Source organism: Gossypium raimondii, chromosome 3, assembly GCF_025698545.1.
Source record: "Gossypium raimondii isolate GPD5lz chromosome 3, ASM2569854v1, whole genome shotgun sequence".
Classification (NCBI taxonomy): domain Eukaryota; kingdom Viridiplantae; phylum Streptophyta; class Magnoliopsida; order Malvales; family Malvaceae; genus Gossypium; species Gossypium raimondii.
The window spans coordinates 8,421,035-8,493,123 of NC_068567.1; the positions used below are offsets into that span (position 1 = coordinate 8,421,035).

General features: G+C 32.2%; 3 protein-coding genes across 4 annotated transcripts; 1 reads left to right on the forward strand and 2 right to left on the reverse strand.

Moving 5' to 3' along the window:
- Positions 1-1,136: 1,136 nt before the first annotated feature.
- On the reverse strand, positions 1,137-5,600 carry LOC105796999 (sucrose transport protein SUC2). 2 transcript variants are annotated; one of them, XM_012626897.2, is made up of 5 exons: positions 5,354-5,600; positions 2,290-3,518; positions 1,821-1,884; positions 1,687-1,730; positions 1,137-1,580 (listed from the first exon to the last, which is right to left on the reverse strand). In XM_012626897.2, the coding sequence occupies exons 2-5, from the start codon at positions 3,490-3,492 to the stop codon at positions 1,407-1,409; spliced, it is 1,485 nt and encodes a 494-aa protein (XP_012482351.1). In that variant the 5' UTR covers positions 3,493-3,518; positions 5,354-5,600; the 3' UTR covers positions 1,137-1,406. The 2 variants fall into 2 exon arrangements, with proteins under 2 accessions (XP_012482351.1, XP_012482352.1); XM_012626898.2 differs by lacking the exon at positions 5,354-5,600 and adding an exon at positions 3,723-3,904.
- A 34,744-nt stretch (positions 5,601-40,344) lies between these two features.
- Positions 40,345-42,968, forward strand: LOC105797001 (mediator of RNA polymerase II transcription subunit 22b). The gene is made up of 3 exons (XM_012626900.2): positions 40,345-40,581; positions 42,231-42,296; positions 42,498-42,968. The coding sequence occupies exons 1-3, from the start codon at positions 40,435-40,437 to the stop codon at positions 42,729-42,731; spliced, it is 447 nt and encodes a 148-aa protein (XP_012482354.1). The 5' UTR covers positions 40,345-40,434; the 3' UTR covers positions 42,732-42,968.
- Positions 42,969-42,973: 5 nt separating this feature from the next.
- Positions 42,974-49,440, reverse strand: LOC105797000 (protein PSK SIMULATOR 1). Its single transcript, XM_012626899.2, has 14 exons — positions 49,284-49,440; positions 48,952-49,003; positions 48,359-48,719; positions 47,200-47,525; positions 46,977-47,069; positions 46,796-46,886; positions 46,414-46,507; positions 45,925-46,022; positions 45,630-45,699; positions 44,847-44,950; positions 44,312-44,428; positions 44,093-44,169; positions 43,886-43,930; positions 42,974-43,804 (listed from the first exon to the last, which is right to left on the reverse strand). Exons 3-14 carry the CDS (start codon positions 48,686-48,688, stop codon positions 43,291-43,293), a joined length of 1,959 nt encoding a protein of 652 aa, XP_012482353.1. The 5' UTR covers positions 48,689-48,719; positions 48,952-49,003; positions 49,284-49,440; the 3' UTR covers positions 42,974-43,290.
- Between the last annotated feature and the right edge of the window lie 22,649 nt (positions 49,441-72,089).

The window sequence follows — 72,089 nt, forward strand, 5'->3', positions numbered from 1 at the left end:
GGTGAGGAGGACACAAGCTAGTGTTGAGAGGGAGTGTTGAACTACAACACCAGTTGATTTGTTTTTGTTTAGTTATTATTGAGTCAAATAATTGTTGAGATATTTTGTTGATTTTGTCTTTGAATTGTTAACGTTAGAGTCAGTAGTAATTTTATTTTTTAGCCTTTCGTTGAGTCATTGTTAACTACAATATCTGCTGAAAATATTGCAGCATTGTTACTTGTGTTTTGATATAAAAACGTATTTGGTTCAACAATAAATAACAAGTTCTTCTATTTTTTCTGTATTTCTCTTCTTAAAAATATTGTTGTGAATTATGAATTGTGGCATTTATTTCCTGCTCTAATCTATAATACCCAATCTCTTCAAAATAAAAATAAAAATGTGTAGTCAATAACATTTGAATCCTTTGTACCAAACAACTTTTGAAAGAATTGAACGCTTTGATCATAGGTTTCCAATAATGCATCATAGGCATCATCAAGGTAATTACTCTTGAGGTCAACTATTTGGTAATGTCCAACATTTCTCAACAATCTTAGCACAATCTTCTTTTATATATTTTCCTTATGGCTTTTTTTTATTCACATGTTCATTTTATGGTTCATATTCAGAGTTTGTAGTCGTTCCTTTCAACCATATCAAATAAAAGTACCATGAAGTCCCTTGTACTAAGAGTCAGATTGCATTTTACTCCTCTATTCAAAAAAATAGTAAATTAGTCCTTGTATGCTAAATTAAAGAGCAAATTGGTCATTCTATTAAAAATTTCACCCATTTTTTTTTGTTAAAAATTAGTCTTTATACCTTATATTGAGGTACATGTGGCACGTTACATGTCATAGTCTGGTTATTTTGTCAACCACACTAGTTTTTAAAAGTACAAATGGATGAAATTTTTAATAAAAAGGGATAAATTTACTCTTTTATTTAATATACAGATGATAATTTGTCTTTTTTTTAGTAGAGGAGACAAAATGCAATTAAACTCTTAATACAGGGGCCTCCATAGTACTTTTACCACCACATCACCTTTAGGAATGCAATGGTCTTACTATTACACCCAACACTTATTTGATTAATTAGGTTAGTTTTGATTAAGTGAAACAACTAAGAAATTAAACATAACACAAAAGTTGCTTTCAAATTTTCATTTTCGAAGGTTCTGATATTTTGGAAATTATAAGCTTAGATTACAAATCTTAGAGAAATAACAAGGATTTCCCTGCAAACTTCCCTATATATGGAAACCTTAAAAATACATAAGGAGAGGCATGGGACTAAGCCATGACTGCATTGCATCAAAGAAAATATTTATATGAAACTACACCAAGCAAATCATAAAACTTGAAACACATTGTTGGCATGCAAAGAGGCTGATCAGAAGCTGTGGAATTGATTATTTATTAATGGCCACCACCCATTCCTGGCGAAAGGGACACTTGTTTAGGTGGGTTCGGCAATGCCAATATAGCCAACAACGCACTGACAGCAGCCGCTATGGACCCCAGCACAAAAGCAGGCAAGTTGCCACCCCCGAATGCATCATCCAACGGTCCACTAATTACTGATACGAACATCTGCCATTTTCGCATATCATGCCATTAAATTTCACTTTATCAACTACCAACATACTGTCTACCATATTTTAAGTTAGAATATGAAGAAAGATGATAAAGCAAGTACCTGTGGGATAACTATAGACAAGTTTAGCACTCCTAGAGAAAGACCTGCCATTGAGAATCATCTTCATATGATTATAATCATCTTCGTATGATTATAGATTATTCGAACACAAAATAAAAGTTACTGCAACTCACCTTGACCACCACCAGTACTAGAACAGTAGATGGATGCCAAAGCGAATGGAATACTGTATGTTACCTGCATAATAAAGCCAGAGTTGTCGTCATTGCTATTGTTCCAAAGACTTTTCAACTCTTAAACAATGATGGCTCAATTATTATAGTTTAGTTTCACTGTTTTGATGGCTCAAATTGCAGGAAATATTGCTGTCCTGTCAGGGTTAGAACTGAACGACTCTTAACACATATTATGTTACGTAACCAGTATAATATAATTTGCCGTTTAATTTGATTGGAAAAGAAAATCTGTTTACTAAAGTTTCCTGCAAATTTCTAAAAGGGTCAAATCATTTACAGAAGCAGTCAATTTTCCAAGGCACAAAAGTCAAATCCTTGTTTTTTAAAATTCAAATCACATGACAGACATGTTACTTTAATTATACATAGAAAACAAAAGAGAGAAAAGAAAGAGAACGGAACTAACCGCAAGTGGAATACCCAAGACACCGAATACAGCCAAGGCAGAGCCTGTAATGTTAAATGGAGGATGGGTGAGTGGGGACCCATGGTGTTGTCTCCAAGCCTCAGCCATCTTTGTGATCAACACCGTAGACGCTAAGCACGCACACAAGATGAAGTTGACGATAGCCCACAAGTTCTTGACCCCACCGATCAACCGCCCTGCAGGCTCTAACCCCAGTGAAGTCAACCCCAAGACGATGGAGTTAATCATCAACCCTAGTGCACCAGCTCGAACCCCATCACCGTAAAGCTTAACTTTATGTGCATCTCCCTTGGCTTCCCCACCGTAAATCTCTTTCCCCATCCAGTCAGTGTCGAACAACAAGAATGGGAACCAAGCTATCCAATTGAGGCAAGTCACTAGCAGCAGGATCCACATTGGTTTCTTCAAGCTCTTGAAAGCTGCTATCATTTCACCTATGAAAGGAGTCGATTCTTTGCTCCCATCATCTTGGATTTGCTTGGTGAAGGGATCTTCCTTCACGGTTGTGACCGCGGTTACTGTTACTAACAAGAGGATCATGATGTCTATTGTGAAGCATGATTTGAGATTTGCACAGTAAATGTCGCAGGCTGTGGTTTTGGTGAAAGGGAAGATCTTGTAAAGGTGGGAGTAAGAACCGGCGGCGTAACCCAACACGTTGCCGACCGCCATGAAAAACGAGAACCACCCGTTTGCGGTTCTCATCTTTTTGTGGTCATTAGCCGAGAGGTCCGCGAGGAGAGCTCGACACGGACCTTGCAACATGTTGTTAGCCACGTCGAGGATCCAAAATCCGACGACAAAGATGGCTACAGCTCTCGGTTTAGTCGATCTCTCCAAGGAATCTCCCGCATGGTGGCCAATGTCTTTGGCGAAACCGATGAGGAAGACAGCTATAGAGACAGAGAGAGCTCCAATGACAATAAAGGGTCGGCGTCGGCCGAACCGAGAGGTGCAACGGTCACTGTTGTATCCCACAATGGGTTGAACCAGAAGGCCAGAAATGGGACCGCAAAGCCAAATGAAAGCAGCCCAAGCGTGGGGTACACCAAGGGTCTGGACATAGGGTGTCAGGAGAGACAGCTGCAGAGCCCACCCAAACTGGATGCCGGCGGCAATGGATGCAACCGTGATGATTTTCCTAAGCGGACTTGGTGCCGGGTTGATATATCCGTTCTCCATGTTGATTGCCAATGCCTCACTCTTATCTGAAAAACAATGAATCCCTCAGCATTAAATAAAACATAAATCCTGTCTCTATCAGTTTGATTATGTCGGTGAGAGACATATAATTGGCTGTTTAATTAACTCAACTTGGACCATGTAACTATTGCACATGTATCCATTTTTTTTCCCCAAATGCAACGTACACTAAAACGTAAGAGCAAAAGTAGTTTAGTACTTCATCATACCTATGCAAAACACATGAGCATGTATACAGATGTGATACTCCCTTTGGAAACATAAAATGAATGGATGTAAATATGTAGGTGGAGAAGAGGATCACGGAAGACTTTCCAAGCGTGTGTGAAAAGTTAAAGGTGAAGAAGGTGTTGAAAGATTATATGGTTGAATTCCACGTCGTAATGATTCGATATTGAGTAATAGAATAATGATCCTCAATATCCATTTGGGTCGGAACCTCTTTTATTTATTCTTTGACACGTCATGTTTATGCTAAAGTTTCATCTCCATACTAATTATATATTCTCTGCATCATCATTCTTGTTTTCATTTTCTATTCCTTTTCCATACAACTTGAAATTTTTTGGAGCTTGACTTCTAGTGTAACCCCACATTTTAAAATACACAAAAAAACAGGTTTTGCAACAGTTCTAACTTTTTTAATTTACCTAGTGATTAGGTGATAACAAAATGACACCAAATAAATCATTTATGTGCATACCCGTGAGTCTAACCAAATTAATTTAAACTGTAATATCAAAATAAATATTTTGGATGAGGTGAAAGATAGAGACAAAGATTTCTTAGGTTCAAGTCAACTTGACCCACGTTGTTTATACGGGTACTATTTTATTTCCCTCGATAAAACACCCACTCTTTTGTTTTTTAAATTAAAATATACTATATCAAATAGTCAAAATTGCATCACCTTTATTCCCACCTAATCCCAAACACAAATTATTATTTTGGTGCCAATTTTTGGGTGCAATTTGGTGGTTCACCATTCACTATAATATTTTAATTTCTAAACTAACAGTGTTAGTTAATGTTTTAAATTTTGAAACTAAAGACATCTTCATAAAATTAGTATCATAATTGTTTTTTTAATAATTCATCATATCTGTTTTTTTTTACACAATACCTAAAACTACTCATAATCCCTCCCAACCCAAAAATACGAAGACAATGCGCTTCAACGCACTCAAGTCCATGTCCCCTTCATCGACAAAATGCCTATACCAATCAAATTAAGACTCAATCCGCAATATTATAATTGCTTTATACTTATGAAATTGAGTTTTTTTTTTTATAATATCAATAGTTGGGATACTAAAGGTGGGTATGGATGGGCGATTGGGTGCGGTGCGGTGCGTTTAGCTTACTTTTTGTCTCACGCTACAGTATCGCTACAGTATCTAATCTCACTACACCGCTATTTTTACACTAACCGCCCATCCAAACTCACCCTAAATCAAATATAATATTAAACCCAATTGTTATTTTCGGTTCCACTAAATTCTCAAAAATAATATAATATGCTCTCACTACCAAAGTTTTATTCTTCTTTTTCAATTTTATTGAACATAATATTTGTACAACTTTCTAAAACAAATTGCTTAAGTTCAATTAAATAATTAGTTTTATTAATTTAAAATATTAATTAACAAATAAAAAACCCAAAACCATAAATTTTAGGTTTTAAACATTACTATCAAACTCTTCCTTTTCAACTTAACTAAGAACTTTATTAATAAAGAAGAAAAAAAAGTATAGACATCAAACCGACTATATCATAAACAATAGTATCAAATCTTTCTTCACTTTTCTTTAAAGAAGAAAAAGAAAAAAAAAAACTTACCAGTTTTTTCTCAGTGAGAGAGCCTAACTCCAGTGGTTGTTATTTTGCTTGAAAAACCCGCCACTATTCTATCTTCCAAGCTGCAAAAAAAGCTTGTTTTTTTTTTTTTTTTAGGTTTTATGAGATACAGAGTAAAAAAAAATAAGAAGAAGAAGAAGACTAAGGGTTGCTACTAAGCTCTAGGCTTTCAGCTGGGTTTGAGAATGCATGAAAGAAGGAATCAACATATCTATTTATATAGGCTTGGTTCCAGTATTATATGTTGCGTTATTCTTTTTAATCATGTTAGCTGACTTGATATTTATATTTGTTTGGTTGCTAAGAAAATATGCTTATTAGCTTAGATATTACCAAAATATCATTTTGGGGTATAGCAATTTTTTTAAAAAGCAATAAAATTCTTCTGGTAAGAGATTCTCTTTTTTCTTTTTACTTTTCTTTGATGTAAAAAAGAAAGCCAAATGAAGAATATATACAATCTCATATTGCCAAAAGGAGATTCACAAGTCTTACAAGCAAAAAAAATATAATGATAAAAGGAAATTATCACAATTAAATGTATATATATATATATATAAAGCAAAAATTGGTATTTCGATAAAGATTTCATTTATTTCTACAGTTAAAAATTACGTCCTTATCTGGTTATTCCATCAGCCATGATAGTTTTTAACAAGACAAATAGATGAAATTTTTAACAAAAAAAAGGACTGATTTACTCTTTAATTTAACATATAGAGACTAATTTCATTTTTTAGAGTAGATGAGGCAAAATGTAATCTAACTCTTAAGACAGTGACCTCTATGATAACTCTTAATACATTGGGTTCTAACTAAATTTATAAGTATTTTTTTTTTAAATCAGAAGACGAGCAAACTTAGATTATGAACGAAGTGATCAATAAAATTCTACTAACATTATTTTCTCCACCTACAAAAGTTAAACTCGGAAATTTTAATCAGGGGCTCAACCAATGAGGTTTGAAAGAGAAAAGAGAAGGCAAAGATAAAGATGTAAGAATTGCTTGGTTGTAATGGCTTTGTTTTGCTGCTGTTTTTGTCCTATGCTATCATCTTCTCTTTTTTTATATTCTGTTTGTTTTCCTTGTTTTGAAATAAAATTGGCTGCTATATCTCTCAGAGAAAATTTGGGTCCATACTGTAACAATGAGAATAAGGAATAATTGTTGATAGCATTTAATTTGGGATTGTAATTACCTAAGAGTTTTGGATAAAAAAATGAAAGACAAATCAGGCATGTATGTCCCCAAGATCAGTCTCTCACCAATATTCATTGTTTGGGAATGTTTATGCCTTTCTTAGTGTGGTAGAGAAGGAATCTTGGTTTTTCTTTTTCAGTTGCACTTCCCTGTTTATTCATATTCGGTTGTGTGGCGGATAGAGGTTTTCATCCCATATCCAAATATGTGTTCAACATTATTTTTAAATAACAAAATAACATACTCCTTTTTAAGTCTGTAGTTATAGTTGATTCAAGATTTAACCTATATCTAATCAACCAATATAACAAGTTGTAGGCAAAGACCAAAAGACTAAAACCTTGCTTAACCATGACTTCGTCCACTGCGAAATCAGAAATTTGTTTTACAGGGATCAAATTTAAATTATATATATCTTTTTTTGATAATTAAAATGTAATTTCACAGTTTAATCATTATAATTTTCAAAAGATTAAATCAAGTTTACAACCTTTTTAATCTACATGAAATACTGCTTTCTGATTTCAAAACAAAAAAATTCATGTTCAAACCTACATTTTGGTCATGTTTGACGGTCTATTTTGTTTATTATTCGTATATTATAAACTGAGAGAGATTCACTTACACTAGTATAAAATTATAGTTTGATACACTCGTAACTTTTTGTTTGATAAATTTTTCATGTTTCATTTGTGTAGGTAATACACGTTAAGTTTTGAGTAAACATTAACTATTTGTTTTGTTTAAAAATATTACCCGTTAAATATATAATAATAAATATAGTACTCTAAATCAATATAATAGAGATATTTGATTGATTCGAAAATTTAAATGTATCGCAACTACAATTATATTGATAAATTCAACTATGGAATGTTCAAATATGAATTGTAAAAAAAAAGTATGGAACTGTGTACAACTAAAGTAGTTTTACATTTTTTTGCATAATCACTAGTGTCCTCACCCATTTTACGATCTAAACTAGCCCTGTTCAAGCCAGAGGTGGTATTCAGGAAAAGGCCTCCAACAATGCTAACTCTAAGATTAAAACTTAATTCAATTGCTTGGGGGAAGAAGTCCACTTCCATTTCTTCTAACCACTTGTTGATAAAATAGTTTTACATTAATACATGTGAATCCCTCCAACTATTTTTATTTCCTTAACAGCTTTTTTTTTTCATTATTTATCAATCAATGAATTTTTTGAAGAAAACCTCAACATCAATAGATGTCGAGTTTCTATTAGGGTTTAAGTCACTTTGAAATCCATTGGGCAAGTTGCTTAGCGATTGGCGTACGCCTTCACACTCATTGATGTCTCGATCAATGGCTACTTCACACTCGTTGATGTCTTGAGATAATAGGATATTAGTCATTTGGGTAAAAAAAAAAGGTAAATTATCTACCCTAAGCCATCCCATGTATTCTAGTACCACAAGATATCATTCTCCTGGATCAACTAACAGGCGAGGATATATCAATAACGCATGTTCCGATCTAGAATATGTTCTCTATGTTCAAAACCACAATTCCTATCCTAATGCTCTCTCCCATGAAGTGAATTAGTATTTCTTACTCCTCTGAGATGGTTTGAACATGCCAAACTGTCACAACATCTAGTCATTGTGTTGTCACTCGAAAATGTGAAAGCATATAACTAGTGTATATGCCCTCCCCAAGACGAATCTTATCAACCAGGTATGATGTACACATAAACTACAAATAATTATAATAAATAAAAATATAAGTTTACTATAATAATCACTTCATTAAATACAAATATACATGGAACTTAACTTTTCGCTTGCATAATTATTAATATCAATAAATATGAGTAAGCTCCAAATGAAAAGGGGTGTGAATTTGAAATCTGTTAATATGTTAAATTTAAGGCACATTATAAATATTTGTAATTTAATACATTTAAAATATGAGATATATAATAAATTAAAAAAATTAAATATAATTATCTTTTTACTTTTTTGCTAGTGCAAAAGTAGATATATATGGGAAGGGGCCAAAACTATAAACGACATTCACATCGTCGCTTATGCTTGCAAGAAGAGACAATAATTGTTTAATTCATCCATCGTAAATGTGATGTGCTAGAAAGTGCCCCATATACGAATGCTAATATCACAAACCCTAAAAGTATGTGTGAACAAAATTGAGGTCTTGAAGAAATAGAGGCAAATACAAGCAGTGGGCGAGATTGCCTAACTTATTTTGCATTAACATTCCTCTAATAATGTATGGTACGTAGGATTTGACATACTGATCAAACTTTGGTCGCATTGTTTTTTGGTGGCATATCTAATCATGTTTTCAGCCCTGACTCAACACCCATTGACTTCATCCTCATTCTCCGGATATGCATGAGCCGGCTTATATTTCATCACAAAACATGAAAGAAGAGCGACTCCTTATAGCCACTTCTTCAATTGAAAGGCTCATGATTAAGGCTATATCTCCAAGATAAGAGCCACTTCACCGTAAGGAAAATGAAAGGAACAGGTCTCCAGTCTCCACCATTCAACTAAAGATCCAAAGATATGGGAAGTGGGGTATTTCAGATGCATTTAAAAAACCAGTTACATCTAACCATGCTCTAAGTTGATGTATTCAGATTTCTTCGGATCCGAACAATTCATTTCACATGTTAATAAATAAAACCAAAAAAAATTCATTACTTATTTATTACAATGCTAAAATTTAAAAATAAAAATAAATATTAAAATTGATACGAAGCTAAAAAAATTACCTTTTCCCTTAATAGAGTCAGCTTAGGATATCAAAAATACGAATTTAGAGAAAAATATATAGATTTAGGGTTTACATTACGGATTTAGGGCTCAAGAACTTGACATCTTTAGGAGTAATTTTTTGGTTCTACTAAAAAATTGAAGGGGAGGGAGTATCAATCGGCTCGGTAAAAAATTGGGTAAAGGGATCTCAACATGCACACTGTCAACTTCCATTAAGATTTCAATGTAGCGTTAGTTAGAGTTAGGTTTCAAACAGTAAAAAATTAATTTGAGAATAAAATGACACTCATAATTATCGAGATTTTATTTATTGATAAAGATTTAGATGAATCTCAACGTCTTTAGAGGATTAAAGTGACACATGTATTCAAAGAGTGTAATCGAGTTGTTGATGGTTTGACAATAATGGCATTCACTAGACCTCTGAGTATGTATAGATATATGTAATCTCCAGATACATGACTATTGTTACGAAATGATTTGACCTCCTCTAGTCTAATTATGGTTTTATCCTTATTAATATACCAAAAAAAATCCTGCTATACTTAATTATACTTTACTGTAATTTCCAAGAATATCGGGGCATGAATTTCGCGGGGAAACCCATTAAAAACTCAACATGAGTTTATAAGTTAAAATATTTTTAATGAATTTGGATTAAACCAATTAAATTCAATAAAAATTTGTATCTAAACTTTAATTGAATAAATAAAATTAATATCATACTAAACATCCGACCTAACCTGATTTAGTCCATTCTTTCCCCTCTTTATTGTCATTTTGTGTGAGAGGCACATATAAGAGTAGGCCAAAAATAAAAGGAGTTTTAGAAGACACGGGAAACAAGGTTTGTGAACCAAGCATGGTAGCCATGGCCATTGGCAATTGGCAATTGGCAAATGGACTGTTGACCAACCATTTGCTATAAACTCCCAAGACAACAAGCTTTAACCCCCAAAATACTTCAAAACCTACCATGTTTTGACTCTCAATCGCCATTTCGCTTTCAAATTATTCCCTCACCCATTTTCCTTCAATAAAGCCTTTTTTTTTTTTTTCCCATCGTATTCCTCTCGAAAAAGTGCCCCATTTTTTAAGTTCCTGAATAAAAAGCAAATGATCAGATGCCATCTGCTTAGTTCCATCTCTATGAAAAAACTGAAATAAAAGAAAAAATAAAATTCTCGTCTGACATGATTATCTAAGTGACTTGAAGCATCTTTCTATCTCTTCTTCTTCTTCTTTTTTTCTCCAATTGTTTATTTAATGATATGATTGGAGCATCTGTTTATGGCTAGTTGCCGGTTCTAACATCACTTTCCTTTTAACAATATTGCTCCACTTTCGGGATTTTATTTGGCCTGTGCAGTAGTTGTTCAGATCAGATTGCTGGCCGGTTCTCTCAGCATGTTGGCATTTCAATTGTGACCACGGAATAACTAAAAGAGTTACAGAATTAAGAGCCCCTTTCCTTGCTTCTTAAGATATATATCCAATTTGGTACATAACCTTTCATCCATTTTATATGATTCCAAGTTTTTAACAACTGTTTTTATGCCTTTTAGAGTTCCCAAATTTGTTAGTTGACTTTAATGTTAGGACCAACTCTTTGTGATCTTAAACCTACTAACATGTTTAACTTATCTCTAGGTAATTTAGTTGTGGTTTTTGAGGATGAGATCATGTCCACTATTTTCTCTCTTTTATCTCTAATAATGTTAAAAAAAAAACCAGATATTTAAAATGTCATTAAATTACGAAATTCGTATCTATGAATAGTGATTAAATTTATACGGATAACGATGAAACATAAATTTTTTTAAGGAAATTAAGCTAGTGGTTTTCCTCCAAATTCAAAGGTAGCTTTAATAATTGACGGAGTTTAGATAAAAATATTAAATTTGAACTTGGTTTTAAATAAAACCAATGACTTGTTTTAGATAAAAACATCTTGTATATTTTTTCTCTAAATTTAAAGGTCCTTTGATAACTCATTCAACAGTTAGCTATATAAAATTTTGAGAAAGATCGATTTCTTCTAGATGACATTGATCTCTATTAAGAGGAATCGTTGTTTTTTAAAGAAAGAAAAAAAATTCTTTTAAATTCTGTGAGGGGAATGAATAACATCAATGGACCATAAATGAAAATAATTTGATCTAACTTTTATATGTTCTTTTGTTTCATGACAAAGATGGTATTCCCTTTTTGTTTTTCTTAATACAATGCTTAAATTACTTATAACTCTTCAAATTTTGAATCTATTAAATTGGAGAATATTATGTACTTAAGCACGTTCAAACCCACGACTTTGATCTTGATCTAACTTTTATAAAGGATGTTGGTTAAATGACAGAGATGATACTCCGTTCTTTTTTCCTTTGATATGATGCCTAAATTGCCCATAAACTTTTCAAACCTTAAATTAACTAAATTATAGGATATTATGTGTTTAAGCACTCTCGCACACCTGTCTTTGATCTAATTTTTACAAGGGATGTTCTCGGTTACATTGCAGGAAAGGTATTTGTTGCTAAAACAAATCATAACAATCGATTGCAACTCACTTTACCAACTAAGGGTAAAGATTTTTTTTTGGCATCTTTTTATTTTTGTGCAATTATTTAAGTGATCTTGTGCAGCAATATTGTGGTATAAGTGAAGAAGACATTTTATCAAGGAAACTCGAATGAAACCTAGTGTGGTTACCTTTACATATTTAAAGAGATAGGCGATCAAGTGGTTTAATAGATAATGTCTTTGTATTATTTTATTCTATATTAAGTGGATTAATTTGGAGGAAACCCTAAAGACCTATTCTCATCACACTGGCTTGATTCATGAAGATCAAAGTGCCTATATATTGAAGAATATACTTAAAGTTTTAAATGTGAAAATTACGAGAACTCAATCTATTCTAGATGACATCAAGCTCTATTAAGAGGAATCATTTTTTAAAGAAAAATAATCTTTCAAATTTTTTAAGGGGATTGAAATAACATCAATGGACCATAAATGAAACTTTTATATGTTCTTTGTTTCATGACAAAGATGGTATTCCTTTTTTTTTCCTATGATACAATGCTTAAATTACTTATGAATCTTCAATTTCCAAATAAATTAAATTGGAGAATATTATGTACTTAAGCACGTTCAAACCAACGACCTTGATCTAACTTTTATAAGGGATGTTCTTAGTTAAATGATGGAGATAACATTCCTTTTTTTTTTCATTGATACGGTGTCTAAACCGCAATAAACTTTCCAAACCTCAAATTAACTAAATTGGGTGATATTGTGTGTTTAAGCCCTCTAAAACATGTGGATTTGATCTAATTTTTAAAGGGATGTTATTGGTTTGTAACACCCTTTACCCGACCCAATCGCCAAGTTCAGGTATCGAATGCCACAACAATTCGAATAATTTAACACATATCTATTCTAACCTGAATACATCCTTGGATGACTTATGCCTTCAAATTACTCCCTGAAATCTATACACACATCATATTAGTTCTAGTTCTTGCAATCTAACATTTTGAATGATCTAACAATTATTTACAATTTACAATTCGACTCTGTTTACATTCAATCAATTCCAATCTTGATGAGTGGCCTTTATGGGTGGCCCTCTATATACATGTACAACTACCATGCATCACCTAATTCCAGTGGAGTCTGGCTTGGTCCTTCTTGATTTTTTAGTCTTTATCTAACCTGCAGTCAAATAGTAATTTTATAAGTTCGAAAGAACTTAGTGAGATCTGCATATAAAAATTATGTAAGACTGCATAAACTTTAAGAAAATTTAGGTTTCTGGCTCAAAATTAAACTCTTTGAATTTCGTAGGAGGATTTGCGAATTTAGTTGGCGAGGCCAATGCCTTATGCACTTTGAGTCGTTTATTGGCGAACATAACCCTGGCCATGTTCTCTCATGGGTCTCACCTCATTTATCTTTATTCCACGTCCTTGATACTCGTATTCATTACTCTTGACTGGCGACACTTAGTGCTTACCCAATAATTTACGAAACTGCAAGTTCTTACTAGAATATGATCTCTTCCTAATATCCTCTTTTCCTTAGAGAACTAGTGCCTACAAGGAAACCCCATAGTACCCTCTCTTTCATCCCATTCCTTAAAGAGGCTTAATTGTTCATGTGGTGTTTCGAAGTACAACCTCCTAATCAAGTATTTTATAAAGGTTCCTACCTTTGGTAGATCAACAAGATCTTTATCGTTTTTCATAGTCCTAAAAGATCTTTGCTTTTTCCACTATTCTCTGACGGACTTTATTTGTCATTAAGCCTTGAGCAGGCATTTCCTTCCACGAATACTCTTATTAGCCTACCCAATCTTTCGGCTTCCTCTTTGTCGACTTACAATTTAAGATTGTATCTTATTATAACCTATTTCGTATTTGCTTAAGCAATATGGGTTGTGCGACTTCCTTGGTGGACTTTTTTCGATATACATTATGTTTGCCTCCTTATCTAAGAAATCTCTTCCTCCTTTTACCCTAACTAGACTCACCCTAAAACCTCAATTTGACTTAGTTTCAAGCCCTAAACTCCCTACTTAGTTTGGACTATTGCTTTTGGTTTTTTTTTTGTTATTTGCATTTATTTTCTTTTGTGTGTTGTTTGTTATTCTGTGCAGGTCACCCACTCAAAGTTCTCGAAGATTACATTACAACTTCAAATGTTAAAATGAAGATGAACAACCTGACAATACCATCATGAACGATCATGCTATTAGAGAAATTCGGTAACCTTCTAATCTTTAGTATTGGGTTACACATTGAGGACAATGTGTAATTTAAGAGTGGAGATGCACATTATTTTATTTTGCTTTCTTTTTATGTGTGTTTTGCACTTTTTCAACTTTTACGCTATTTTTAAAAAATTCTAAAAATATTTTTCTTTTATTTATTTGATTTTTGTTCTTGTTGCATGGTACTTGAACATGAATTGATTGACATTAGTGAATTTTGGTATGATATTATGGATTAAGTTCTTTGAAATTATAAATTTAATCGATGCTTGATGAATTCTATGTTTTGTGAATAATTTTTTAGTTCAATTAGTTACATTGTATAATAATATAAAGGTAGTTGAAATTTTGTTTGTTTTATCCAAATGATCAATAAGAATGAAGATAGGTGTATACATGCATGTTTTAGAAATTGACATTATTCATTAAGATAAGTAGAAACATGTTCTGGTTTGGTATTCGTTAAAATGCTAATGGATGACCTAAGGCATTGTTTGTGTAGCCTAGAGCCTAAAGGACTAACCTTAGATGATACATTATCCCTAGTTCCCAAATTTGAGCCTTAATTGCCATTTCTTGATGATCCTTTATGTTTGAAACATTGAGCTTAAATTGAGTTCAAAACTCAACCCGTCACAGCCCCTAAACTTTGTATCGCACTACCGAATAGACGTCAGGCCATGGACATTGAGGGTTAGGTAGGAACATTGCGAAGGTTTCTTACAAAATTTACTTGAGTGACTAGTGAAGAGAGGTTGATTTAGCTTGTAATTGATTCTTCCTAAAAACTGTTCATAAAAAAGAAAAATATGAAAGAAGGAAAATATAGTGAGGACCAAAAGCATCGTGAGAGAAAAGAACAAATGAATGAAAAATATATTCAAAATAGGGGGAAAAAAGCATAACATTAATGTCTCAAAATCATAGTGCATAAAAATGAGCTAAAATCGACCCATCTCTTCCACATTATTGGAAAGATAAGGAAGGTGTGAGAATGAGAAATAAGAGGGTGAGATCAAACTATCACATTTGGGGGGAATTGGGAATATAGACGTGTGTTATATTGTTCATAGTGCTTGAACCATTTTGAGCTTACCTTTTGTTAAATCTGCACAAACCTAAGCCTTAGAACATTACAAGCCACTAAGCCCTATGTGACATTAGTGTTTCCCTGTATATATCGAAAATTTTAGAAACTTATTTTAAATGAATAAGTTGATTTCTTTTGTACATAGATACATCATATCTTTATGTCTTATTGTGATGGAATAATGTGTAAAATTTGATTTTCATAAGCTACCTCTTTATGTCTTCATGTCTTATTGTGATGGAATAATCTGTAGTTTTTTTAACTAAGACAATTTACTCTCAAAGCTATGATTTTGCAATGCATCAATTTTGAGTTGTACCATAAAATGACTTGGTACATAGTGCATGCCCCTTTCACCAATTGTCAAATAAATTCATTGTTCAAGGGTTTTTGTCTTTTTGCATGTTTTGTGTGTTTGCTTGAGGACCAGCAAAAACTTAAGGGTGGGGGAGTTTGATCTACCATAATTTGACGTGTCAAATTACACTCCTCATTACACTTAACAAGCTTGTTTCCGAAGAATTTATATGTTTTTATTATGTTTTTACTTAGTTTTTCTATTTAACTTTAATAAATGAAAATTATGTTTTTAACAATTTTAAGGCCCGAAATGGCCAAATGAGTCATTGAGGACCTAATGGTTGGTTAAGTGTTGTAGGGAGTCATCGAAGACCTAAACATGAGCGAAAACGTCACCTAGAAGAGGGGTTTCACGATATCGAAGCTTGAAAGTCGTGATACCCTAGACAGTGTTGAATTGAAGAGGATCGAGGCCCTTCATAGTGATATCGCAATATCCAAGCATGGGTATCGTGATATCCAACCCTCAAAGGAACCCCCATTTCAAGACTGCCATGGGTATCACGATACCCAAGCTTGGGTATCACGAAACTGCTACCTGACGTGGAGAAAAATGACTACCGGGGTAGTTTTTGTCCAACACCAATCAAAATACAATTTCCAAGAGCATTTTGGTCACTAAAACTTGGGTTGCAATCAACATTAAAAAGCCAAAAATTAGCTAAAGAAAGGGATTTTGTAGTTTAGGTTAGAAAACTCATTAGTTTCAGGGTTTCCTTCATCTTTCAGTTTAGGTTTAGGGTAGTTTTGTTTTTCATAGCTTAGGGTTTACTTTTCCTATACATTTTCTTGTTCTTCTTAGTATTAATGGTAGTTAGTTAGTTTAGTTATTACTGTAGCTAGGTTTATTTACATGTTTAATACTTTAAACTTGCTTCTAATCACATTTTAACCTTTAGTTTAATGTTATTTCAATTTTTTTTCTTTTCATTTGTTAAAGCTATCATCTTTAGTGTTCTTCTTTCTTTATCTTTCTGTTAGTTGCTTTTCATTTAAGTTTATTAAGTTAAAAATCAAAACTTTTGTCTTTTTGTTCAAGTTTATGTTAATGGTTTCCATAGTTGGTTCTTTCATGTTTGTTAGCTTTAATATGGTAATGGGCAGCTAAACCTAAGGTGGTTGGTTAATGGAAATGTTGTTTGGTTAGTTTTTAGGTTTGGGGACTAAATTGCAAAACTGGACTAAATCAAATAAACTTCAACACTTAGGATTGATGCTCCTATTGGAAAGTTAAGATAAGTGAGACCAAAGGGTAACCTTATTGGGCACTAATTCATTAGTCCCGAGTTAGTTGGGTAAGGTCGAGAGATAAACCAAACCATTTTATTAATCAACCAACCAATGTTTGTTATTGTATTTGGTAGTTTTATATTTTTCTTTATTTACAATTTAGTCCTTCTCTGTTGTAGAAATTAATTAGTTTAATTCAACTTCAATTTATGCTCTACCATAATATAAAAATTAGTGAGTAGCTAGTTAGACTCCTTTCTTGCATGCACTCTTGAATGGAAATCATTAAATCACTGACTCTCTTGGGCTCGATCATTGGAATACTCTAGTGTTCCATTATAACACAAGAAATATTACAACTGACTTGACACACTTGCAGTAAGCCACGATATTTTATTTAAGTTCCCAGAGTGTTTATTTTTGTTTCCACGATATTTTATTTTAGTTCTCGGGCCAAAAAATCTTGCCCGAGGCCAGGCTTATTTTCTAAACAAGCCTTATTTTTTAATCCAAACCCATTTTTAGGACCTATAATTTTTTCAAATTCTCACTTTTCGGGCGATCCTTTGAGCCTGGGCGAATGACCTTACCCATGATCAGGTCTAAATATAATATATATGTTATAATCGAATAATTCTCTCCCCTAAACATAGTAGAGGAGCCAAAACATGTATTAAGTCTTTTTTATATTTATAAACCTTTAAACCCCATACTATCTAAATTAAAAGATATTACTTACTTAAGTGCGTTCAAATCGACGACTTCCAAATTGCTGTAATAGCAACGATACTAACTAAATTAAAATCAAATGGAGTGATGATGTTGTTTTCATCGAAAAGAAATTAACAAAAGTCATTGATCCCTATTCCAACAAATAGAAGATATTCCCTGTGGTTCTTTAATTCACGCAACATGTAATTAATATAAGTTCATATGTCATAAAAATAAATATGTTTTAAAAGCTTTCAAGGAAAAAGCAATCGGAAAGAAAGATGACTTTGATTATAGAATTGAAGGACAAATGCTGCTTTATCTAGTATTGATGATCACAAATCAAAGTTAGATCATTAATTAAGCAAATTCCCGCGATGCAGATAAAGGTGTTTTGTATTATCATTTCCCCAAGATTCTTAAATGTGAAAACGGAACTCACATGCCCAAGAAAAAAACACACCCAAAATGATGAGCCGACAAAAAAGGTTATGTAGGGCTCCCACAACAATCAACTCATTTCTGACTCTTATTTTTCATAATAGTCAAAAGCTAGACTTCCACTTATCCACCAATTTTGAACAATGACCCGGTCATCAGTAACACAATAATACCAATTTTGAACCACGGATAATCTATATATTAAATTATATATTTTCACGATAATAAAAATATATTTTTATTATTTTAATAACCTATATCTTTATAATTTTTTAAAAAACTAAATCAAATTTTTATCAATTTAAAACTTTATAAATTATAAAAGTCTAAATTAAAAGTTTTCTATTTTAGGGGAGACCATGGTCCCTAAATGTCTTAGTGGCTCCACCCACTGCTCACCAAATATAAATCCTTTATATTAAAAATAAGGGTAAACTACAAAAGTAGTCACTTTTGTTTACCTCAAGTTACATTTTAGTCACTTATGTTTGAAATGTTACGTTTTAGTCACTTATGTTATTATTTTGTTACGAAGTGATCACTCTTCCATTAAGTTCTGTTATCTCCCTAACGGTAATCCTACGTAGCAGTCCAACTAGATTTTAAGTGACAACTTGGATTTCCTAATGGGATGAGAATAGATTTTTATTTAAATAAATTTAATTAATTAAAAATTTTAAACTCTAAATCTTAGTTAAAAAACCGTTCATCTCCCCCTTTTTTTTAGTTTTCTTTTTCAGTTGACTAAGAAAGCTATTATCATCAGAATTTTTTATTCACCTACAAAAATAAAAGAGGATTCAATGAAGGGTCCAGGTATGTCTTCTTCACTGACAAATTTATGTTCTAAGACTTAAAATCAAGTGGTTGTCGACAAATTTATGTAATAAGATGAACTGCAATGACTGCAACATGTGAAAAAATGGTGTTCCAGTTAACATCCTAGAATGAAAAGCCAAAACAATTTGTTTTTGTAGGTGAATAAAAAATTCTGATGATAATAGCTTTCTTAGCCACCTGAAAAAGAAAACTAAAAAAAAGGGAGAGATGAACGGTTTTTTAACTAAGATTTAGAGTTTAAAATTTTTAATTAATTAAATTTATTTAATTAAAAATCTATTCTCATCCCATTAGGAAATCCAAATTGGCACTTAAAATCTAGTTGGACTGTCACGTAGGATTTACCGTTAGGGAGATAACGAAACTTAACGGAAGAGTGATCACTTCGTAACAAAATAATAACATAAGTGACTAAAACGTAACATTTCAAACATAAGTGACTAAAATGTAACATGAGGCAAACAAAAGTGACTATTTTTATAGTTTACCCTAAAAATAATTATTAGAAACAATTTCTAGATTTTGCATTTGATTCTCAATAATATTTTATTTAAAGATTATATAAATGTATATAAAGATGAAAACCCTTATAATAATATTATTAATTATTATTTAAAGTAAAAATATTTTAGTAATTTCATAATTAAATTAATGTGAAATTGACTCGTGCCATCATTTTAATCTGCCATTATATATAGTATAGATAAGATTATGGCTTTGCTTAACATTGACTACTTTTAGGATAATAGGTGATGTGAAGGAGACAATCTTTTAAGTTAAAAGTGTTTTTGAAAAATGTTTAGTTTTTGCGTTTGGAAAAGAAATAATTTCTAGAATCAAATGACTCTTATTTATAATCTAATATATTTTATATAATATTTATATGAGATATACAATTATTTCCTTATTAAAAACTGTTTCGAATATGTAACATTATGTGTTTGAATTTGTAATGGCTATATGACTGTAATTTAATATTTAAAATATAATTTATATATTCAAATTAAATTTTACTAACAATTAATATTAATTGCTTAAAATAGATATTTTATATATCAAATTATTAGTAATGAACTACAATAAATTAATATAACAATTTAAACGTCATTTAAATACACTTTTAAATTTATAACATCATTTCTAAAATAAATATTTTATTTCTTAAAAATACTTTTGATAGTAATACTAAATAATTAAATGTTAAATCAAAAATTTCAAATGCTGAACTAACTATAAAATTAAATGTTATTAAATATCTAAAAGAAACTTCTCTCTAAAAAAAGAGAGTTTAGTTTACGGATGTAAGATTACTTCTAGTAATAAGATTACTGTAATGTAATATTATTTAGTATATTATCTTATATATTAGATTATTATATTTAATTTATTCAATTGGAATATAAGATTATTTAAAATCACATTTACAAATTTATTCTAAAGTGAAAACAAACTATAAAAATTATGACAACAATAATGTACAAGATGTTCAATTTTTCAACTAATAAATAATTAATAATGAAAAACACTCACTTATAATAATTAATTAATTAAAAATTAAGGTAATATAATAATAATAAGTTTGATACGACAAACAAATATTAAATTTTCTCTATTAAAATAATAACAATAATAATAGAGATATTAAATTTCGAAAAAAATTTATGAGCCAAAATTTTTAACTAAATTAAAATGTTTAATGGAAACAACTTAATTTGCGAAATGTTTATTAAAAAATAATATTATTGATTAAAAGATATCAAATTAATTCAAAATTAAATCTATAAACATGACCAATAATAGGGTTAATTGCATTAAATATACTTAAATTATGGGTCAAATTCTAAATTGATCCTAAACTTCAAAATATTGTCATTAAATCCTTAAATCATTAGTATCGTTTCAATATGGGTTCTTCTGCCACCCATTTCACTAACTTTTCATTATTAAATGTTAAATTTGTAACACTTATATGTTTTTCATACTTCTCTTATATATAAAATAATTGAAATAATTTTAGATTTATAATTAATAAAAATACTATTTAATTGTGATATTTTAAAAAACATTTTTCCTTTTCTTCTTGTATACCAGTAAATACATAAAATAAAAAATATATACTATAAATTAAATTAATATTTCAATAAAAATATTTGTATAAATATTGAACTAAATTATATTTTATATTTTAATAATATTTTTATTCTTCTTAATTCCCATTCCTCTTTCTTTCTTTATTCTTTTTTTTTTTGCATTTTTTCATATTTAAACTACAAGAAAATAAATAAATAAATTTTATTGGCACATAAAAATAGTTATAAGAAATATTTTATTTTTCTTTCATATATTTCTTATATTTCTTATGTTTATCAATAAATAAAAAGTGTTGATGATAATTTATATTTGTTAGTATAAATTTTATTTGCACTAATCACTACACCAGAACAGGCTTTTAGCAGCATATTTTGTGGCGTTTGGATTACAAACGCCGCTATAAATCGAGCATTAGCGGCGCAAAGAATAAAACGCCGCTAAAGATCTAACATTAGCGGCGCTTCTTTTAAAACGCTGCAAAAAGCCGGACGAACAGTGGCGTTTTCCGAATAAACGCCGTAAAAGAACATCATTCGCGGCGTTTACTACACAGCGCCGCAAAATCTCAAGACCAACACGCAGCGTTCTGGTCTTGATGTATATTAGAATTAGTGGCGCTTACGAACAAACGCCGGTAATGCATAGTATTAGCGGCGCTTAGCAAAAGCGCCGCAAAAGGTGTTAACCAAAACGCAGAGTTTGGTCTTGATGTATATTACAATTAGTGGCGCTTATAAAGAAAACGCCGCTAATGTATAGTATTAGCGGCGCTGAGCGTTCAACGCCGCAAAACATCTTAACCAAAATGCAGCGTTTTGGTCTTGATGTATACTATAATTAGTGGAGTTTAAGGAAAACGCCATTAAAGCATAGTAATAGCAGCGTTTGGTGGTAAGCGCCTCAAAATATCTTAACCAAAACGCGGAGTTTGGTCTTGAGGTATATTAGAATTAGTGGCGCTTATTGGAAAACGCCGCTAAAGTATAGTAGTAGCGGCGTTTGTGGAAAGCGCCCAAAGTATCTTAACCAAAACGCAGAGTTTGGCCTTGACGTATATTAGAGTTAGTGGCGCTTACTTCAAAACGCAGCTAATGCTTACTATTTGCGGCGCTTTTTGGTAAGCGCCGCCAAAAGATATTAACGAAAACACAGCGTTTAGTTCTTGATGTATACTGGAATTAGTGGCGCACACAGGAAAACGCTGCTGAAGCATAGTATTAGCGGCGCTTTTCTCGAAACGCCACAAAAAACCTAAGCCAGACGGCATCGTTTTCGGAACTTTTAGTGCTTTAGCGGCGTTTTTCCTAAAAGCGCCACAAAATCATTTTATATGTTTTTTTATATTTAATTTGTTTATTTATATTAATTAAAATTCAATTTATTTTTAATTGAATATTTGTTAAAAATGGAAAAATTGAAATAGTATTATTTAAAATAATTTTAAAAAATTTTAGGTACATGACTGATTGATTTGTAATTTATATATTAAATAATTTCATATATAATTGTAAAAGATACGATAGTATTACTTTTAAAATATTTAATTATTTATCATTATAGTTTAGGGTTTAATATATATACGGTTTAGGGTATACGGTTAATTTAGAATTTAAGGTCGGTTTAAGAGTTACAATTTTAACGTTTATATAGATTATGGATTCGGTGTCAGGTTAGGCTTTAGGGTTTAGATTAATTAGTGTGTTTAAATTTTTATAAAATATGGTTTAAGGGTTAGGGGTTAGGGATTCGGGTTAGGATTTAGGGTTTAGGGTTTTGATTAATTAATATTTTTTAATTTATGTATTAAATAAGGTTTAGGGTTAGTAGTTAGGGCCGGGGTTAGTGGTTTGGGTTAAGGGTTAGAAGATAAGAGTTAGTGATTTAGGGTTTAAAGATTCGGGGTCAGGTTAGGCCTATTGGGAACTTTAGTGGCGCTGCAAAATTTTTATTTTATTTAAGGGTTTACGTTATAGAATATATGATTTAATGTCCATGGTTTAGAGTTTTAGGGATTACATTTTAATGTTTATTATTTTGGGTTAATAGTTTATGTGTTAGAGTTTGTGTTTAGGGTTTAAGGATACTGTTTAAAAATTGAAGAACATTTAGATTTTACTAAAGATTCATGCAATTTAATATATGAATATAAAATATATGTTTTCTACTACAGTAACATTGGCCACACAATTACCCTAAAATATGGTTTAGCAATATTACGGTTTGGAACTTTTGGTTTTGACTTTTAGTGTTTGGGGTTTTAGGGTTTGGGGTTTAGGGTTTGGGATTTGGGGTTTGAGGTTTAAGGTTTAGAAATTATAATTTAAGCAGGTTTAAAACGCGAATTTATTTTTTTTAAATGTATTACTCTCTCATTTTATTATTATTAATTTTTCCATTTTATAACTTTGGTTTTAATTTTGGATCAATTTAACTTCAATCTTGGATGACACTATTTTGACAACTCACGTGCTAGTATATTTGTATTCTATTCTTAGCGTATATATAATTTAAAATAAATTATAAATATTTTTAAATTTTGTAGAAATTTTAAAATTTTTTGCAATGAAAGGCGTTAGAGGCGTTTATCTCAAAAGCGGAAAGAGTATTTTAAAGTTTAGTAAATTTTTTCCTTTTAAAGTTTTTGTAAAGAAAAGTATGAATTCACTTTTATTTATATCAATTAATATTATTTTAGTCATTTAATTTGAAATATTATATAAATTTATTGTTTTTGGTTGCTTTAGATCTGGTTGCTTTTGATTTATTGTTGCAGGAGGGCTAAAAAAACAGAAAATTTTATTTTAAAAAAATCCCAAAATTAGTGGCGTTTTTTAAAAAAGCGCCGCTAAAAGTCATATCAAATAGTGGCGTTTGTGAAATAAGCGCCGCTAAAGAACACTACTTTTAGCGGCATTTTTGACCAAGCGCCGCTATAGAACATTACTTTTAGCGGCGTTTTCTTCCTAAGCGCCGCTAAAGAACATGATCTTTAGCTGCATTTTTTTCTGTAAGCGCCGCAAAAGTTAGCGACATTGTCGTTAGCGGCATTTTTTGTGGCGCTTCTTCAAGCGCCACAAATGCCTTTAGTGGCGTTAAAAAGCGCCGCTAAAGGCCTAAAAAAACGCCGCTAAAAACCTGTTCTGGTGTAGTGAATGTTAATATGTAGATTACCCCTAAATTTTATTTAGACCTAATTAGTACTTAAATTTTGTATTCTGTCACTCAAGTTGGTACCCCCACATTAACACCGTTAGTTTGTGATGATGTGACATTGTTAACCAATTCGGTAGTAACACGTGACCTCTCAGTATGACACGTGACAAACACAAATTAAAACTAACAAAACTTTAAAAAATATATAAATTAATAAATAAAAGTATAATTTTTTCACATCAATAATGAACTTGGATAATTGGTTGTCCATATACATTTGAATCTAGACAACTGTTTGTCTTGATTCATTCTAGATGTATTTTAATAAGTTTATATGTTAATTTTTTTATAACATATCACGTTATTAATATTATTATTTTGAGATTAAAATATACAAAATATTTTTAAAATATAAAATATAAAAATATAAAAATTACATCAAGAATGAACCAAGACTGGTGGTTATCCATATTCAAATGAACCTCGACAACAATATGTCCAGATTCATTACAGAAATGCTTTTAGTTCTTATATATATTTGTAATTTTATAATTTTTAGATCTTTTATATATTTATATATTTTATAAATCTATATTTTATTAATTTATATATTATATATTTTTCAAAATAGTATACATTTTATATATTGTTAATTGTATTTATTTTTATACTTTTATAAATTTATATTTAATATATTTTAAAATAATAATAACCTTATAACTAATATTTTATAAAAAAATTTAAAACATGTACAAACTTACCAAAAATACCTCTAGAATGAATCTAGACAAATGGATGTCTAGATTCAGATATATTTAGACAAATATTTGTGCAGGTTCATTCTAGATGTGAACAAAAATTATACTTTTATTTATTAAATATATATTTTTAAAGATGTTTTAATTTATTTCAATTTATGTTTGCCACATGCCATACTGATAGGCTTCCATGTGTTACCACCAAATTGCCTATCAGCGTCATATCAGCACAAACTAACAGTGTTAGTACAAATGTACCAACTTGGGTGACAGAATATAAGTTCAGATACTAACTAGGTCAAAAAAGAATAGGTACCAACTAAATGCTTTTGGACAAGTTCCAAGACAAATTATATATTAACCCTAAAAATAAAAATATCATTATTTAAGTATATGCATAACAATTTTATATTTCATAAATAATTTATTTTTACAGAATTATTTTAATAATAAAAATAAAAGAAAGAAAACATTAATTTTATAAAACTAATATAAATAAATTTAGACCCTAGGCGAGAATATTAATATTATCAAAGTACTATCTTATTATAAAATTGATATGTCCAACAATATTGGGACTATTTCGCATTAGGTTCTCATTTCATGAATTTAGAACCGTTATTCGTCACTGATACAGTCATTCCAAATTCCTTCACACAATATAGATGTCTTAATTTAAACAAATAAATTGGTCTGGTTGGAAAAAATAGATTTTTGGAAGTTTTGAGGTGTATTCTCGATTGGTAAAGGTGGAGATTTGAATAATAAAATTATGGTTTTATATTCTACCCCCATCAAACCTTTACAACGGTATATCATATGCTCAAAATGGTGGAGTGATGAATGAGAAATTGATACTCAAAGTAAGCCACTTGTGAATTATGTTGAGGAAAATGGAAAGCTTAATTCCACATTGTTTAGATAACAAGTATGACATATGTTTATATATATGAATCAACTTAATGGTTATTGAATGATTAAGCTAATGCTATTTAGATAACATGTATGACATATGCACTTACACAATGTGGGTGGCACAAAATGTTTGGATCAATTGGGTTCTTTCTATGCCCCAAAAAATGGTTTTTTAATAGCTCAATCAAAAGTTCTTTTATTTTTCTTGCAAAAATTTCATTGATCACTACAGCCATGCTTATCTCATTGTTGTATCCTGGAAGATAGTTTTATTTCTAATTTTTGTTTTTCATATTTTTTTTATAGATATCTATATTGTTCTGGTTCGATCTTGTGATTTAAATCAATATTTTACTTTATTGTTTATTTCACTAACGTATTTACAATAGGTTTTTCTTATGTGGATGATGTAATATATATTAAAAATACATATTATGGTAATTAATAAAATATGTTTGAGAGTTGCTTAGTGACACTCGGTAGCGCCAATTACATATTGTCACTGAAGTGGTTAAATGTTTGTCTTATTTGGTTTGAAAATTTAACAAAAAAAAAAAATCTTTAGACCTGTTTGTGTGTTGTTTTATTAGGAAATATTTGGTCCATCTATGGAAAGCTAAATAAAAAAATTATCTCTATTTTGTTTGCACAGTTTTTCGCAATGTCAATTTGTAGTGGTAATTACAATCTAGCAAACAAAAATAATATAAAAAACAATATTTAAATGAAATTGTGTATAGGTGACTTCTTCCCTATGTATATCGTTGAGAAAAGAAAACCAATAATTCGATGAATTGTTGGAAGTGTATCAATAATATACATAAAAGACGAAAAATGAAAAGTGTGTACATAATTTAATGAAAAATTGGATTTATATAATTTTGGTAATATATATGGATTTATATTAGTTATGTAGTTGAATGAATTTTAATAAAGCGACGTGCTTTCTTATTCATGCATATGAAATAGAATAATAAGTCATTAATTTCATTCATTGTATCATTATCTCCATTTGATGCCTAGAAGATAATCAAGAATCCATTTTCTACTTAATTTAACATCACTTAATAGATGAAAACAAGCATTTGTTTCTTCAATAAAGTCATTATTTGAAAATTAATTATTGGTGCACTAGTAGGCCCTTACAAATCCCACAATAGCATGTTATTTGCAGAATTATTGGGAGCAACAATACAACTTTTTAATATAAACTATAAAACATATGACCAATTTTTCCTATGAAAATTGAAGGTGTCTCATCTTTAGGATTTTAAAATTTTAATTTTATATCAAACCATAATCTTTAAATTCATTAAGTTTTATATTTAATAAAATTAAAATATTAAAGTTTAAAAAGTATATGTACTAAAATTAACCAAATTAAAATACAGTGATTAAATCCATAACTTATGTTTACTATAAAGATTCTGACCAAATTCAATATTAATTAAATGAATATGAAACTAATTGAACCCAAAAGTACAAAAAAAAAACTTAATTGAATCAATTAAAAACTAAAGTAAATCGATAACAAGTAATTTTATGAGGGAAACTAAAATAGTTTTACACATTTAAATATTTCTTATATAATTAATATTTTAACAATTCGATGTTAAACTTATCGATACAATTGTACTTGTTATGAGCGTAAATTTTCAAATCAATCCGATATTTCTTAATATATTTAACGGTTGAAATTTATTCACCTAAAACAAACACTTAAACATTTTTAATTTACTTAAAACTTCACATGCATTACCTACATAAATAGACCTTTAATCTGAATTTTTTTTAAAATATTGCTAGCAAAGATAGTTTGAAAGAAGATTGATAAGCAAGATCTTTGCCATTACATAAAAGATCTCTTTTACCATTTATGAGGATTGATGTAAGTAATGAGAATCCCTAAGATATTTCATCAAGATGATGAGATAGATATAAAGGCAAAGGGCAAATATAAACCTAATTGCAATTTGCACCTTAAAAGAAAGGGAAAGAACTATTTTGGCATATATGCCTTCACATCACTTACTCATGCTGAGTTGTCTGAGTCTTTTGTTTTTTCCTCAATTAACATTCCTACATTTTATCTCATATTAAATAAATAAAGGTTACTATTTGATATACTAATAATATAATTTTTTATTATTTTACAAATAATTTTAAAAACTTGTCACGCATCTTTTTTAATATTTTATTATATTTTTATAAGATATTTGTCAACCTCCTGGCCCCACTTAATGAAATTTAAAATTCTCATAAATAAAATAAAAAGCTTATTTAATTACAAATCAAAAGATTATAAATTTATTAAAAGGTATTTTAATTAAAAATATATTCATTAGTACTTTATTATTCCATATCTCTGTTATGGAATATTATTTATAAAATATCTAAAAATAATGATCTTATTTCATGACTCAAAAGTCTACTTTATCTTATTACTTATATCATTATTATAAAATTTTCAATTTCATAAATACACATACAGAATATTGCTTATAAATCTCAAATATATAGAATCTATCACTTTAAGAAACTCAACTCTCCTCAATTATCATGGCTAGCCCATTTTATCCATTCTCATCTTCTCTTCACTTAATTTTTGCCATTACATGTAAAATGTTATATGTGAAGGGCTATAAGTATTGAGTTATGTTTCTTAGCTTCTTAAACTTATTGGAATAATTATATCTATAGTTAAAAATGTGAGTATCCAAATAAACATTTATTTGGATAATTGTATTTATATAAATAAACATGAAATTCTTTGTAAATAAGATCAATTTCATTTACAGCAAACTTTGAAACTTTAAAAATGATATTATTATTATGCACTACTAAATGCTTGATAAATTATTTACTTATACATAAGCCAATATAATTTTGACCAGCCTTATCCTATTTATTAGTTTTCTCTCTAAATTTACTTCAACTTACCCCATCAACCATTCAAATGTTTTGCACCAAAACTAACTAATTCAATCTTATAAAATGAGTAATAAAATAGGATGTTTTAAAAAATTAAATTAAAAATAAATATTAAAAATACAAAATTTGAATAAAAACATATTATGAGATAGATAATATGTGTTGTATGTACACTCTAAAGGAGAGAATGTAAGTTTGAACCTTAGAGACAACATTATTGGAAGGAGCAGCCACGAACCCCGAATATGATCTGTAAAACGGACATGCATAATATCAAAAATAAACAAAAGTACTCAAAAAATTACCTTTTTGAAAAATATTTAAAATAAATAAAAATAAAAATAAAAAATTAAGTAATATGTACATGTTCCAATAAAAAAAAAGTTTTTTCCCCTTTATTTTTTGGTTAGGAGGCCTCAATCCAACATTAAATAGCATTTTTAACATTTTGTTGTGAAGGTGAGCATGACATCTTTTAGATTTTATATTTTGGACTAGTAGCAGCCAATTGGAGATTAATGAGCAGTTCAGTATAGTCCATTTCACTTGTTGGAAAAAAGAAACAGCTCTTCAATCAAATTAGCTTTAAATTATAGTGACCATTCATTAGGGAGAAAAAAACCTTTAAAATAGGTCAAGAATTGACCCATTAAATAGTGTTATAAAAAAAAAATCAACATCCAGATTGTAACTACACATATTCATTATGAAATATATAATTGAATAAGTCAACTTTTCTTTCAAAATACTTAAAATAAATAATATTAAAATATTTTAAACTTGAATATCACCTTAATCCAAATAAAATTATATTTGTAGTTAATAATAATTAAATTTAGTTTTATTATTATAGGCCAAGCATAATATTAAAAAATAAAATTAGTTTCTTATCTATAATTTTGATAAAAAAATTAAAAATGTGAGTGTAATACCAATTATTTGCCTGGGCTCACATAATAAACCAAAACCAAAAAAAGTAATAAACAGGCCTGTACAAAACAAAGTACAGCCCAAATCTTTAAAATACAAGCCCAATTAAAATGGCCCAACACTAAAACAAAAACCCTAATCTTCAGAAGCAGTAACCCTAGCCGTCGCCTTCAAATGGTTCCAGCAGACTTCAAGTGACGTACGATTCAGAACCAGGTTCCTCCACGCGCCCTGCTTCTCCACTGTCGTACCTGCAACAAACACGAGTAGCGAATAGTACGCAAATAGGATAACAGATTAAGAGACAGGATTTTTGGGGATTCATTTGATTTTAGTTTGTGTTTTCGGCTATAAAAGGAGCCGATTGATTGATTTAAAGGGGGAATTTTCAGTGTAAAAAGATACGAAAAAGCACAGAGAAAATACAGATTTAGAACTCTTTTTTTCAAAGGTGGTTTTTTTTATTTTATTTTGCAGTGTCCATTTTATTTGCAAACGTTTTTTTCTTTTTTTTTTCATTATTATTTCGTAAAATAACAAAGAAAAGAAGGGAAGAATACTTACCTGTTCGTCAAGGTCGCCGCGCCACCACCATCTCCGCCGTCATCGGAGCTTTGGTGAAGAGGCGAGACAGACGACAATGTGAATGGGTTAAAAGAACCCTAGCAGAGCCACACTTTGTTTTTTTAAAAAAGAAACCAAATGATTTTATTTTTTTCTTTTTTTCAATTTTGTTTCATTTATGCAGCACATGAAACGGCGCCATTTTAAATGGCCAGACCCGCGCGGTGACCCGACCTGGTGGGGAAGATCCGCGCGTTATTGCCTTGAACGGTATAATTGCGCATTTAGCCCCTCCCTTTTGCAACGCATATCAATTAAATCCTTTTTATTTGTTTTAAAATTGGGCCGCATATTTAATTTTCGTTTCAATTCGGTCCCTTTCTGCGCTATGGTTTGGAGGTCTGGGCGAATTGCTCGATTGGTCCCCCTCTTATTGCGCGCTTTTGAATCTGCTCCCTTCTTGTTTTTATTTCCTTTTTATTTTTTTTTTGTGAAATCAGCATTTAAATTTTGCTTGTTTGCAATTCAACCTTTAATCTTGTATTTTAGATTTTTTAGCTTATTTAATTAATATTGCTAGTATTTTTTTTTATTTTTACTATAATATTATATACTATTATTACTATGCCTATGTATGCAGCATATGTGTTTCTTATCATATTTATGTATATACTGTATATATATTTAAATGTTTTATATGCATATGCTATATTCATTATTATTATTATTTTATAACATACAGGCATTGTTTTTTATGATACATATACATACGCATGACTTTTATAATATATATATATAGGCATTCTTTTATACAAGATACATATACCTCTATATATTTTATACGTTTTTATTTTATTTTCTAACTTTTACATATATAAATAAACTTTTATGTTTTAGTTTTTATAAATATGTATACACATATGTTTTTATATTTTCTTTACGATATACTTATACATTTTTCTGTAAATATATATATATGCATATTTCGATATTTTTATCTCCACAATTTTCATGTATACATACACATGTTTTGGCCTGCATATTCTTAGAAATTATTGTAAGCTTGTCGTATATAGTTTTACCTCCCTTTTATATGTACACTTGTATTTACGTGTTAAATGCATGCTCATACATATTTTCAAGCTTACTTGTATATTGTGCTCATATATATATTTTGTAAATATGTATTCATATACGTTTTGAATTAACTTTCGATATACCCATTTTGAAAATATATTTTGGTTTTAACTGTTCATCAAAGTTATTTTCTTAATTTAAAGGTTTTTTGAATAAAGCATTATTGGAAGTTTGGGATTTTCGAGGGAAATTGAGCCTTAACGTATTGGGTTCTGATTTACTTTGTCAATCTTAAATGACCGAGAATACTCTTTATTCAAAATGCATGAGCATAAAAATCATTTTTGGGAACTTAACTCGTCGTGCCCTAACGCATTGGGTGTGGCACATTACTTTCTCAAGTGAGGATTTTTCGCATAAAATAAAAGTGATATTCAAAGTTCGGGGATTATGAGGAATTGTACCCTAACGTATTGGGACTCAATTTCTTTACATGACTTGAACAATTTGTTATCTTTTTGCAAATTTCATCATTCAAGCTTATTTTAAAATCTTTTTAACTTTCGACACTAAGACATTAAATGATCAATTTGGTACCGATTTTGGGCGTCACGAGGGTGCTAACCCTTCCTCGTGCGTAACCGACTCCCGAACTTGTTTTCTCAAAATTCGTAGACCAAAATAATTTTTAAGATGACCCGATCACACCTTAATACAGGATCGGTGGTGACTCCAGTTTTGTTTTTTAAAGTCGACAACTAAAATTTTTGTTTTCAAAAAACGGTTTCGATGGTGAGTTTAAAATTAAAATTTATATTATTATTTAAATTTATGATTGAGTTAGTATCCTGAGTCTACCGGATGCTAAGATAACAGTAAAGATGGTGAAAAAGAATTATTTCATTCTTGTTCTCTTCTCATACAGACTGTATGTATTTAAAGTAACTCCAACAACTGTTACGTAGCTGATTTACAACTAACCGTAACTAACAACTAACAAATTCTTTATTAACACATTGTTTTCCCTAATATTCCCCATACCACTTTTCTTTCTTTCCTGGTAAACAAGACACCCACTAAGTTACATGAACCACTCTCAAATGATCACGAAACCTATTAAACACTGCAACTGGTAGGGGCTTAGTCAGGATGTCTGCAAGCTGATGAGAACTTGGAACATGACTAACTTGGAGAACACCAGCAGCCACCTTTTCTCGAACAAAGAAGACATCCAACTCCACATGCTTGAACTTGGAGTGCATAACAGGATTTCCAGCCACTGCAACTGCAGCTGAACTATCACACCAGACCAATGCTTTGGACAACCCAGGAACACACAACTCAGTCAAAAGTGATTGTATCCAAACCATTTCTGCAGTTACGTGGGCAACACTCCTGTATTCTGCTTCTGCTGTTGAACGGGACACAACTTGCTGCTTCTTGGAGCTCCAGGAGACAGGATTGCCACCTAGAAAAACACAATATCCCGAAGTGGACCGACGATCATCGACATCAGACCCCCAACTAGCGTCTGAGTAGCCTTCAAGAAATAACTTTGACGTTCGAGTGAATTGCAACCCATAGTTCAACGTTCCTTGAAGATATCGCAAGATTCGTTTTACTGCTTTGAAATGGACATCCAATGGCTTGTGCATAAATTGACATACTTTGTTGATCGAATAGGCGATATCTGGCCTGGTGATGACTATGTACTGCAGGGCCCCCACTATGCTTCTGTAGTGATGCTCGTCCTCAAATGGATTGCTATCAGCAACTGACAGATGACTATTTAAGACCATAGGCGTAGGGAGGGCAGTTGACCTGTCCATGGAGACTTTGAGGAGCAGATCCCGAATGTATTTGGCCTGGGATAAAAACATCCCTCCTGATGTGTATTTGACTTCAATTCCGAGAAAGTAACCCAACTGACCAAGGTCTTTCAAAGCAAACTGAGCATGGAGTTGATTAACAAACCGATCAATGCCAAGAGAATCACTGCCCGTTATTATAATGTCGTCAACATAAACTAACACATATAGTTGTTGGGCATCTTTTTGAAGTATAAACAGTGAGTTATCAGCTTTGGAGGCTGTAAACCCCAGAGTAATCAGGAAGTCCCTGAGCTTTTGAAACCAGGCTCGAGGAGCTTGCTTAAGACCGTAGAGAGCTTTTTTTAACTTACAAACAAGAGGTTCCCCATGAGGACCATATTGCTCAAATCCCGGTGGCTGTGTCATGTAGATGTCCTCACTCAATTCCCCGTTTAAGAACGCATTATTTATGTCGACTTGTCGAATGGTCCAGTCGAAGTGCACTGCAAGAGCCAGCACCACTCTGATTGTAGTAGGTTTGACTACGGGGCTGAAGGTCTCCTAAAAGTCAATTCCTGCTTCTTGTAAATACCCTTTGACTACCAGTCTCCCTTTGTATCTAGCCACCGAACCATCGGCATGTCTCTTGATACGAAATAGCCACTTGCAACCAACAGCGCGGCGACCTTCTGGTAGGGAAACAAGGTCCCATGTGTTGTTGGCAATCAAGGCACAATATTCTTCGTTGGCTGTAGTTGTCCATACAGAACTCTGAAATGCCTCAGTGATAGTCGTAGGTTCAGTGTCTTCAATGACTGAAGCAAAGACCTTTGGTCTGAAAACTCCACTCTTGGAACGGGTCTGCATGGGGTGGAAATTTCCTTGAACAGTAATTGACTGAGCCATGTCAGTAGCATCAGGTGGAGCTATGTCAGGACTTGCAGGTGGAGAATTAGGAGGACCAGTAGGTGGAGCTAGGTTCATAACATCAGCATCTGTTGTTGAAAGACTAGGTGAGACTCTAGAGGAAGTCTGATCAGCAGAATGGTTCGAAGATGTTCGTTTTGAATATGGTTGATAGTCACGATTGGCGGAGGTGGTTGACAATCACGATTGGCCACAACCAGAGGGAGAACCGATCTATGAGGGACATTAGTCTCAATCTGTGAGGATGAATCTTTGTAAAACTCATTCTTAAATGGCAGTGTTGTTTCATCAAACGTAACATGCCGAGACACATAAACACGACCATCTGCTGCAACGCACCTATAACCTTTGGTGTTAGGAGCATTTCCAAGAAACACAAATTGTTGAGAGCGAAAATTCAACTTGTTCTTGTGAAAAGGCCAGAGGTTTGGGTAGCAGGCACACCCAAAAAGACGTAGTGAAGTATAGTCTGGCTTGACCTTATAGAGAACTTCATATGGGCTGGTTTGACTTAAAACAGAAGTAGGTAGTCTGTTAGTCAAGTGAACAGCTTGCACAAAGGCATAAAACCAATACTCTAAAGGCATATGAGATTGGGCTAAGAGTGTCAAGCCCATATCCACGATCTGCCTATGTTTCCTTTCAGCAACCTCGTTTTGCTCCTAGGTATAGGGACACGAGACCTTGTGTTGAACACCAAGTCGAGACAAGTCTTTGGCCAACGCACGATATTCACCCCCTCCATCTGTTTGGAGCATTTTAATAACACATCCAAATTGAACTGTTACCATCTGATAAAAGTGCAGAAAGCATTGAGTCACTTCAGACTTGGTTTTGAGAAAATAAATCCATGTATACCGACTATGCATGTCAACAAATGAGAGATAGTAATGAAACCCATTCGAAGATACATGAGCAGGGCCCCATACATCTGAAACAACCAGTTCAAATGGTAAAGAATATAATGTTTTTGAAGCTGTAAAGGGGAGTTTATGAGCTTTGCCAAGCTGACAAGCTGTACATACTGCCGGTATACTATTCTTGTTGAAGGAAATACCACAGGAGTGTAATGTACGATGCAAAACTTTATTGCATGGATGGCCAAGTCGGTTGTGCCACAAAGAGGTGGAGGAGAGTTGAGTATTGTTCAATGAACTGTAGCGAGGCTTGGAAGAAACCCTAGCACCAGTTGGAGCAGACTTGGTGAACTGAAACCTATACAGCCCATCATGCATGCGGCCCTCGAGCAGCGTCGTCCCTGTCTGTAAGTCCTTCACAAAACACAAGACCGGGTGAAATTCAAAATAAACATTATTGTATTTGGCAAATTGACCCACTGACATTAAGTTTTTGCATATGGCAGGTACATGCAACACATTCTGAAGTCGTAGCAACCTATCCCTAACGGATAAAGTAGACGTTCCTACATGTGCAATAGATACTGAATCACTATTGCCCATGAGGACACGATCGTTACCTGTATATGAGGCAGCATTAGTGAGGTTGAAGACCTCAGATGTTATGTGATTCGTTGCTCCAGAATCGAGGTACCAAGTAGAATTAGTTGGTGAGGAGGAAGAACCATGATGAGCCAAATGACTGGAATGAGGAACTGACCCACAGCAATGAGTCAGAGCATGACAAGTGGGCGCAGATGACACATAATTGGGAGTTGAAGACCCATAACCAGAATTAAGTTGATGACAATTCACTTGCATATCACCAGAAAAGTTCTCATCAAATCTATGATAACAGGTCTGAACAAGATGACCGATCTTGCCACACAATTGACACTGTGGACGAGCACGCGACCAGCCTCTTCCATTTCCACGAGACCTGCCACGATACCTCCCTCGACCCTGGTCTCTATATCCTTGTTTGGAGTCCTGAGAATACCGAGACGACTCAGTAGGCTGTTTCAAGTCAGCATCACTATTTTGTTGTCGAGATGCTAAGTTCGCTTGACAAGGAGATTCAGTTAAGGACTCAAGCTGTCGAGACTCACAATCAAGAAGCAGTTCCATCAATAGATCTAGTGATAAAGCTGTTGTAGAGGTAAACACCCGAATCGATTCAAACTCAACTGAGAGTCCAGAGAGAATATGTAATGGCCCAAATTCAAAATTATCAGAATAGTGGTTTCGTAACCACAAATCCAATTTAAAGAGAAATTTATTTTAATATTTTTGCATGAATATTGATATGATAGGAAAAATCGTATGAAAATATCGATAGAAAAATTTTACTGATTAAGCGGTTAGTTAGAAAAAGAAATTATTGAAGAAATTAGGTAAAAATAAGATATCGAGACTTCGATCTCGTAAAACCGAGTCAAAAATATTTTTATAAATATTTATGAAGTGTTAGTAATATGGTATTAAAATTTCGTTAGAAAGTTTTAATGTTTGGGTAGTCAATTAAGTAAAAAGGACTAAATTGAAAAAGGTGTAAAAGTTACTAGAGGGATTAAATAGCTCAATTATGAAATGAGGAGGGACATAAATTGCAAATAACCCCAAAAGGAGATATTTTGGGCGGCATACGCTGAGAAAAATCAGGAGAATTGAAGAAATAAGGGTAAAATTGGAATATTACAAAATTTGCTTTAAAAGTTAGGACTAAAGTGGAATTATCTAGATTTCTCTTTATTTTTCTGCACTCTCATCAGCCAAAAAACGTCCTAAGGGTTTCTTCAAGCTGGTTTTTCATAATTTTTGCACCAAGTGAGTTAATTCTTGCCTTTTTCTTGTAATTTTTGTGTTTCTAAGACTTTTACAACTAGGTCCTATTACTAAATTCATTAGTTTTTGATTTTATGAATGATATTGAAAGTTGATATGAATATGTGCTGGAAGTTTATGAGGAAATAGGATGAAATTGATGCTTTAATTTGTTTATGAGATGATTTTATTAGGTAATTCCAATAGAAATTGATTTGTAGGACCTAATTGTGAAAAAAGTTTGGAATTAAAGTTTAGTGCTGAAATTCTGATTTCCAGAGGTTATAAGGTAGTTTAAAGTGATATAATAAAGTGTTGATTGATAAAAATCAGCTCAATTGAGAGGTTAATTGAGCAGGGACGAAATTATCATTGTTGAAAGTTTAAGGGAAAAATGGTAATTAACACCATTCACTAAAACAGTTTTGGACAGCAGCAGTACTCTGACTTTGAAAAATCACCAAAAATTGTAGAGATCGAATTAGAGGATGAATAAAATATTAAATTAAAGCTTATTGAGTCTAGTTTCTTATAAAAGAAACTGTGTAAGCAATGGAATTGTAAATCATGAGATATAATAGATTTTGTGAGACAAGGTCAGAATAAATTCGGGTTCCCCTGTTCTGACTTTGGAAAATCATTAAAATTGTACAAAAATGATTATGAGTTATAATTTATATGATTAGAATCCTTAATGAGTCTATTTTCTGAATAAATAAAGGGAAGCATCATCATAATTCTGTACAGTGAGATAATTAATTTTTAGTGAAGAGGGGTCAGAACTATCATATAGTGAAATAGGGAAACTTTAAAGAATAAACTGTACTTATTGGCTAAACCAAAAATTCTGAAATTTTTATGGTAAGAAGATATGTGAGTCTAGTTTCGGGGAAAATTAACTAATCTTGATTTGGAATTCTGTAGCTCAAGATATAAATAATTTAGTGACTATGACTCAGTGAGACAGCTTTGAATGCACTATAAATAATAATGGAATCATAGAGAATCTTACACATGAACATGAAATGTATTAGATTAATGATTAAATTTATTTATTTAGATCCATAAAGTTCAAATACAAAGCTAGATCGAGGAAAATAAAAAGTTCGGGATTAGTAGATTTTTGTTTACGAACAAGTGTCGAGGTAAGTTCGTGTAACTTGAATTATGTTCTTAAATGCTTGAAATGTTTGTTATTGTTGTGAATATGAGTTGTATGTTTATTGTATGATAATTGATGAAGTATTGATATACTTGATGAAAAGAGGAAATAAATCCCTGTTGAATGAAAGGAAAATTCGATGGATCTCTGAAAAGGAATCGACGGTAAAAAGGATCTAGCCCGGACGGGTGATCCTATTCTGATATAGCCCTCCCGAAGAATATGTGGAAAATGGATTTAGCCCGGACGGGTAATCCGAATTAGGGTCTGAATTTAGCCTGGACTGGTAATTCAGATCCAAGCTCATTAGAGTAATTGTCATTGCAGGGGATTTAGCCTGGACTGGTAATCCCAACAATACTCTATGAGTTTATATTACAGGGGATTTAGCCTGGACTGGTAATCCCGCTGTAAGGATGAGGTTCGCAGGAGTGTGCTCTCTGAAATGGAAATGTGCGCACATGAATATGAATTGACGGACCCGGATTTGTACACTTAGGTGTACCCCTGAATATCCATCGAAATTCCAAGTAGTTCAATGGGATAAATATGGAAAAATAACAAGGAAATGGAAATCTTTGTAATGAATTTGTATGAAGTTGAGTTTGTATTTGATAGGTATATGTTTATGTGAATTGGATGTGTGCTTGTGTTATTAAATGATGGATGTATAAGTATGGTAAGTATAATTCCTGTTGCATGAACTTACTAAGCACAAAGTGCTTACCTTGTTTCTTTTTCCCCTGTTTGTAGAGTTAAGAGCTCGGAGGTCGGATTTGGTCGGAGACACATCACACTATCAATCTCGAGATCTTGGTACATAAAGGAACTTTATTTTGGAAATCAATGGCATGTATAAGCTAGTAAATTAGATGTTAATGTGAAATGAATGTATGGTTAGCCATTGGTATGGCTAACAAATTTTGGTTTTGGTATGTGATGAAATTATCTTATGAATATGATAAATCTATCTCAAAAAAAAAATCGGTAAAATCTGGTAATGCCTCATACCCTATTTCGGCGACGAATACGGGTAGGGGGTATTACAGAATAACACTCACTTGTTCCTGTTCAAAAATAACACTACCAGCAGTGGTTAGATCATCACTAAGTTGTTTTACCTTGGCCACATAATCTTTCACCGACAGACTGCCTTTCTTGATGGAGTACAAGGCATGCCGCATACTGGACACTTTTAGAGAGGATTTTGCACTAAACCTATTTTCAATCGCAGTGCACAAAGCAAAACTTGTTTTAGCAGTCGTAAGGTGAGCCATAATATCATCTGTAACTGTTGATACCAGCCAAGACGCAAGAAATTTGTCTTGCTTCCGATGAACAATAAATTCTGGATTTTCCACCTGTTGTCCATCAGAACTAACAACAAATTGAGGAGAAGGAATAGTACCTAAAACAAACCCTTCAAGTCCATAGCCTTCAAGAATCAACAGAAGTTGATGCTTCCATAAAAGATAGTTGTGCAAGGAAAGTTTGATGGTATCGTGCTTAGAAAAATAGTGAACTGTTGACGTGGCCAGAACACCACTACCTGGCGAGTGTCCAACTTCTTCGGTGTTAGATGCCATGAGAAAATAGAAAAAAAATTATACTGAAAACACCAAGAAACCCTTAGCTTTTGATACCATGCTAAGATAACAGTAAAGATGGTGAAAAAGAATTATTTCATTCCTGTTCTCTTCTCATACAGACTGTATGTATTTAAAGTAACTCCAAAAACTGTTACGTAACTGATTTACAACTAACCGTAACTAACAACTAACAAATTCTTTATTAACACATTTGTTTTCCCTAATACCGGACACCAATTTGATTGGAAAATTATTAAACTACCCTTGCGTACTTGAAATAAGTTACATAGTTACAAGGGTACTTTTTCCTTTTTACATTTTAAATAAACTGGTATAAAATTTGGATATATTGAGATTTAAACTCATTCCATGATATCTTAAAAAATTTCTTCATCACTTCAACTAAAGTTTTATTTTGATATTTTTATACATTTCAATGTTATTACACAAATTGTTTCACCAACCTAGTTTGTATATATTGATAATGCCGTTTATTAAGTTGGTGTTATAAGTCAACTCAAGAAAATTTATAATACCATAATAAACAATTGAACTACATTTAATAGTCTTAGCATGAAGCATTTACGTATTTATTACTCACAATTTAAACTATTTTTATTTTAATTTAATACATATTAAATCTTATCTTCTCGCTTCTCTCAATATTGTAAAATAAAAGTTACAACTCTTGATATTTGAATATAATTATTTATATATATATTTTTATGAATTTTAGAATTTTAATAATTTTTACTTAAATAATCAATTAGCCTTTTATTTTAGATGACCCAAAACTCAAATGGGTGGTGTTTTTGGTAAAGACTGCGAAGCAATTTTTTGTAATTGGGTTTGGCATTTAATAGTTGGGCTGTGGCCTTCTCTTTTCCACTAGTACTACATCCCAATATAATTTCTTTAATTTCCCTTCTCTTTTTTTCATTTTTTATTTGTTTCCCATCACCCATCCTCTTCTTCTTTAATCTCGCTCTCTTCTGTTGTGTGTGTGTGCGCGCTTTACAGCAATGAACAAAGGAACGGGAGCGGGAACTGGGCCGACGGCGGCGGCTGCAGCAGCGGCGGCACAGAAGCAGAAAACTATGATGCAGCGAGTGGAAACCGACATCGCCAACATCGTCGACAACTTCACCCAGCTTGTTAACGTTGCCCGGGTAAATCTCTCTTTACTTCAAAGCAATTACTACAATTTCTTCGAGTTTAAAGAGTCTTATGTCAAGATTCTTAAACTCCCCTAAATGGGTTTTTCATTTCGTTTCTGATTTTGAATTTAAAAGTTAGAGGTGGGAAATTGGAATCTTTTCACTTTTAGGACAACCTTTCACTTTATTTGCCCTGTACAATGTTGGAAAGCTTCTACTTTTACTTTTACTCATTTACAAAATTCCATTTTGTGAAGATGTATCCCTCTTTTTGGTTGTACAATGTGTTATAGTTGAATATGGATGATTTTTGTAGATTTTGAAATGAATTTATGTAACACCCGAAGAAAATAATTTAGGTTTCTGGGGGGAAGCTAGTGTAAAATAGGTTACCTTGGGTATTGAACCTGAATTTGGTGAAAGTATCACTTATAGAACATCTGTTGGATAAAAGATTTTGTCATTAGATATGGTTTTATAATATTTTTTTTCCTTGGAATGAAGTTGTTCCTTGTGCATGTTCTACTGAGTGTTAAGGTTTTTTATAATCCTATTATTATTTTTTTCTATGGTATTAAATTGGTCATCATTTAACTCCTTCCTATGGGAATATAATTTGCTGGCTGCTCCATCTTCCTTTTCTTTTAAAAGTAGGTGATAACAATTTCAACTACTAATGCAGTGAATGTGGTCATGGAGAGTGAGGGTTAAGGAGGGAAACACTAGTGCTGATCATTTAAAAGCACATAATTTTGTTTGATGCATTAAGATCTTGATTAATCATTTGTGGAAACTGTCGCTTATTTTTATGTCAAATCTATACAGATTCTGTCTACTATGGTGAACTGATGTGTTCCTTGTAACCTGGCTTGTTAGACTGTGACTTTCTGGTGAAAGTTCAACTGAATTAGAACAGTTGGTTAGTTGTTGAATTTGTCTAGGAACTACTTTGTGGCTTGTTGGTAGCTCAGTTGAGGAAGCATTATTCTCTTTGGAAATCCTTTTGTCTAATGCGAGAATCTATTGTAGCTATTGTATCAGTGTTTTGATAGTTTAGTTATTTAATTGAGTTTATAATTGAGGTTATCTTGGTAAATTCCTAGTTTGCTAAAATCAGCTTTCTCTGTAGTCCATTCCAAGTTCCCGATTCCTTTAAATGGTCCTTTCCTTTTCATTTTTGAACAACATTTAAGGGGAGCTGCGCCTAGATGCTTATAATGCTTTCGAGCTTCCGTGTATGTCTTTTATACAACTCTTTGTAGTCTGTATTAGAGTTGATATTTTGGTAATTTATGTTTTTAAAGTGGCTTTCAAATTATAAGGTTGCGAATGATTCTTTTCTTAATTTCTCATTTTCTGTTCGGATGTAATTTTCTGGTTCTATATTTTAGACATATGTACTCTCCTTGACGTTCTGTTGCAATAAAAACCTAAAATGTTATTTTCTTTAAGCCCTAACCGCATATTGAACTGATTTAAGCATATTGGATAAACTTACTGTATATCAGTGGGGTGCATCAAGGAAGAAATTTTAGAGACAGAAATAGGCTTCCATGAGGAGTTCTTCTATAGATTTGGAACCTTATGGAATTGTTTGAGTCATTTCATTGGTGATAGATTTATCTTTAATGTAATATTCACGTGGCTGCACCTCATTGTAGGTAAATGATCCACCAGTTCGAAATTCACAAGAATCTTTCATGATGGAGATGCGTGCAGCCAGAATGGTGAGTAACCCTTTTTTGTTTACCAACATTTGTTAAATGTACATAGACAATGATACATTTTGGGTTCCAATATCTGACATGATAGATGATATAAATCCACGGTACAACCATTTTCACAAAGTCCACAGCTCGGATTAAAGAATCTTCATTATAGTCTTTTTTCATTGTCACCGTTCTTCATTACCAATATACTGACTGCAGGTCCAGGCAGCTGATTCTTTGCTTAAGTTAGTGTCTGAGTTGAAGCAGACGGCAATCTTTTCAGGATTTGCATCACTTAATGATCATGTCGAGCGAAGAACTACTGAGTTTAACCAACAAGCAGAGAGAACAGATCAAATGTTGGCCAGGATCGGAGAAGAGGCTGCAGCAAGCCTCAAGGAGCTTGAATCTCATTATTATTCTTCTGCACAGAGGACACCTGACACTGCATAGCGATAGAAGAAACAGGTTGCTGTAATCAATAGTTTCCGAACAAGTTTATATTGTTGGCTTATTCAGAGAATATGAAGGATTCAAATGCTTTCTGTGTAAAAACTGATGCTTCAGTTTCATTATCTGTTTCCAGCTTAAACCATGTTGCAAGATATGTGAATCTGCATATCTAACAAGTTTACTGAGCGTTCAAGTTTGAGTTTATTTATGGCATGAAAAAGCAACGAATGTTATCAACAGGGAGACCAAAAAGGCAGAGCAGAGATTTATAATTATTATGAAATGATGAAATATTCTGTACATATAGAACTAAAGAGAGAACTATAGGCTAGAAAATCAGTTTAAATTCCCCCTTGACTAAATACATTCATTACCCTTACACTTTTCACATGTAAGAAAAATAACAGCTTGTATCATGATCACTCAGCATCTGCTTTGTAAACTCACCAAAAATATTGCCAACTGCAAACCAATTTAGCACCCAACACCGAAAAATGCAGCAGATGGACACTTTACACAAGCAAAGTAAAAGGCCTATGAATCTCAATTCAACATTTAGTTACAAACTTCGAAGCGTGTCCACTCGATCGATGACATCCAATGCCTTGATCCGGTTGATATCAAAGTCGATGAAAGGAACTGAGGACAGCCTCCGAATAAGGAAGGGATCTTTCTTAGATTCACTTGTTGGAGAGTGGCTAGTGCTTTTACTCAACCTATGGTGCTTGATTAACTTAGTTTTTGCAGTGTCAAATTCCTGGCTCTTACTTATTCCAGGTGCCTTTTTCCTCTTACTCACATCCCGAAGCATCTCTTGATCTTCAACAGTCAACATCGATGATGGGGACTGCTTCTGAGTTGATAGTTGAACTGTCTTCTGGTTTGGAGACCTAATTGGAGACTTAACAGGAGATCTGATTCCACCATTCCCAGCCCTTACTTGAGTAACAAGGTGGTGAAGCCACACTACCAGATCAAGAATATAAACTTCAGTTTTCTCCTTGTCCGCATGATGTAGTGTCTCGATCCTGAGCAAGTTAGTCTGGCCAGCAGGTTTACGATTCATCTCAGACCTGAAAATTTTAAAACAAAAGCTGAGTAACAAAAAGTGTTAAACATCAAGGAATGAAAAAGCATCAAAATTCAGAAGTTACCCGGTGTTTGCCCACTCTCCAACCCATCCAAACCCATGATGCGCTCTGGTTGGAAAAATTTGGGACAAGGGAAACAAGGATTAGTTAGAAATAAACTTAAAAGAACAATAATAACCAGCAGGCAATGACTTCAGGGATGGAATCCAGACCATGCCTTTCAAAATATGTCAATAACAAAACAAGATATTGTGAGAAATAGCTATTTACTTGGTTGTATTAGTGGCAATGGGAACAAGCCACTGCAATGTTTTCTCCATTTCAGCTTTTATCTGTGGGACAGTTAGCTGCAAAGAAAATTTGAGATTGTGTTGGTCAGCGTGTATTACAAGTAAATAGTTTTAACAATGGGTTTCAGGCTAGCAACATCTTCAAAATCCAGCAAATGGTAAGTAATATCTCAAACATCAATATTTTCAAACATCACACCTCTTCCTTTAGCTGAAATGATTGCAGTCTAGACCGTAGAGCAGACTTTATAGTAGGAGGCAGCCCTTGGTATAAAGAATCCCTTGTATTTGGGGGCACAGAATTTGATCGAGAAACCTGAGTAGAACATTCAGTTTTGAACTTATCAAAATCCACACGTTACTGAACAGATGCAGATATATCTATCTCAAAATTTTGGAAATTCTTATGCTTTAAGAGGAAGAAATCAAAAAGGAAATCGCCCATGACAATTCCCAGTGTGTCGCCATTTTATCATATTACCATTCCTATAGCTACTTCTACATTATGGAAGTAAAAAAGATAAGAAAAAATGTATGAATGCTCTTGTGGTGTATCACTGAGATTGTAATACAAAGCGTCCTCAATCCTTAATGTCTAAGACAATATGTCCACTCGCCAAGGAATCAATTCTATCATCCTTTCTAAGTCTTCCGGAAAAATACCACCACTAATTAAAGGAGATCAAGCAAAGACATAAACAAAATACAGTTAGGAAGAATATGATAAAACTTACAAGAGTATCAATTTGGGTTATGATATTTGCATAATGCAACGCAAGACCAGCTGTCCCCAACTTTTTATGACTGCTGACAGAACCTTTAACGGGTTTATCACCATCTGCAAGGTAACAGGTAAAAACCAACACCACTCAATAAATAAATCAAAGCTAATTCTCTGTTTCTAATTGGATTGTAGGTTTAAGCATGAGCACAAGCCATAAATTTAAATATTATCATCTTAATAGATGAGATAAAAAAAAGCTGACAATTTTCCTTACAAAACAAGAAGGAAATGACCTAATCCAATGATTTAGATTTCAATGGAATCAAGTTTGACCATTTTATTAATCCTCAGTCCTCAATTTAAGAGGAAAGTCAGTTTTCAATTAAGCAAGAGAAGCTGTAAAATATTAAAGCTCTAATGCCTTGTTTGGTTACTAGGGTAATAACATGAGGAAAAAACTTATTTATTACATATGTATACAATAGTTAGACATAACATAAAGAATAGTTAGTACAATTTTAAACTTGAAATTAGAAAGATGAATAAAACTCTTGTAAAAATAAGACCTCTTCAAAATAAGCGAATATTTTTCCTTCTCTTTGCTAAAATAAGTCATGGGAATGGTTAAATATTACCAATTGAATTAGTTTATTGCTAACTTATATACTAAAACATGCATAAAAATAATACTCCTACCAAATGTAGCATAAATATTTTAATTTTATCTTCATAACTTCCTTGATAAAATAATTCCATTTCCAAATGATTTGAGTTTGATGATTTAAATTCTTACCAGCTGCGCCAAATGCCTCGTGAATCTCCAAGTGCAAGAAATGAACGATATCTACAAGCTTCTCCATGACCTATGAATACAAGGCATAAAACTTCCACTGATATATTTCAACTAACTTCAAAATCAAGCAGCAAAAGACACTTGTAACATTACGTACAAAAGCTCACATACGTTTAGACTTGGAGTTCACAGCAAAAGATAAAAAGAACACCAAATTTTTTTTTTTAGGAGTTCATTATAAGTATATGAAAAATTATTTAACAAAAAAGAAAATTTCATAGAGCTTTACTAGTACCTCTTCCAAAATTCTAGACCAAAGAGATTTTTTCTTCAAATTTTTCACATGCTTATTTTGACTCTTTAACTCTGCTCTCAATATTGCAAGGCTGTCTCCTACATGACAAAATCAAAACAATCTCAATAGGAAGGGCTTAGATGACATCAACTATATTACATATAAATTCAAAGGAAAAAACAATGGGATACACAGAAAACTTCACAGCAACTTTGCAAACAAAATGTCATCAGAATGAGCACTAACATGCCTAAGAAGGGCCATGATAAAGCTTACAAGTTCCTTATAACCAAAATGGAATTGGCCGCAGAGGGTTTTGACTAGAAACACATAAGAACTAGTTATTACTTCTACATATCAGCAGGTTTTGCTTTTTTGGGTTGTTCAGTATGATTCACCATTTTAATCTAGAAACACAAATTAGAAACACCCTGTTAACCAAGAAGTTTAAGCAAGAAAGTTACAATAGAGATACAAACAGTAGGTTACCCCTTTGAGCAGTATTTGAATTATCCTCTTCCTGAAGCTTACGTCGATAATCTTGTTCAAATCTGTCCAAGGCATGCAACTCATGATATAATTCCTGCAAAGAAACAAATGTAAACAACATAACTTATAACAAACTCCAAATAGATAATTTCAGTAACAGGAATTCTGAATTGTACCATGTTAATCATAATAAGCCTTTCAATTATGATATCTACCTATCAGCTCATATTCAGTGTCTCAAAACAGAATGGGAGAAAGAAACAGTTTCAGAACTTAGTACAAGACCGAAAATATAGGAATCGTTTTGGTTTAAACAATATAATCTTAGAGTGCAACTTTTGAGAGCAGCTCTCTAGTTATAACAGTAAGACCTAGAACTTACAGCTGTATAATGGACGTAAGTCATCAACTGTTGCATTATCGTCTCTGCTTCTTCCTTCAATTGCTTTTCAAATGTAAGTTCTGAACCCAACCTGAAATCATAAAAGATAGTGCAGGAACGAATATTGGGATCTGACTCGAATTCATAAATAACACTTAAAGAGTGCAAGCAGTGAAATTACTTTTCAAAATAACGATCCAAATTGTGCCACTGAGGATCTTTACAACGATTTCCAAATCGTACCACCTCTCCGGAAAAAATTTTTAACTCTTCCCTGTTGAAGTCGGGGGGAAAAAAGCCTCTCAAATTAAATTTTTGAACATAACCACCATTTTAGAATATTATAACAAATTATATAAAATAGAATCATTTTTGAAGCAATATGGCATTTCTGCATTATCCACCTCTTATCAGCAGCTGCAATTCTCAGGAGTTCATCCATATCTCTTGATATCAAATTCTGTACTCCTTCTGACTTAAGGACCATCTCATTTAAATGTCTAATATTCTCCATAGAAAGCGATTGCATCAGATTGGCACCTTTAACAATTGTATTTGCAACTTCAAAAGATAGAATTGATATTTTATTCCCTTTTGTTGTTACCCCTGAGGTAAAGCCACTGCCAAGATTCAAATTTGTCATGCTACTACCAAGGGTGTCCAGAACATCCACTGCCTTTCCAAACCCAGCAGTACCGGCTCTACCTAAACGAGAGCCAACCTCAGTAACCTGCAGAAAAAAGCAACCAATTGATCTATCGAATAGTTGTGACGCGCGTATGGTGAATCATACTCATCAAATAAAGTTTGTAATTCATAATAGTAGAACCAGAAGGATTCCTCTTTGCTCTAACAACCAGCAATTATATAATGCTAGAATCTAAAGCATTAAAATATTAGAACAACAATTAACAACCTGACTTGTCTGTCTACATACATCAACTACAGAATAATCAGCAAATTTATCCATATAAAAAAAATCTCTATCATGGTTCTCCACATGGTTCGCGGCCCCTTCCATTCCTAACAAACAATATTTTGAATCCTAGCAAGAAAAAGAGCTTAGATACATCTATGATTAAGCATGAAAACTTCCATCCATTTTGTACATATTGAAGATGAAAAATAATAAAAGCTAATATGAGTATGACTGGACTCATACTCAGAACCATTCAATGGCATAGGAAAAGCTTGTCAGGAACAAATTTGGATAATTCTAGTGAATAGTTCAGAACTATAATTCATTAACACCAATAATAGTGAAAAATCAGCAAAGTGCTCATCCTAATTATCGTAAATTGCATTTTAAAGAAGAATTAATGGGGAAGAACCTATATAAAATAAGTATTTCCCAGTAGCTCCATAAGGCATTTGTCAAAAAGCTTGATTTCTATCATGAAACACAAATTTCCATGGAGTTACACAATATGACCCATCGGTTTCAGTGTTTTAAGGTTAGTTATAATTCAAGGAAACAGTCTACTCCAACATAACATGAACACCTATAGACAAAAAGGAAAAGTGGGAAAAAATTGTAGGGAACGCATTAGAATTTGAACTTACCTTTGCAACAGCAGCCTGCTTAGACTTGGTTGATCTAGATTTATTAGATAGCACCCTCGACAAACGAGGAATTCCGTCATCAATACCAGCTGGATTCATACAATAAGGAACCGTACTGATCTCCGGAAATGAAAAAGGTTCTCTTGACTCCATCCCTGCATTATCTGCACTGTCCTCAGCAGGAGGAGCTGAATTGGTGCTTATCTTCGCGGGCAGTTGCCGGGTCTGAAAAACCAATCCCGACCCTCGAGCAAAATGGCCATTAACATGGGGAAAGCCTCCAACGGGAGCATTATCTACAGTGGATCTCCTCGAGCAAAGCCCACCCATTTGTGTTGATAACCACGAATTTTATACTTCACTGTTGATTGAAACTTTCCATAAAACAAAGCCAACAAGCTCTAAACTATGTAGAACAACAAAAACTGTTTCCTTTTTCTTATCAAAACAATCTAGAAATCTAATAAAAAGCTCCTAATTTTAAACAAAACTAAATCAGTTTAACTGATAGGACCCTTAACTACTTATTGAATCATAGCAGTCTAAACCTAGAGATATAAACTAGCCAAGTCCCAGCAAAGCATTCGAGGTACCGATTATGATTCATGTTGAAGCTCCACTCCATTAACGCCAAGTCTCACCAAACTGTAAAATAGCAAGAAAAAACAAGTAAACCCATGATTATACAAATTCCAAACAAAGCAACAAAGAATAAACTAAACCCAGCTCACAGCATCTCTAGAAATATGCAAAAACACAAATCAGGAACAAAATAAAAGGACTTTGACTTTGCTGACTACAATAAAGAAAACCCAGAAAGCAGCAGGAAAGAAAATCAAAACTTTGAGATCAAAACAACTGCCCATAAAAAACCAAAAACAAAGTGATTTAAAATCCCCCCCTCAAAGAAAAGAGAAAAGCTTACCAGGTGGGGAGACAGATAAAAGGGTTGGATCTGAGAAGAGAGGAAGGTTATAAGAGATGCTGGGTTCTGTCGTTTACTAACAAAGACACGAATTTTATACACGGAATATAAATAAAAGAAGAAAACTTAATTTAATGATGGTGAAGTTAAGAAGAATACGATGAAAACAATATATATAGAGAGAGAGAGAGAACGAGCGTACATAAGAAAATTACAGTGAGAAAGAGAAGAAAGTTTTTACAAAGAAAATAAAATAAAAAGAGAGGAGAGGAAAAGAAAAAAACTTTTTTTGACTTTTTTTTTTTTACTCAGACCAATGCTGTTTTTTCATATTTTCTTTTTCCTCCTTCATTTTCAAGATTTTCCCAGTTTCTTTTAATAAAATTCTGGGTAAAATTTGATCTATTGCTAATACTATAAAAACAAACTTTTTAATTTAAGGTGGTTTTTATGTATTAGATTTAGAGGTGCTCATGGGCCGGGTCGGGCCAAGAAAAAATTTTGGCCCGGGTCCTAGGCCCAGGCCTGGCCCGACCCAAAATATGGGCCTAAAATTTTGTCCAGGCCTGGCTCGGGAAAAAATTCGTAAGCCCGGCTCGGCCCATTTTTAATAAACACCAAAAATTTATTTTAAAAATAAAAAAATTAAAAAATATATTTTAAAATTAAAAAAATAAAAAATAAAAATATTTATTATATTCGGGCCTGGCCGGGCCGAGCCCGGGCCAAAAAAGTGGTTCCTGAGACCCGGCCTGTTTTCTAAACGGGCCTCGTTTTTTTGCCCAAACCCATATTTCAGGCATATATTTTTACCCGAACCCTCCCATATTTCGGGCGGACCGTCGGGCCGGGCCCCATGAGCACCTCTAATTAGATTGGAGTTTTTAAAATTTTTAAAATTTTCAGTAATTAGTGAGTAGTGCCAAAGATAGCAATATGCAATTCCAAACTTTTCTTTTTCATTTAAATAGTTAAATTATATTTTTCATAAATCTGAGAAAATTAATAATGTTAACCTATTTTCATGATTATGCTGATACGTAGGGGTGGAAAGTTCCAAACTTTGTCTTGTAATATTTGTTTTCTAATGTTTGTTTCTTACCTTTTATTTGCTAAGAATTTTAGTCAATTAAATTGAAGAAAAAAATGACAAATCATAATCGATTTTTACGAACTACTAACCAAAATTAAAATATATATTAAAAAAAACTTATTTAAAGTAAGGTTCGATCTTTGTTGATACAAAGAAGAATAGGTGACAAAGATAGATGGTTCACCGTATTCAGATAGGACATGGAGTCATCTAGTAGTAGGAAATAGGGAAACAGGGAAGAGAAGGTGGAGTTAGGAGTAGAGTAGTAGCAGAGGAGATATGGAGTTACTTGACTTTGAGCTGAGGCCTTGAGTCTTAGATATCTATCACCTCTTGATGGTTACACCCTGATAGGATGGCTTGGCTGACTATCTCCACAAGTAGACTTCCATAAACAATATGTGCGAAACTTTGAAGGAACTCCTCGTAGGAACCCTTCGGCTTGCAACTTATCTAACAACTGAACCATTTATTAATTGTCACACACCACTCAACTGCCACATCCCATTCAAGATGACGTATCATAGAGCCATTCTACTTTGGCCTATAATATCAAATCACTTTCCATGACTCACCAATAGCCAGTCGATACGCGACACCCCCAAGATAAGGTATCAAGCCTTATATATTGTTGCCTCCAATCTTGGGGTACCATGTGTTGGGTGGCAATTGGTGACTCAAGAGCAAGTGGCCAAGTGATCTAATGTCATAGGCCTAGATAAAATAGTGTTATGATGTGCCTTTGGTCATCTCGAATAGGATGTAGTAGCTGAGCCCTAGTGTAACGATTAATGAGTGGGTCTAGTTGTCAAGCAAGTTGCAAGCCTAAGGGTTCTTTCAAGGTGTTTGCACATACTGCTTTTGGAGGTCTTCTCGTGGGGTTTGCCGCCCAACCTGTCCTAACGAGGTGTAACAATTGCCTTCAATTAAGAGGTAGGTTATATAGTGACTTTTCTCAAGACATATCTAGGTCTTTGTGGTCCTAGGAGGTGTAATAAATAAATTATTAGGTAAATGATCAAAGGGTGTTTTTGATGAGTCAAAGGAGTAAGCCTATGAGGAATTAAGGAAGATTTGCTTTGAATGGAGGCATTTCTGAAGGGTTGAGAATGACTTTCTTTCGAGAGGCTAAGAAGGTGCATTTCCTGAAGGCGAATATTTACAATTATTGTAGAGGGCTTTGAAGTTGGAAAGGCAAGTCTACGTACATAGAAAACACATCTGGCCACTGTTTCATCATATGTCACACATTTTGATACATTTACTTATGGCCATGAGTTACGATGCATCATTGGGAAACAGTGCCAATGATTTCTCTATTGTTGGACTTTTGATGTTGCTAGTTGGTGCATTTTGATTGGTAATTGAAAGTTTGTGGCTAGTGGTTTTTTGAAGACATCACATAGTTGAAGGGTCTATAAATGTCCATGTCTTTACCCTTAACCGCTTCATCGAGTTTTGAACTTATTTTTTAGATTTTTCTAACTTCTTTTCTTTTAATTTCCCTTGTCATTTTTACTCCAAGATTTTGCTTTAATGCCTATTTCAACTCTTGTTTCGTTCGTCAACGTGGTTGGTTTGATCTGAATTTTTATTGTCTATGTTAGAGTGAATTTAGAGGGTAAGTTCAAGGTTTTTGTGTTATTTTTTTTCTTGATTTTTACTAGTTTAAAGATGGTTAGGAATTGTGGCAGTCAAGCGGGAAGCAATATTGTTGTTGGTGGTGGTCAAAAGATAAATGTGCCTTAATTGGTAAGAGAGGCGGTTGTTGGTGCCTCCTTTGAGTGTACCACGGGAAATAATGAGATGCAATAGTTGTACAATGAATGGGCTTCAACATGGAAGAGGTAAACCAAGGTTTTACCTTTCGCTCTATGCTTTGGAGGTCAGGTTTCATGTTTTTTCATCTGTTTATCTGTGATGTATTAAATTTCTATGGGATAACCCTTAGATAACTCGTTGGTGCCTCTTAGTGGATCCTGATTGGGTTTTTTTTTTATTTTGTATAGAAAGAGGAACGAGATTCTTTATCTAAGCATATTTCAGAACCTCTATAACTTAACCCCTTTGAATTAAGTGCAACTTTCAGGGCTACTATGCTTTTTGAAGAGTCAAAGAATGAAGGTAAAGTCCCTATTGTTTATGAAGATAAGCAATCTAAGCTTGGATGGTCACAAATATATTTTGATAGAGTATAATTTTGACTAAGATTTTAGTTTTTCAATCATTTAGAGTCTTCCTTTTTATGCTATATATGAGGTCAAACCACGACTAAACAATCTTATTGCTTTTAAGGTAATTTACAGACATGTGAATTGAGAGTCCCACAGATATCTATCACGCTATTATAGTTTGAAAAGTATAGAAGCATTGACTTATAGGACTTAGTCCAAATGGTTATCAAGACAATGACATCATGAGGGGATTTGTGAGCAACTCGAAGGGCATTCCTTGATATCAAGAGGCTTGGTCCCATAATCATGAAGATAAAGTATCCTGAATTTGGCTCGATGTAAGTCATGAGCTCTAAAAATTTATAGTCGTCCATGGATTGTGCCTCAATTAGAAGTGGGATACGAAATCAAAGGTTGAATACGTGGATTCTAAGCCCGAATGAAAGGTGCTTAATGTGGTAGCCCACAATGATGGTGGTGCTAGCCAAGCTGAGGGTGCCTAAAGGGCTTGTGATAAGGAACAGTCAAAGAGTGAGCGTGTTGTCAATGAGGTGGTTGACATTGATGAATTGGAGAGAAGTGAGGAGCCTCCTGGACTCGTTTTTACTAGTAATTATGATGAGACTAATGTTCTTGTTCCTACTAATGCAGGATCTTCTAGGGTCATGGCTGAATCTACTCAAATTATCCCTCAAGGTGAGAATATGTTCGAGGGTGAATAGCTTACTATTATTCAATTGTCTTCAAATGATGAGGAGTGATGGGTGTCGAAACCACCAAACAAAAATTCCTACGACAAAATAATACGAAATAGTAGTATAAAGTAGCAAGATCGAATCCACAGGGATTGGTTGTCTAATTTCACCTTTTCCTATAAACAAAATTTCTGTCGAGGCAATAGTGAACAAAATTTCTGTCGAGGCAATAGTCATGCCCATAACCTGAAACAAGCTTGCTGAAAAATAAAATAAAATAAAATAAAATAAAATAAAATAAGGGGGATGAAAATGTTTGAGAAGTAAATAAAATGAAAGAGCAACAAATAACGATTATATTAATCGAAAATAAAATAAGTAAATAGAGTTAAACTTCGTAAGCAATAATATAAAGTCTTAACCTTAGACTCGGTTAATTCCGGTTTTGAATTGATCCTTGAAAATTAGTTTTCTCCTCTAATCATAAGCTGGTTATAGCAGTTAAGAACGTCTTAACCACCAATTCTTCCTTTCGTAATTGATTTCGGTACAACCTAAAACCCAACCCTTATCGATTGTATAACTGCGATACACGGGTTCATAATTCAAGACTCTAGCAATTTATGTTCTGAAGAACCCAACTCGGATCAACGACCTCAATGTTTAAATCCGATCATTATCTCCCTTGACGAAAATCTCACTAGTATGACCCCGCTAGGATACACCAATTTGTTCGTAGGAATCCGAATATTACCCGTGCATAATTCTTTTAAGAATTTCGCATATCGTGGAATCTACTTAATCGCATCAAGAATAGAAATGTTGATTTCTACCTTTCGAAAAGTGTAAAGGATCTCCTTCTCTTCTCGTTTCTTTTGTTCAAGGATTCAATTAATAACTTAGATTTGGATGATCTTTCCACCCCACGTTATAGGTGTTCGAATAGGGATCATATCGCCTTTTGGGTGGCCCTAGAAAGTTTTCAACAACATTCATTTATTTTGTCGAACCCTCGTGTAAAATAGGACATGAGTCCATCGAATGATCTAGCATAGCGCATATTCCACATAACCGTGCTGGGCTTGTTTTATTTTTAAGCAAATTTTGAACAACATCAATAAGCTTATCAATTTTATCTTCTAAAGATAGAAAACTTAACACATGAACTCGTCTCGTGAGTTTTGTAGCCGGTCGAAATTGTTGAGAATTTGCAGCCATAGTCGAAATCAACTCTCTTACTCTCTAAGGCGTCATATTTACAAGAGCCCACTACTAGCAGCATATATCATCTTCATTTCTATTGAGAGTAACCCCTCATAGAAATATTATAAAAGTGATTATTCAGTTAGGCCATGTTGTGGGCAACTTCCACATAACTTTTTGTACCGCTCCCAATAATCATAGAGCAATTCAGTCTCCTTTTGTCAAATTCCTACAATGTCTCATCTTAATTCGGCTGTTCGAGTTGCTAAAAAAATCCATCAAGAATAAACGGGACACATAAGACCATGTATTAACTGAACCAGAAGGTAAATAAAATAACCACTCTCTAGCAGAGTCGGCTAGCGAGAAAGGAAAAGCACGAAGTTTAATTTGACCTTTAGTCACTCCCTGAGGTTTCATTCTTGTGCAAACCATGTGAAATTCTTTAATATGGGTATGCAGATTTTCATTTTTCAATCCGTGGAAGGTGGACAATAGATGAATCAATCCCAATTTCAACTTGAACAGCGTCCATCCTGTCAGATAAGTTATGCATAGTGGTTATTGTTCATCTAGTGCTGCTGCGAGTTGGCATATAGTTTGGTTTGCATTTCGTCTAATTCGTCTAATGAGAAAATGTCCTCAGTATAAGATCCCGTTTCGAACTGGCGTTGTGGTCATTTGTCGCGCCGAATAGCTTCTCTTCGTAGTGTTCAAGCCAACTTCTCTATTTCTGGTTCAAATTCTAGAGTCCTTGGTTCTGACTTGATCATAAGGAAAACAAACAAAAATTAGAAAAAATAATTCCAATCCCTGGCAACGACGCCAAAAATTTGATGGGTGTCAAAACCATAAAATAAAAATTCCACGTCAAAATAATACGAAATAATAGTATAGAGTAGTAGGGTTGAATCCACAGGGATTGGTTGTCTAATTTCGCCTTTTCCTCTGAACATAATTTCTGTCGCGACAATAGTCGTGCCCACGACTCATGACAAGCTTGCTGAAAAAAAGAAATAAAATAAATAAGAGAGAATGAAAATGTTTGGAAAGTAAATAAAATGAAATAGCAACAAATAACAATTATATTAATCAAAAATAAAATAAGTAAATGGAGTTGAACTTCGTAAGCAATAACATAAAGTCTTAGCCTTAGACTCGGTTAATTCCAGTTTTGAATCGATCCTTAAAAATGAGTTTTCTCCTCTAAACCATAAGTTGGTTATAGCGGCTAAGAACGTCTCAATCGTCAATTCTTCCTTTTGTAATTGATTTCGGTACGACCTGCAAACCAACCCTTACCGATTGTCTAATTGCGATACACCGTTCACAATTCAAGACTCCGACAGCCTTGCGTCTTGAAGAACCCAACTCGGATCAATGGCCTCAACTGCGTAGGTCATTTAAATTTGATCACTGTCTCCCTTGATGAAAATCCCACTAGTATTACTCTGCTAGGATACACCAATTTGTTTGCAGGAATTCAAATATAGTACAGCCAAATCGACATCACAACTGTACGCCAAACAACTCCAACCCAACGTACGCTTTTTGAATTGAAACTAAATCTACTTTAGGGGACAAATTTGTACTATCCCATATTCTAGAGAGATGGTGAATATCGTTATGAAAGATTTTAAGTGCAAATTCATTTCTCACAATTCTTGACCGGAAAGAATACCGACCTAAAGCTAAGTAGAAGTTTATCTAAGCATGAAATTGGTCATGCTTAGTTGTTTTATGGAAGTGGATTTAATGGAAATGATGGAGGATGGAAAGGAAAAGGACTTGGAAAATAATTAAACCAAAAATGACTAAATTGGAAAAAGGTGGCAGAATGCTTGCACTTGGTTCTGACTTTGAAAGAAAAGAAAGGAATAAATTTTATTCATTCAATTTCCAAGTGAATTGAGTGTGTTTTTCAAAGGCCACCATACATCCTATTTATATACATATCATATACTAAAATTAACCTAACTTACCTAACAACCAATTACATAAAATCACATTCGTATTAGATTTTTTTTTCTAAATATGGCTTTTACAAAGCCAAAAATCTGGTCAACCCTTAAATGTCTCCAAATTTCTGATTTGGTCCCCTCTTTTAGTGCTTGTGCTCCAATTTAGTCATTTTCTGCTTGTTTTTTTAATTAAAGCATCCGAATTTCATTCTTGAGAAAATTTTAATATAAAATCATCAATTTATCAAGAATTAATTGATTTGAACATGTAAAATATGCAAAATAAACATGTTATCAAGGAGGATCCTTTGGATGTTGTTCCTTTAAGTATAATGGACGTGTAAACTGTTCGAAGGCACATTCTCGAATGAATGGAGTGGCTCTCAAATTTTACAATGGCCCATCCAAAGGACTCTCTTAGTTATAATTATTATTCACTTTGGTTTTAGTTCATTCCTATGATTTTTAGCATGTTATTGAGGGTGTGTGAGTGTTTCCTTATTTATAGGTGCTTTAGCAAACACTTTGGGAGCCATAGAAGGAAACCTTGAGGATGTAATTCTAGGGAGCGTCTGTGATGGGACCCACCAAAAAAAGGGAAACAGCTTCTTCAAGCTTTAAATTAGAGAAACCTCATCCTAAGGCCTCAACGATACGCTTGCAAGGAGTTGCTAGTTTTGAGGGCCTCCTCTACACCCTCAAATAAGTACTTATGCTCAAGGACCACCCTTTCCTCTTGTTGTAGGGAGTTCTATGAAGCCCCTCAGTGCTTATGTTTGTAAGGTTACCATAGGGGGTGCTTTTGGAACGTCATTTACTACAATAATGGTTTATTGCCCTACTTATAATATGTCTACATCTCTTGTGGTGTACGGGATCTCGACTGTTCCCACTTGCATAGGTTTGCTTTTATTCTTTGTCCATGCTGTAGTTGTTATTATTTTCAGCAATTTTAGAATGTATTTTTATTTGGTTTTAGGGCCTTGGTTTATACGAGGATTAGCATGTCCCTACCTAGTAAGGTTCCTACAACTTATGGAGTAACCCATCCTTGCTTTACAGTAGTGAGGAAGGCTCTAAATACTACTCATGAGGAATGGTATAACTTTGCGAAGTTTACTTCATAGCAACTTGGGGCTACTCTCATAGAATTTGCAAATGAGGTTAATTCCCTCAACCAAGCTGCAACTGAGTTTGAGTAAGAGGTTGAATAATTGAAAAGGTGTGCCATTGAAGCTAAAGCATCAAACATAGAGGCCCGAGCTAAGGTGCTATTTGTAAAAGCTCGTGTTAGGTTGGAAAATTCTAATCATGCCCTTAAGGAGGAGAAATAAGAGTTCCCCAAACAGGCTGAAAAGTATAAAAAAAGGCATGAAGATACTGTTGGTCAACTTAAGCAACTAGAGGAAACTATCTAATAGCGTGATGATTAATATTCATAGAAAAATTTGGAAACCAAATAGTTCAAAGAAGAGATCTTATCTTTACAAAAATGCCTCTAAGCAATTACCTCATATGCCATCATTCTTTGAGCTAGCTTTATATGTACAACTCAGGTTGTTCACGATCCCTTAAACCTTGTAAGCATTGGGTCGTGCTATAAGGTAGTGGCTTTCATAAGGGTATATATGATATATAATAAGGGAAAGTTCAATCATGACACTTTAGTGGAATGACTCCATGATTAAATAATGTTGTAATTAATAGATGAAGAGCCAAAACTTAATTACAAATTATTGACCCTTAATTATATATGTCCAATTGGTCCTTTTACTAACTCGAGATAATCATAAGCAAATTGCATGCAGAACCAATAATATGGAATGAATGAAAACAATGAAGTAAGAGAAATAAATCACATGTATCACTATGATACCATGAGTGCTTTAAGGCGTCCGCAAGATATGTTTTCAAATACCACTATACAATTACAACTTGTCTTTGCTTAATGGACACAAAACACCCATACTTTAGTACTCGGTGCAACGATTCCTGGTGCAATAGTAAGAACCTATTTGACCTAGGGAGGCAGCGATTTAGTGGTAGTAGATGACAAGTTGCTTTGTTACCCATTTCATCAGGAACCGTAGCAATGAATACGTTTTCTCACTAAGTACAAAAGATAACATAGAAATTGATTTAATATCTTGGAATAATAATTTAATTAATTGTAATTAAATAATTGAAGTTCAATTAAGAATCATAATTAGTCATCATGGATTTGTTGAATAAGATAATTAAATATATTTCTTCATAGGTTCTAATACAATAAAGTTGTCATGAATCTAGCGGAATTAGAATTGGGTTGAGAAATTAATTTAGTTAAATTAATTGATTAAATAAATAATATTTTGGGAAATATAAAATAGTTACTGAGTTGCATAAATTATAAGTGTTGGATAAAAGTTTTAGATAACACATATAATGATACTCAATACACAAAATGCCTAAATATGTCTGGTTGAAGTATGAAGGGTGGTAAACCCTAATCCCCTTGGAGTTGTCGTTGCTCCTATGTATTCTACTTAGAGCAAAATTTGTATTTTATATTAAAACATTATTATTTAATTAGACCTTATTCTAACAGAACTCTTGTATTGTTTTTCTATAAATAGGAACTATGAGCTAAATTATTTACATACTTTATTGAGCATTGCTAATCCATCAAAAAATAGTGGAAATTTATTTTTAAAAAGACTCATAGTTTCTGACTATAGTGAGAATTAACTTTCCCACTAGAAGTTAAGAAAAGCTTTCATTCTGTACACTTGGTCCATGTTGTTTGAGCTCACACTCAAAGCAATTTAGGGTTTAAGAATAACGGAGAAGGTCATTTGGTAGAAAGTCAGGATCGACTTTATTCCGCATCGTACAAAGCACATGTATAATTTTAGTTAAAGGTTTATTTTTATAAATATCGAAGGTTCGATTTTAAGAAAAATAAATTAAACTTTTGCTATGCCTAAAAACATTATTTTCTAAATTGATTGTTCCAACAATGCCTTGGGTCATCTCAAATGGGACGTGATAGTTAAATCCTGTTATGGAGTTTAATAAGTAGGTTCGATTGTCAAACAAGTTGCAAGCTGAAAGGTTTCTTCTTAGAGAGGTTCACATGTATTGCTCGTGAAAGTTACTCTTACTGCTCGTGGAGCTGGTCGTCTAGGCCACCGAGTCAGGCGTAACAAACTTAAAATCACAGAGTTCTTGAGCTCTCTTTCTTACTATTAAACGAATCTTCATTAACCGTTAAATACTTTACATTTCCAACATATATCATACTTAAAATTATCAAATTTCAAGTCTAGTGAGAAAGAAGTGTGGGCAAGTTGATGGCAATTAGCTAATAAAATCTCTCTCCTCTCTCTAAAATCCTTAAAATCCATCCTTTGAAATATCAAGTCTCACCTAGTCACGACACAGTTGGCCTTTGTGTCAGTGGTTGTTTCTCATTGCCAGTCTCCTCTCTCATGATAGAGTTGTTTTTGATTTCTCTCGTGTTAGAGTGGAATCCTCTAAAGCTTGAAATGACTGTTTCTCCATCCTCCTCTTTTTCTTTGTGAATCTTGCTCCTTTTGGTCTTCTGGGTGTTGTTGGTGGAGGGTGGTGCCAGGGCAGGGGATTTAGTGGCCTTTGCCCCCAAAACTGAAAAATGATCTATTTTGTCCCTTTAATGTTTATAAAATCATAAATTAATATAATGTTAAAATTACACTCTCACCCTAAAAAAATTATTACCATTTGTGACTCCATAGAACAAATTTTTGGTGGTGTTCTCGTGGCACGATTCCTTTCTTGTGGGCTGCTTTGAATTTTTTGAACTTGGTGTTTCTTGTTTTTGTTAGCCATGAGCCTTTGAACCGTGGGGTGGTTCGTCTCAAGCTTGTTCCAACGCACAGATCTGAATCTTGGGGTTTGTGGTTGAAAAGCTTGGTTTAGATCGGTGGTGGGAGGGTGTTTTGGTGCCCTACTACTTCCTTTGGTTTTTGCTCCAACTGGAAGCTTGCTGCTATCGAGTGTCTATTGGTACTTTTTAATGGTGTTTGTCTCGTTTCTATGTTTGGTGTTTTTCTTAGGCGTAACCTCAACCAGTATGGAAATTAAAAAAAGAAGAAGAAGAAGTTTGATTCATTATTTATTTATTTTCTTACCACACAACAAATTTGATTATTATTTTTGAATAAATCCCATCATATTTCAAATACTTGCTTAATAGATGTAATCATTAATCATAACTATATTTTTTTGGGTACGATTTATAATTTAGAACATTAATAAAAATAGAAAGAGAACCGTGTTCAAGTATAAACATTCATATTTCAGATACTAAATGTGATAATGATATCATTTCAATATTTTCAATGAACGAAATGAAAGCTTTTATTTATTTTAAATAAATTTACTTAGCCTTATTGTGTAAAAATAGTAATTATTTTTAAAAAAAATTCATCATTATTGTATATTTATAATATTAATCATCTGCCAAAGCAATTAATTTTAAGCCAGTTCACTAATTCTCTAATTTGAGCAGGTGTGTGCGTGTGATGTGGGTATGTGAGTAGGTGAATACTAATTCTTTAATTGTACTGTATCAAAAATTATTTTTTAATCTCCATTTTCTCTATTTTTTGATAGTTTAAATGTTGCTGTTTTTTAAACCAATTTACATAGGTTTCTTTGCTAAATACTACCAATTGAAGGCATGTTCATATACAAAGTTGATTTTGCTTTTTATAAGTAGTCCGCTGTATTGTAGTTTCAATGTTTCTTTTCTTTTCTTAATAATTTCATTTTCAAGAATATGTAGAGTAGGTTAGACTATTTGGAGATTGGTTTTGTCATTAAAGTTGATTATCAACACAGTTTACTAATGATAAAATTAGAATGCAATTATTATTTTTCTTTCTCTCCATTATAAATGCTTGATTAAAATCTTTTTTTTTTATTTGGATAGGAAAAAAAATAACATTAAGCGATTACAATAGATATATCATCATCTCTTCCCAACAAGCTCATGACCGCGGCCGGTAGGACTCTAAATAAACGTATCAGAGAACTGCCTGTATCAGCATATTTAGTCATGTGATCTGCAAACATGATTTAATTTCATGTGTATCATGTTTCATTAATTCTTACCTTGGTTTGCATTAAAGCCAGGAAGCATAATAAATAATTATTTTCAACCCATCTTTCACTTCCAGTACTCATCTCTCAAAATCATTTGAGAAAGATGTTACATACCTAATTTTTTAATTTTCAAGAACATACGTACCATTTGAATTAATATATTGGATAATTAGCTATGTAATGATAGTTTAATTGGTAAAAAAGGAAAACATTAAAAGAAATTCAAAGGTGTGAAAAGTGGAATTCACATAGCATCTATCATACAAATTTCAGTGATTCAATTATAGCCAAAGTTGGTAAAAGGACTCAATGGTCGGTCTTCCATTCAAAAGTTCATTCTGATTTAAGTAAAAAAAATACAATGTCTTGGAGTGTTGGATTTTCCAATTCTAAATAGTAGAAATTCAATGGCCTTATTTTGCTTGAAGGATTGAACTTTGTGGTCCCAAACCCCAAACTATACCCAAAAGAACAAGAGACAAAAAATAAAACAAATTTGAATGCATGTAATGACCCTCATTTGCCCCATTGAAGATGATTCTTTCATCTTTGTTTTCAACTACACTAAGTCAATGATGTGCTTTGGGATATCAAAACCAAAGACTTCTTTGGGGGCTTTGTCTTCACACCAAAAGTAAGTCAAATGAACAAACTTCTTTTTATTAAACATCATTTAATTATTAGTTTAAAAATTATTTACATTTAATTTATAATTTTTTTTATTAAATCTAAGGTGCAATCCATTAATTTTTAAAAGTGTATACGTACAATCAAAATACAAACACAACTACGTGTCCAAACAATCACAAAGTGTAAAATCAAATAATTACAACTCAAATAGGTTAAGAGCTTAAACAATCCAAACTAGAATTGATTAATTGAATTAAAACTCACCCATATCAACAACATATGATGAAACTTAGGGTGCATTCGGAGTGGAAAAGCACTTTTTCACCCTAAAAGCAATGTCAAACACTTAGCTTTTGGGGTTGAAAGTGCGGTCAAATAATGTCTTTTCACCCAAACGTAAAAATTAGAATTTAGGTGCTTTTGGTTTTTGGCATTTGCATTTTGAAGTATAAATATTAACTATTTAAAATGCATTTAAAATTTTGTATTAATTTATATTTTATGTATCATTATATTAAATTATTTAAATATTATTTATTATTATATTTAAAATTTTAAAATAATTTACTAATTATTAAAAAGTATTTAAAACATATATTTTATGCATAATTATATCAAATTATTTAAATATTATCTAATTTATTTTATTTTAAATTTCTAATATCATATCTAAAATGAATATTTTACTTCTCATCACATTTTTTTTCAATAAGGCCAAACACTTTAAATTAACAAACTACACTTTTTCACTGCATTTTCTAAAAACACTTTTTTCAAACTGAATTTTTTAAAATACTTCTCAACCATAACAATAATATCAAACTGATATTTTAAAAACCCATACATATAAATATTCGTGATAAATCTCGAATCTAGATACTAAACATCCAAGCGGCTTCCTTCATAAACTCGCCCCAAGCTTCTTTGGCCTTGTAATTATGGTTTTTTTTTTCTTTTAATATCTCTTTGGCGTTGGTTAATAATTAGCTGTGAAATTGGGCAGCACAATTGGGAAGATAACAAAGCCTTGACTTAAGCACTGATGACGGTGGTTGGGGTCGTTATATCTGCATGAAGATAAAACCTCTCGGAAGAGTTGTGTTGGCAGGGAAGAACAGCATATTTGTTAAGCTGCCGGGGAGAAATAAATATGAAAGGCTTTTGTGATTGGTGGGTGCCGAAACCAATACAAATAATTTTTATTTAAAAATAAAATTTTATATATAATAATGAGTAGGGTTGAATTTATAGGAATAGATAATAATTTTATTTTAAATGAAAATAAGAGAAAATATTTTAATATTAAAACTAAAATTTAAACTAAGGAATAGAAATCATAAAAATAAAATTTTAAAAATCAACTTATTGAAAGCATGATCGAAAGTAAGATCTCAGTTTTAATTTGTGGGATTAATCAACAATACAAAGATAATTTCAATATTCAATGATAAATTAGTTATCGTATCAATGAATGCCTAACAACTAATGTCTTATTACCTTCTCGATAATCAAGATCAATGCCATTAATTATTTTTCTTATGGCATAATGATAAATTTAGTCATCAACATTTACGTTTTGTGTCAATTTGGCCATTATACTTTTTTTAGCTAAATTTGACCATTAACCTTTTAAAAAAGAGTCAAATCACTTTTTTTAATAAAAATATTGACTAAAACATTAATTTTTAATGTTGTTGGCATGGCAACTTGTATGGTAGTCCATGTGCACATCATGTTAGCATAACACCATTTGTTTTATATGTCATGTCAATAAATAATTAAAGAATAAAAAATAAAATACATCAAAATAAAAATTTTAAAAATATAAAAAGTTCATAAAAAGTTTAAAAAATAGCATGGAGTACACGTGGATTGCCATGCAGGTGGTTGTGTTTAAAAATTTAACATTTTAGTTAGTATTCTCATTAAAAAAACATCGTTTTGACTCTTTTTTTTCAAAAGGTTGAGGGCCAAATTTAGCTAAAAAAAAGGGTCAAATTGACAATAAATGTAAACACTAAAGGCTAAATTTGACATTATGTCTGTCATTCCCCAAAATATAGGAGGTTAATTAAAATGATTAATTAAGAAATAAATTAGGCTTGATGGTTAAATGTTACTTCTTTATTTTAGAAGTCCTAAGTTCAAGCTACCCTTCTCTCATTTCTTTTCTTTTTTAATTTTCAACAACCTAGGATAAAAATTACATTAAAATATATACGGTTGGGAGTTAAAACTAAATAAGAAATAAGCTTAACCTAATGGTTAAAAGCTTTCTTTCCTCCCTTGTGAACTTGTGTTCAAGTCACTCTCTTCTGTTCCATTCTTTTTAATTTTGTTTCAACCAAAATATCGTAGATCCTCGTCATACGATTGTGTCCACTAATCAAAAGGCATGTTAACGAGGTACGCAGCACCGGCGTTGTTGATGGCACGCAAGTTATCCAACATTTAATGGAAACGATGTTGGACAAGCTCGTACCCTATCGAAAATTCAAAGTAAATAGTTATGAACGCGTTTTCTAATAATTATGAAGAAAACGCGTCCAACTGGGCACATTTTCCCTAACATGTCAACAAAAAATGCTTCCAACCTGGTGTGTTTTCCCCGACATGTTAGCAAAAAATGCTTCCAACTGGGCGTGCTTTCTTTCCTCCATTTGTCCAAGGCTTGGACAGATGGCTTGTACCCAAGAATCTCGTGTAAGCTTTAAATAAAAACTAAAGCATACATTATTATTCGATGAAAACACATCTCAGAAGATGCGTTTTTAACATATCCCTCCCTCCCTCGTTTTTTTTTCCTTTCAATCCCTAAAAGGGGGTTCTTTCCCTACTATATCATCTCTCCCGACCACTATCCCTAAAAATTTCTCTCTTGGTTTTCTTCCCATTTTAGTGTTTTAATTTTTCTCAAAAATATTTATTTCTGTTTGAAGTAGAGAGTGTGCTAGTTTTAAGGTATTTTTAAGTCATCGGTGACGCGATAGTGCTCCAAGACACACACATTTCATATGTTGTGCCAGGATGGGACCATTACCTAAGAAATCCATCCTATGGAAGTCAGGCTCTGGGGTGACGTTGGTTTATATGGTCACATGTTAAAGTCAAAATAGAGGTCCCGGTCGATGACCGTTATGCAGTCACGAGTTGGAGTATAACTTAGGGGCTAGTTTATGGTTGTTATGTAGTCACAAGTTCAAGCTTCTTGGATACCTGAAGATGATGTCTTATAAATATCATACATAAGTTTGAGGGCATAATCATAGGGAAAATGAGGGGCTTCTTGGTATAATCAACTTATTATTTTTCCCCATCTCCACCAAAGGCGATGTACTTAACCTTCATCTTATCTGAAACTCGAGTTTGAGTTCGAGGCAAGAGAACTCTTAAAGAGGGATCGTCTGTGACAGTGGAAACATTCGCTCTCCCTTTGAGAGTCCTCTTGCATCCAACAAGGTCTCAGGCTTTAGATAAGAAGGAAGGTTAAAGATACTCCCTTCGATGAAGATGTAGAAAAAATTACGTTGATTACACAGGAAAGCCCATTCATTTTTCCCTATGATTATGGCCTCAATTTTATGTATGGTGTTTATAAGTCACCACGTTCGGGTATCCAAAAAGCTTGAACTCATGACTGCATAACGACCGTCAACTGGCCTTCGAGTTATACTCCAACCCGTGACCACATAATGACCATTGACTGGGACCTTTACATACACTTTAACCTGTGACTGCATAAAGCACCGTCACCTTAAAACCTGGCTTTCATAAGATAAGCTTCTAAGGTAATGGTCACATCTTGACATGGCATATGAAATGTGCGTGTCTTCGAGCGTTATTGCATCCCTGAAAACTCAAATCTACCTTTAAGCTTTCATAGTGTCTACCTCAAATCTCAAAACAGTAAAAAACCCTAACCCATAAAAATCCTTAAACCTTAAATCTAAACTTTAAAACTATCCAAACCTTAAAAGACCTTAAAGAAAAAATTGACTAAGGAGAGAGAAAAAAAAGCGTGTCTAGCTGGACGCATTTCCTGCTAACTAAGAGGAAAACGCGTCTAGCTAGGCACGTTTTCTTGCCAATTGACGCGTTTTCATACACTCTCTCCAAAATTGACATATTTCCCTAATTTTTCAAACGTATTTTTAAAAATATTTTTTTGACATATTTAACTAATTTAGCTTAATAAAAATGTTAAACTAATATAAATATGTAAATTATTACTTAAACTCGTATAAGAATATGAGACTTATGGTAGCAAGATGGCGTGCATTGACACTTGGCTTTCAATCTTGTAACTTTCAACTTTTAAAAATGTTAAACTAATATAAATATCTAAATTATTGCCGAACATCAAATCAATTAGCCTAACACAGTAATTAATGTTGAAAAGATGTAATCTGGATGGAAGAATATTCATGTTTTCTCTATCAAAATCTCATTTCAGATTCTATTAATTCATGATTTAATGAAATTCATTTTCTCCAAAAGAATATATAAAGTCAAAAGGATAAGAGATAATTTAGGTGTATAACAAATACAAACATTCATTTAAACAAAAATGGTTATCAAAGAAAATTGTAATAGTGATAATAAAGGATGGATTTTTCAGAAAAATTGAAGAGAGACCCCTACTAATTAAACTTCACCCCTAAATTGAAATGGGTTTAGTATCTCAAACAATGGTAATTACAAAATGGTCCCATTCCACTCTTATGAAATTTTTGTTTTATGATTCATCTTTTCCACATGATATTGATAGTCGACAAGTGTCGTACTCGATAAACTAAGTTGAGAGACTTTGGTCATCATCTTCTAATTATGCTTGGTTTGATGTAACAAATAAATTAATTATTTTATATGGTATGGTTGAAATTATTGGATAAGGATAAAAGCACATCAATCATATGGGCATAAAATGTGAATGCTATGTGTGTAAATATGACTTTTAAATCATTTATTTTCTACAATCTTGGTTCACTAATTACTAGATTGTATTCTCATTATAAATATTATAACTATAATTTACAAATAAATTTAATCCTCAATTTTAATTTTACTTATTTTGTCCAAAATTAAAAAAAACTTTTTAATAAAATACATAAAATTATAAATAAATTAATATGCATTTTTCTTTTCTAACATCACGTTTATTTATTAAAATAATAATTTTATCAACAAAATACTTTTTATTTAAAAAAACTACAAAACTTAACCGAATTCAAACTTTTAGCTCTCTTTTTTCGTTTTATTCTATAAATAATAGTTTATTTATTATACGTCTAGCCTTATTTTTTATTCCTAGTTAAATTTGTCGAGCGTTAGGCACGACCTTTGCTAACAATCATCAACACCAATAACCTTACTCCAAATTCTTAGATTTTCATATCCTTCGTTGCCGTGCCATCGAACTAGGAATCAATCGTGGAGCTGTCGGCATGGCTTTCCACCTATTAGGTCTTCGTGATCACATCTTCACCTGTATACCCCCAATCATGGTCGCCCTCAAGCACAACATCAAACGCACTAAACTTGTTCTAGGAACAACCTAAAGACATTGATTCTTACAATTTTCAACCTCAAGCTGTAGTTTTTTATCCAACCTATACACAGTGGTCATTAATATTGAAAAAATTTTTTAAATTTGGTTAAGTCTTCTTCATGATTTTTTCCCTTTAAATTGTTTTATTTATAAAATTATTACTTTAATAAGTAAATATGAGAAAATTTTATATTCATTTATTTGTAATTTATTTATAATTTTGTATGTATTTTATAAAATCTTATGTGTTTTATCCAAAATAAACTTTTAAATTTATTTTTATTTTTAAAGTTTTTTAAATTTTTATGAATCAAGACTAAATTGATAGAATGTTTAAAGTTGAGGGCTGAATTTATTGATTTTTTTAAATAGGACCAAATTGATAGAATCAGTAAACATTGGAAGGTTAAATTTGTTATTATGCTAGTAAAAATGGCCATACCAACATCTTATTAGTGATTTAACGAAAGAATGATCAAAATATTAAATTTCGATAATGTTGGTAACTAAAATAAAAATAAACTTGAGTAACTAAAAGCGAAACACATTAATAACTAGACCACTTGTTTATAGAGTTTACCCTCAATAATTTAATACTATTGCGTTTGGTTGTTAGTGTAATACTATGAGAATAAAACTTATTTAATACATATGTATTACAATAGTTAGACATAAAATAAAGAATAATTAGTACAAATTTAAAGTTGAAATTAGAATAATGAGTGATGATTCTAGAAAAACAAGACATCTTAAAAATAAACAAAAATTTTCCTTCTCTTTACTAAAAATAAACCATAAAAGTGACTAAATATTACTAATTAAATTAATTTATTTCTAACCCATATACTAAATATATGTAAAAATTTATTTTAATAGAGATTAATCAATTTCAGTTTGACTAAGAAATAAAGAAGTATGGAAATCACTTGTTTATACTTTATTCTAGAAAGGAACTTTTGGATTTCAAGTCTTCAAACTTATTAGTTTCTTTTAAATATGTTTCAAAGGTGATGAATTAAAAGTTTGGATGCAATAAATTACGAGAGTTAGGTGAGATGATAAGAGTTTTTCCTATTTTAACTAGTGATTGAGGGCTCGATTCTTATCCTGAGTGTAGAGCAACTTTAAAACTCGTAATTAGTATTTACTCCTTTAATAGACCTACAAAATTCAAAAAATTAATTATTAGGTTCGTTTCGATAGATACATTGAGAAATAAAAATATTTTTTCTTTGATATACTTAAATTTTACTTTTTAAATACTATAATTCATAGGTATAATCTTCGCATAGGAATCATTTGGAGTTGGTGCAAGATATTCATCGAAAATAGGTCCACCTTTTACAGTAGTGATGTTTTTGGATATCACTGAACATAAAACAAGGGATGGTAAATAACGTTACATTTTCAGAGAATTTTTTATAAAAAAATTATTTTTGATATGAATATCTTATTAAGTGGATGTTCATCATGATTAAGATAAAGTTGATTTGCTTTAAATTCTAATAGTTATTAGAATTAGATCTCTACTTCTTTTATACTTCTTATGCCTATAAATAGAGACTCTGATGAAGCATTGTAATAATCCATTTGATCAATAAAGTACATTCTCTATTGCTTTCATTTTTTATTTGTTCTTTATTCTCCACATCTCTTTTTAGTTTATAACACGTTATCAGCACGATCTTGCTCAAAGTGATAGTTACTTTTATCGACGATCAAATTTATCCTTCATGATTTTCAATATCTTTGATGGCAAGATGCAAAGTTTTTACAGGAAGTTTCTTTTATTTAATGTTTTATATTTGATTATTATTTTTCATTCTTCTTTCATTATACGTTACCATTGTTTTGATTAACTTATTTTACTTTTTGTTCTTAAGAATGGATTATGTCAAGGTGATGACGTTGATGTTAAAGATCTTCGGTATATTTTACTATATTTTATTTATTATATCATGTTTATTATAATTGGAGAATAATCATGACAATATGAATGGATAGATTTTGATTTAAAATCCACGCATGTTTAGGATGGTAATTATGAAATAGAAAATCAATAGAAGCGTTTAGAAATCATCCTACAGATTTATTGCATTCCCTAAAGTGAATGCAAATATAAAGAAAATAACAGATATAATAATGGACTACTAAAAGTGGGAACATACTAATATATAAGAGAATAATGTGAGTTTTAAGATAACTCTTCAAAGGATAAAGATAACTTATGTTATCAATATGATATGAAATATTGTTGGCCATATATGTGGTGTTTGCCCAAATATTTTGTTTCTATTAATATTATTTGAGGAAGGATATGAGAATGTAGTAATGAATTATATCATTATAAATAGAAAATATTATCTTATTTGGTATGAAACAAACAAATATTATTCCAATATTTGATAGTACAAAATTAGTTGAAAGCTCTAGAAGAGCTAATATATTAATATCTTTTGATGGTTAATCCATTGGTTTTAAAAGATATTTATAATGGATATCATATTGAGATTGTAAATGAAGATAAATATCTATTCTGAAAGGATTAAAAAAAAGGGAGGATTGAGTTATTGATTACTCTTGTTATTAAATTGAATTGATTGTGACTATCTATGTGATCTTCTTTTGTCATCATCCCGTTAAGAGGTTGGAAGCAAAATATTTGACTGTGAAAGATATACTTATGAGCAATAGAATATGATAATTCTATCTAAAGCTTATTATGGTTGGATGCACCTAAAGTTGCAAGTTTTTTTTAAAAAAACTATGAGTATAACTCTACAGCATTCAGAAGAAGTTCTTAATTAAAATTACATGGTAAAATATTATTGATGATAACTTGCAAGAGAGAAAACTTATGTATGAAAAGTCATTGGTTATGTACTTGTTGTACATCTAGAAAATAAGATCCACTCTCAAAGTTTACTATTAATAGATTTCTGGGCATTTGAAGATTTTGGCATATTCCCTAAAACGGATATTGCATATAATTATTTGGAAATTATATTTATTAACTTGGTGACACTATAGACTTTAGATTGATTTAGACATTTTCAGTAGTAAATGTCACAATAATACTTATATGTGGATACAAATTAAAAGGAATAATAATAAAATTATCAATTTGTTACAATTTAGTACAATTGAACTACATGTTAAAGTAAACTAGAAGTTTACTAATACAAATGTGTTTACTACTAGGCGTGACCAGTTAAACCATCCTGGATTGTATATGATGTGAAAATTAATTGAGAATTCATATGGACATCTATTGAAGAACCAGAAGATTCTTTAATTTAAAGAATTCTCATTTGTTTCTTGTTCTCAATAAAAATTGGTTCTTAGAAACTCACTAGCTAAAGTTGAGACTTAATGTCTTGCATTTCTGAAATGAATATGGGTCCATTCATCCACCATGTGGATGGTTTTGATTTTATATGATTTAGGTAAATGCATCTACAAAATAATCACATGCGTTATCAACTCGCAACATGTCGTTTGCGATATTGCTTGCTTAAATGATTAATTTCAAATTATGCAACTAAAACAATTCATCTTGTTAATGTTGGTGAGTTTACATCCCAAGTTTTCAATGATTATTGCATGTCAATTGGGATAAAAGTTGAACATCCTGTAGCTTATGTTCACACACAAAATGATTTAGCTGAATTGTTTATCAAATGCCTCCAACTAATAGCTAAATCATTACTTATGAGAACAAAACTTTCTATTTCAGCATGAGATTGTCTTTATTTACATGTTGTACGCATCAATCTAATAAATTATAAATACTCATCATTACAATTGATTTTTGGTCAAGAGCCAAATATTTCCCATCTTACAATTTTTTGGATGTGCGGTATATGTTCCAACTACTCCACCACAAATCACAAAGATGGGTCATTATAAGAGATTGGGAATCTATATTTATATGAGTCTCCTTATAATATTTTTGAGCCATTAATTCGATATTTAGTTATGACAAGAGTTGTCAGTTTTCCCAACATTAGGGGGAGAGAATAAAAAGCTGGATTAATAAAGTACTTGAAATGAATTATCAATATCTAAGATCCTCGTACAAAGCAATGTGAACTAGAAGTTCAACAGATAATTCATTTTACAAATCAACTGCTAGATTCATTAAATCTCACATACCAACTGAAAATGCTCTAGTACGAATTGATGTCCTAATTGGGCAAACTATTAATGCAAAAGAAAGTAATCCATGCATGAAGCGTGAAAGATCGGTTGGTTCCAAAGATAAAAATCCTCATAAAAGTAAATGAGCAAACATTCAAAATGGTCATGTAGTGGAGGCGGGGATTCCTGAAGAGACCCATGACATAACTAATTATAAAACTCAAGAAGAGATTCA

What these genes read in the sequence shown, in the direction of transcription:
- LOC105797001 (XM_012626900.2), top strand. Translation starts at nt 40,435, where the DNA reads ATGAACAAAGGAACGGGAGCGGGAACTGGGCCGACGGCGGCGGCTGCA. An exon ending in AGCTTGTTAACGTTGCCCGG is followed by an intron (nt 40,582 to 42,230) that starts GTAAATCTCTCT and finishes ACCTCATTGTAG; the next exon opens with GTAAATGATCCACCAGTTCG. An exon ending in AGATGCGTGCAGCCAGAATG is followed by an intron (nt 42,297 to 42,497) that starts GTGAGTAACCCT and finishes TACTGACTGCAG; the next exon opens with GTCCAGGCAGCTGATTCTTT.
- LOC105796999 (XM_012626897.2), bottom strand. Translation starts at nt 3,492, where the DNA reads ATGGAGAACGGATATATCAACCCGGCACCAAGTCCGCTTAGGAAAATC. An exon ending in TAGTACTGGTGGTGGTCAAG is followed by an intron (nt 1,731 to 1,820) that starts GTGAGTTGCAGT and finishes TCTCAATGGCAG; the next exon opens with GTCTTTCTCTAGGAGTGCTA. An exon ending in TGTCTATAGTTATCCCACAG is followed by an intron (nt 1,581 to 1,686) that starts GTACTTGCTTTA and finishes CGAAAATGGCAG; the next exon opens with ATGTTCGTATCAGTAATTAG.
- LOC105797000 (XM_012626899.2), bottom strand. Translation starts at nt 48,688, where the DNA reads ATGGGTGGGCTTTGCTCGAGGAGATCCACTGTAGATAATGCTCCCGTT. An exon ending in CTTACGTCCATTATACAGCT is followed by an intron (nt 46,508 to 46,795) that starts GTAAGTTCTAGG and finishes GTTTCTTTGCAG; the next exon opens with GAATTATATCATGAGTTGCA. An exon ending in CGAGGCATTTGGCGCAGCTG is followed by an intron (nt 44,951 to 45,629) that starts GTAAGAATTTAA and finishes GTTACCTTGCAG; the next exon opens with ATGGTGATAAACCCGTTAAA.